This window comes from Rhincodon typus, chromosome 8, assembly GCF_021869965.1.
Source record: "Rhincodon typus isolate 14 chromosome 8, sRhiTyp1.1, whole genome shotgun sequence".
NCBI lineage: Eukaryota > Metazoa > Chordata > Chondrichthyes > Orectolobiformes > Rhincodontidae > Rhincodon > Rhincodon typus.
The window spans coordinates 90,739,522-90,811,610 of NC_063339.1; the positions used below are offsets into that span (position 1 = coordinate 90,739,522).

General features: G+C 43.1%; 2 protein-coding genes across 2 annotated transcripts in view; one reads left to right on the forward strand and one right to left on the reverse strand.

Annotated features, from left to right (window-relative positions):
* Positions 1–14,909: 14,909 nt before the first annotated feature.
* On the reverse strand, positions 14,910–45,338 carry LOC125483815 (probable G-protein coupled receptor 139). The gene is made up of 2 exons (XM_048600509.1): positions 45,158–45,338; positions 14,910–15,802 (listed from the first exon to the last, which is right to left on the reverse strand). Exons 1-2 carry the CDS (start codon positions 45,336–45,338, stop codon positions 14,910–14,912), a joined length of 1,074 nt encoding a protein of 357 aa, XP_048456466.1.
* Positions 45,339–71,531: 26,193 nt separating this feature from the next.
* The window catches only part of LOC125483816 (gastrula zinc finger protein XlCGF71.1-like), a 579-nt gene continuing 21 nt past the window's right edge, over positions 71,532–72,089 (forward strand). The window contains exons 1-2 of the mRNA XM_048600510.1: positions 71,532–71,769; positions 71,857–72,089. The exon at positions 71,857–72,089 is cut by the window's right edge and continues 21 nt beyond it. Of these exons, the coding sequence (XP_048456467.1) occupies positions 71,532–71,769; positions 71,857–72,089 (471 nt within the window). The remainder of the gene's footprint in view (positions 71,770–71,856) is intronic.

Consider the following 72,089-nt stretch of genomic DNA (forward strand, 5'->3'; position numbering starts at 1 on the left):
CCACCACTTCCAAAGATATCTTCTGATTTTCCTCTATACTGTGTTGCTTTTCTCAGAACATTCAACAATTTGAGAACTGGATAGAAAACGAGAGACAGAGCAGCCACGCCAGAAGCTTCAAAAATCACTGCATCTCCTTGACCTTCTTGAACTGCTGCAGTCTGTGTGGTGAAGCTGTTCCCTGACTGCTGTTCGGTAAGGAATCACAGGATTTTCTTGTGGTGGTGATAAGGTAGTGCTAACATCTGTGTCAGTTAGAATCATTTTGTTGTATATTCCACTTTTTACAGAATAGAAACATAAGCCATAGGAACAGGAGTAGGCCTTTTATTGCGTTCGATCATGGCTGATCATCCCACTCAGCAGCCTGTTCCCAACTTTGATCTGTTTACCCCTCAGATCTATATCTATCTTCTTCCAGAAACATTCAATGTTTTGGACTCATATGCTTTCTGTGGCAGTGAATTCCACAGGCTCACCAGTCTCTGAAGAAAGGAAAATTTTCCTCACCTCAGTCGTAAACGGCCTACCCCATATCCTTAGAGTGTGACTCGTGGTTCTCGACTCCCTGCTCATTGACAGCATCCTTCCTGCATTTACCTTGTTAGTCGTGTTAGAATTTATTGGTTTCAGTGAGATCCTCCCTCATTCTTCTAAACTCCAGTGAATTTTGTCCTAACCAATCCATTCTGCCCTTGTATGTCAGTCCTGCCATTCCAGGAATCAGTCTGGTAAACCTTTGTTGTACAGCCTCCAAAGCCAGAAAATCCTTCGTCACATATGTATTCCAAACCTGCACACAATACTCCAGCTATGGTCTCACCAAGACTCCATATAATTTCAGCAAGACATCCCTGCTCCTGTACTCAAACCTTCTTGCTATGAAGGCCGATGTACTATTTGCCTTCTTCACCACCTGCTGCACCTGATGCTTACTTTCAATGACTTGTGTGTACGGACACGAGGTCTCATTTCTCATTTCTTTTCCTAAATCCATGCTGACTGACTCCGTCCAGTCCTGTCACTGTTTGCCAGTGTTAGGCTAACTGGTCTTTAACTCGATGTTTTCTCTCTACCTGCTTTATTAAATAGCGGGGTTACACAAGAGGAACTGTTCCAAAGTCTATGGAATCTTGAAAGATGACTATCAATTTCCTCTCTTTAGAATCAAGACCCTAGTTTCTAAATGCATCCACTTTATCTTAGGCCACTTTGTGAAGTACTGTGGGGTGCTGATTGCCACGTGCTGGGGATTTGTTGGTGTTTAATTCCGTCAATTTTCCCAACGCCACTTCCCCACTAACAGTGATTTTCTTCAGTTCCTCCCCGGTATTTTGGGGATATTATTTGTGCCACTCTTTGACAGAACCAACATATGTAGTTAATTGGTCCATCCATCTCTTTATTACACCTCAGGATGGCGCCTGTTTCTGATTGTAAAGGATGTTTTCGTCGATCTTTTTTTCTCTTCATTATATCTTTAGGAGATTTTACAGTTAGTCTGTATGTTCCCCGCAAGCTTCATCTTAGACTTTATCTTTCCCATCTTAATCAATCCCTTAGTCCTCTTCTGCTGAAATCTGAACAGCTCCGAGTCTTCAGGTCTGCTACTCTTTTTAGCCAATTTGTACGCCTATTCCATGGATCCAGTACTATGCCTAATATCGCTTTTAGTAATGGCAGTGTTACCTTTCCCACTTTATTTTGTGCCAGACAGGAATGAACAACGGTTGCAGTTCTGCCAAATGCTATTTAAATGTTTGTCATCCCTTTGAGCTTTGTTCCCCAATTTATTGCAGCCTGCCTATGTCTCATACCATCACAATTTCCTCTGTTTAGATTTTGGCCCTTAGTCTCAGAATCAATTCTGTTACTTTCCATCTCAATGAAGAGTTCTATCACTGAGTTCTTCACTCACCCACAAGGGGCCTCATATAGTTAGATTACTAATTATTCCCTTCTCATTACTTAATTAAATTCTTTAGATTAAAGTTGCCATAGTCCCAGAAGACCACAGGACTGCTCTGTCACTTGGGAGGAAGAGAGACAGAAAGAGAGAGAACGAGAGACAGGTAATGGTGTTTTAACCTGAGGGTTGCCAAACCTCAGGCAACATTAAGATGGTGGGACCTTCATGGCGACCTCAGGCAGTAGAGAAACTGAGTATGTGCTGTTTGGGTTACTCTGCATCACAAACCAGCCGGCTAGCCAACTGACCTGACCCACCCCCTTCCCTCCGGTCATTACACAGCACGCAGTCAAGATGGCCTGCCCTTCTTTTGGGTTATAGAGTCTTAGAGCGCGGAGACAGGCCCTTCCACCCAAATAGGTGCATGCCGATGAAAATGCCCATCCAGGCTAACCCCATTTCCCTGCACTTGGCCCATATCCTTCTAAACATTTCCTATCCATGTATTCGTCCAAATGCCTTTTGAATGTTTAATAACAGACCACAAGATATAGGAGCTGAGTGAGACTATTCAGCCATTGAGTCTGCTCCACCATTTGAGCGTGACTGATATGTTTCTCAACCCCATTCTCCTACTTTCTCCCATAACCATCGATCCCCTTACCAATCAAGAACCTATCTATCTTTGTCATAAATACACTCAATGTCTTGGTTTCCACAGCCCTCTGCGAAAATGGATTCCACAGAATAACCTCCCTCTAGCTGAAGAATTTCCTCCTCATCTCAATTCTAAAGGGTCATCCCTTCACTGTGAGACTATGCCCTCGGGTTCTAGTCTCTCCTACTAGTTGAAACATATTCTCGGAGTCCATTTATCCAGGCCTCTCAGTATTCTGTAAGTTTCAATCACATAGAGTCAGACAGCACAGGAACAGACCCCTCGGTCCAACCAGTCTATGCTGATCATGTTCCTAAACTAAAGTAGTCCCACTTGCCTGCACTTGGCCCATATCTCTGCAAACATCTTATTCATGTACTTTTCCAAATGTCTTTTAAACTTTGTAACAGTAACTGTAGCTGCATCCATCACTACCTCTGGAAGTTTATTCCACACACGAACCACTCTGTGCAAAATAAAATGTTGCTGCTCATGTTATTTTTAATTCTTTCTCCTTTCAGCTTAAAGATATGCCCCCTCGTCTCGAAATATCCCACCCTAGGGAAAAGAAACCTTCTGTTCACTTTATCTGTATCCCTCAGGATGCGATAAACCTCTTAAAAGGTCAACCTCAACATCCTACGCTCCTGTGAAGGAAGTCCCAGGCTTATCCAGCCTCTCCTTATAACTTAATCCCTCCATTCCCAGCAATATCCTGGTAAATCTTTTCTAAACCCTCTCCAGCTTAACAATATCCTTCCTATAACAGGGCAACCAGCACTGGACACAGTACTCCAGAGTAGGCCTCACCAACATCCTGTACAACCTCACACGACGTACCAGTTCCTGTACACACAACATCTGAGCATTGAAGGTAAGTATACTAAATGTGTTCTTAACCACCCTGTCTACATGTGATGCAAACTTCAAATATTAGGTAACTCAACCCTGAAGTGTCTCTGTTCTACAGCATTACCCAAGGCCCTACTTTTAATTGTCTAAGTCATGTCCCCCTCGTTTGTTTTACCAAAATACAATACCTTATATTTATTCAAATTAAACTCCATCTGCCACTGCTCAGCCCCTAAACCCAATTGATTAAGATCTCTTTGTAATCTTAGATAACCTTCTTCACTGTCTACTATACCACCAATTTTGGTGTCATCCACAAACTTACTAACCATGCCTAACCACTATCTTCTCATCAAAATCATGTATATAAATGACAAACAAAAGTGGATCCAATGCCAGTCTCTGTGGAACACTGCTCGTCACAGGCCTCCAGTCTGAAAAACAACCCTCCACCACCACACTGTCTCTTGTCATTTCGCAAATTTTGAATCCAATTGGCCAGTGCACCCTGAATCCCATGTGCTTTAATTTTACTAATTAGTCTACCATACGAATGTCAAAGGCTTTACTAAAGTCCAAGTAAACAATGTCTACTGTTGTGGCCTCATCAATCTTCTTGGTTAGTTCTTCAAGAAACTCAATCAAATTTGTGAGACACAATTTCCCTCACACAAAACCATGCTGACTATCCCTGATCACACCTCTCCAAATGCTATCTTTCAGAATTACCTCCAGCAACTTAGCCACTACCAAAGTCAGACTCACGGGTCAATAGTTCCTAGGCTTCTCCCTACATCGCTTCTTAAACATAGGCATAACATTAACCAAAATCCAGTCACCTGGCACCTCACACATATTTACAAATGATACAAATACTTAGGCAAGGAGCCCAGCAATTTCCTCCCTTAATTCCACAATGTCCTGGAATACATTGGATCAGGAACCAGAGATTTATCCACCTATATATTTTCTCAGACTTCCAGCACTTAGCGTCCTGCAATATGAATTGATTTCAAAATATCCATATTTATTTCCCCGAGTTCTCCAGCCTCCTTTGGTCCAACGCATTAATGCCGACCAGGTTTCTGAAACTGATCTGGTCCCACTTTCTTGCATTTGGTCCATATCCCTCTAAACCTTTCCTAATCATGTAGCTGTCCAAATGTCTTTTTAAATGTTGTTAAGTGTACCTGCATCTACCACTCCTCTGGTAGTTCATTCCACATAAAAACTACCCTCGGTCTGAAAAGCTTTTCCCTTGGTTCCCTTTTAAATCTTTGTCCTTTGACCTTAAAAATATACCCTCTAGTTTCGGACTCCCCTATCTAAGAGTAATGACCTTTGTTATTCACCTTATCTATACCTATCATGATTTTATAAACCTCTATAAAGTCAATCCTCAACCTCCTGCTCTCCAGTGAAAAGAGTCCCAGCCTGTTCAGTCTCTCCTCATAACTCAAACCTTCCAGGCCTGGCGACACCTAGACTGTATGTGTAGCGTGAAGCCACACAGTGTAAAGTCAATCCAGCTGCGAGAAACATCACCTTGTCTCCTTTTCTTTGGCCCTTGGTCAAATAGTTTGGCAACAGAACCTGTCCAGGTTCATAAATGGAGAGTGAGCATTTGGGTTAGCTTTCTCCACAGTCAAAACTGATGTGAAATATACATTTAATATCATTCCCATCTCCTGAATTTCAGCAAAAAGACGACCCCTCCCCCCTCCTTGATCTTTAAGGTGCCCAGCTCTCTCTCTTGTTGCTCTCTTGCTCTGTGTGTACTTGTGGAATCTCTTTGGATTGTCCTTAACCTTGGCAAATGAGGTTATCTCTTATCCCCTTTCTGCCTTCCTGATCTCCTCTTGCGAAAGCCATGACACTCTTTGCACTGTTCTAGAAATTTATTTGAACCCAGTTGTCATATGTAATATGATTTCTATTCATTCTTGACTAGTGCCTCAATATCTTTATTCATCCATTGTTCTGTAATCACACCGGTCTTACCTTTCACTCTAATATGAACATAATTGAACATAATGGCTCTGAGCTCTTGTTATCACACTTTTGAGTGCCTCTCACTTATCAGACGTCCGTTTACCTGTGAACAGACTACTCCAATCAACTTTGTAAAGTTCTTGTCTCATACCATTAAAATTTGCCTTACTCCAATTAAAAGCTTTAACTTTTACAGAAGGCTTATCCTTTTCCATAACTGTTTTAAAACTAATAGAATTTTGATCGCTAGACCAAAAGCGTTCCCGGACTATAACTTCAATCACTTGCCCTGCTTATTACCAAAAAGAACGTCAAGTTTGATCCTTCTCTCATCAGAACATTTACATGTTGATTAAGAAATTTTCTTGAACGTATTTAACAAATTCTTCACTGTTCAAACCTTTAACCCAATGGTAGTCTCAGTCAAAGTTAGGTGATTGAAATTTTCCAAATTATTCTCACCTTATTGTTCTTACATCTATCTGAGATCTCTCTACATATTTGTTCCTCAGTTTCCCTTTCACTATTTGGGGGCCTATAGTACAATCCCATCAAGGTGATCATTCCTCTCATTTCTAATTTCAACCCATATATTTTCACTTGATTATCTTTTAGAAATATTTTCTCGACTTACAGCAGCAATGTTTTCGCTCATCAAAAACACCTCTCCTCCTCTTTTGCCCCCCTTTCAAGCCTTCCAATATTGCAACCATACTTCTAAACTCCATTGAATACACACCCAGTGTCCTCAACTGCTGTTTTTGTGACAAGCCCTTCATCCTGGGATCATTCTTGTAAAACTACTCTGGACTTGCTCCAAGGCCAGCACATCCTTCGTTCGATACAGGGCCCATAACTGCTCACAGTATTCAAATGCTGTCTGACCAGAGCTGATACAGCGCAGCAGTTCATCTCTGCTCTTGGATTCTAGGCCCCTTGAAATAAATGTTGAAATGGCATTTGCCTTCCGAACAGCCAACTGAACCTGCATGTTAGCCTTAAGAGAATTCCTGAACTAGGACTCCAAAGTCACTTTGCGCTTCAGATTTCTGAAGCCTTTACCCATTTCAAAAATGGTCTCTGCCTTTATTGTTCCTACCAAAGTGCATAGCCTCACACTTACCCACATTGTATTCCTCTGCCACTTCTTTGTCCATTCTCCTAGCCTGTCCAAAGCCTTCTGCTGTCTCCTTATTGCCTCAGCATTACCTGTCCCTCCACCTACCTTTGTTACTACATGTGCAGATTACACAATGCCCTCAGTTGCTTTGTCCAGGTCATTAAGGCACAATGTGTATAGTTGTGGTCCCAGCACTGACCCCTGAGGAACTCCTCAAATTAGTGGCTGCTGTCCTGTAAAAGACCCCTTTATCCTGACTTTCTGCTGGTCAGCCAACCCTCTACCTTGCCACTAATACCATGCTGTTACCTTATTTAGCAGCCTGCTGTGTGATACATTGTCAAGACCTTCTGGAAAACCAAATAATCACGTCCACTGGCTCTCCTTTGTCTAACTTGGTTGTTACTTCCTCAAAGAATTCTAACAGATTTGTCAGGCATGTCCTCCCCTTAATGAAGCCGTGCTGACTTTGCTCTGTTTTACCATGCACTTCCACATACTCTGCAGTCTCATTCTTAATGATGGACTCTAAAACCTTATCAACAATTGAGGTCAGGATATATAGCCTATAATTTCTGCCTTTGCGCCTCTCCTTTCTTAAACAGGAGTGTTGCATTAGCCATGTTCCAATCATCTGGGACCCTCGCTGATTCCAGTGATTGTTGAACGATCACCACCAATGCATTTACACTCTCCTCAGCTATCTTCTTCAGAACTCTGCGGTGTAGTCCATCTGATCTTGGTAATTTCTTCACCTTCAGATGTTTCAGTTTCCCCAACACCTTCTCATTTCTGTCCCATGTCTCTCTGGAAATTCTAGTATGCTGCTGTTGTCTTCAGCTGTGAAAACTGATGCAAAGTACCTGTTCTGTTCCTCTGCCATTTCTTTGTTCCCTAATGCTGCTTCTCCAGCCTCATTTTCCAGCAGTCCAATGTCTACTCTTGCCTCTATGCAACCTTTTAAATATCTTGAAAAAACTTTTGCAGCCTTCTTTTATAGCAGTAGCTAGCCTACTGTCATATCTCGTCTTATCCCCTCATTTCCTTTTTATTATCCTGTACTAGTTTTTAAAGGCTTCCCAAACTCTGACTTCCACTAATCTTTGACATTTTGTATGCTTTTTCTCTTACTTCTATGCTGTCCCCTGACTTTCCTTGTCAGCCAAGATTGCTTCATCTTCTCTTTTGTTTGTTTCTTCTTCTTTGGGGTGAATTTCTGCAGTCTCCTGAATCATCCCAGTTACTCCTGCCATTGCTGCTTCACTGTCTTCCTTGCGAGGCCCCCCCTTCCAGTTAACTCTGGCCAGCTCCTCCCTCACATCTTTGATGTTTCCTTTACTCAATTATAATGCAGTTACGTCTGATTCCAGCTGTTCCCTCACAAACTGCAGGGTCTGTTATATTCTGGTCACTGCCCTCGAAGGGTTTCTTCACCTTGAGCTCCCTAATCGAATCTCCCTTATTATACCTCACTAAATCCAGAACTGCCTGTTCCTTAGTGAGCTCTACTTCAAGTTGCTCCAAACAAACATCTCATAGACATTCTACAAATTCCTTTTCTTGAAATCCACTGCAAACCTGATATTCCCAGTCCCCCATGATTATTGCAATGGTGCCTGTCTTATGTGCCTTTTCTATCTCCTGATTCATTTTCTTCCCCTGACAACTGCTGGGAGCCTTGTTCACAAATTCCATCAGGGTCTCTTTTCCTTTGTGGTTTTTTGACTCTGCCCTCACAGTGCAGATTCTACACCTTCTGACTCGATGCCAATACAGTTTAATTTCTTACTGACAAAGCAACCACACCCCCTCTGCTCATCTCCCTGTCTTTTCATAGGACTTGTGTCCTTGGATATTTAGTTCTCAGCCCTGATTCCCATGCAGCCATGTCTCCATGAAACCCACAACATTGTACAAGCTCATTTACCTTCTTTCATATACCGCATGCGTTTAAGTACAACACCCTCAGTCCTGCTATGACTGCCCCTCTTCTCATCAGAGTCCCCTTATCGGTTGTGCCTGAAGTTAGATTCCTGATCCTTTCCATAGTTTCTGTCCTATGACTTGTGTGGAAACTTGAACCTGAGCTATGTCCACCACTCCTCCTTTATCTTTTTTTCATAATTGTGCATGTAATTGAATGTCCCTGCCCCCCTCCCTCCTACAATTATTTTAAAGCCCTATCCACAGACCCTGGTTTTGTGATTTTCCAGGACTCTTGTCCCAACACGATTCCGGAAAAGCCTGTCCCATCGGAACAGCTGTGTACTTCCCCAGTACTGCCACCAATGTCCAGTGAATTCGAACCCGTTTCTCCCACACCAAAGTTTGAGCGATGCATTTACCTCTTTACTCTTGCTGATTTTATGTTAATTTGCTTATGGCTCAGGTAGTAATCAAGAGATTATTACCTTTCTCGGTCTGCTTTTCTAATTTACTCCCGGGCTGCTCGTATTCTTTCTGGACCACACAAACTGGTTTTTCCCCTCCCACTCCAAGTTGCTCTGCAGTTGGTGAGGTCTCCTGAACATGCGTACCAAGTAGTCAGCATCGTTTTTGGAACTCTGGATCCTGGTCACAAAGAGTAATCTCTATTCCCCTGACTACACTACCCCGGTTACAAGTACATTTCTCTTTTTTTTCTGCATCCCTCCCCACCCTCTTGAATGGCCCCATGTACCATGGTACTGTGGCCAGTTTGCTCATCCTCCCTATAGCCCACACTCTTATCAACACAGGGAGCACAAAGTCCAGGGCTAAGACTCCTTCAGCAACATCTCCTGCATCCCTCTTTTCTCAGTCGTAGTCATATCCTCTTATCCCTGATCATTGACTGAATTTGAGGTCGTTAATCTTCGGGGTGTGATTGCCTCCTGAAAGACAGGGTCCAGGGAAATGATGTCCCCGCTCCCTGATATGTGGCAGTGTTTGGAGCTCAGACTCCAGCTTATCAACTCTAAGCCAGAATTTCTCAAGAAACCAACGTTTGCACTGGATGTGGTCACTATGAGCCACGGTGGGGCCCTGGCATTAAGTTAATTATTTCTTAGTTTGATTTTCAACATTTTGCACTAAACGAACATCCGCCTTTGGAGGGGAGATTAATTGAGCACGCTCAAGAGGCCGGAATTTGGCAAGTGCAGATATCTAGAAGAATTGTGCGGCTGGCAGAGATGACAGAGATGGGAATGGCCACTATCATGGAGGGATTTCAAGCCAAGAATAACAAATTAATATTTTTTTTCTCAACTGGCAGACTTTTTTGGTCAGTGACCTCAGGGTAGGAGAACAAGACTCATTGTGAATGAGCACGAGCAGCCAGGGTGTTGGATGAGCTCAACATTACAGGGAGGTTGAAAGTGCGAGGTGGATCAAGAGTGTATTCGGGTTATTCAGTCTCAAGGTTACAAAGGACTGGATGAGATTTTCAGCACATGGAGCTGAGACTGTGCTGGAGTCGGGCCATGTCACTGAAATGGAAATAGAATGTCACAGTGAAGATGTGACACTGTGGTTGAAAGCTTATGTCCAAGTCCGATATTTCACCAACGTTGCAAAGAACCTGGTTCAGACAGTTATCAGAGCGAGCGATGCAGTTGGAGTTAGAAGTTTGTAACACGGACTGAAACCAGTAGCTATCAGTGAATAAAGCATTAGGAGTAGGCCATTCAACTTCCCGAGCCTGTTCTGCCATTGAGTGAAATCATGGGTGATCTGTGGCCTAACTCCATAAACTTGTCTGTGGACCATATCCCTGGACACCCTTGCTGGTCATAAGTTTATCTATGTCAGATTTAAAACTAACAACTGAGTAATTGAACATCAACTGCCATTTTTGGAAGCAAGTTGCAAATCTCTACCACCCTTTGATTCCTAATATCTCTTCTGCATAGTCTTGCTCTAATTCTCAGACTATGCCCCCTACTTCTGGATTGAATTGGAGGAAATTTATATGTGAATTAGACGGAGCTTCAAGGTGGTGATAGGCCAATACGCCTACTTCCCTGGTCCTTCATTGTGGTGGAAGTGGCTGGTTTGGGAAGTTTTGCTAATGGCACACGATACATGTAAACAAATAGTGAAGATGACATAACGAGACGACAGAGGGATAGAAACAGGTTATACAAGTAGACAAAACCTCAGCGGATGGAATATAATGTGAGAAAAATTGAAGTTTATGTATTTTTGCAGGAAGACAGCAGTGAATATTATTTTAATGGGGAAAAACACGGCAGAAAGCTGCAGCAGAGATAGAATTATGGACCCTCGTACTTGAAAGAAGAAAAGCTAGCATTCAAGTTCGGCAGGTAATCAGGAAGCCAAAAAGTCTGTTGGCCTTTATTTTAGAGGGAATGAGGTATAAAAATAGAAAATATGCTAAAACTGCACAGGACATCAGTCAGATCCCACCTGGAATACTGTGAACAGTTTTAGTCACCCGGAAAGGCAGTCCATAGAATGACAAGACAGGTGGAACACCTAGTCAAGAGGAAGAAGGAAGCTTACTTAATGTTGAGTAAGATCGGACAGGGCTCTAGAAGGCAGCAAGGTAGCCAGGAAGGAACTGAAGAATGGACTTAGGAGATGAGAGGAGGGTATGAAATAGTCTTGGCAGGTAGGATTAAGGAAAATCCCAAGGCATTCTATACTTATGTGAGGAACAAGAGGATGGCCGGTGTGAGGGTAGGGCCAATCAGGGACAACCTATCCAGTACTCGTAGCAAGTGTTCCCTAAACAGCTTCCACATTTCTGTCGTGCATTTCCCTGAGAACATTTGTCCCCAATTTATGCTCCGCAGTTCTTGCCTAATGACATTGTAATTCCCCCTCCGCCAATTAAATACTTTCAGATACCATCTGCTCCTATCCCTCTCCATGACTATAGCAAAGGAAGTTGTGATCACTATCACCGAAATGCTGTCCCACCGAAAGATCTGACGCCATGCCTGGTTCGTTGCCAAGCACCAAATCCAATACGGCCTCCCCTCTAGTCGGCCTATCTACATATTGAGTCAGAAATCCCTCTTGGACATACCTGACAAAATCCGTCTCCATCCAAACTATTTGCACTTATGAGGTTCCAGTCTACATGAGGGAAGTTGAACTCACCCATGTCAACAATCCTATTACTTCTGTACCTTTCCAAATTCTGCTCCCCATCAGTTCCTCAGAGTCTCTGTTGCTATTGGGGGGTCCATAGAAAACTCCCATTAAAGTGACTGCTGCTTTCCTGTTTCTGATTTCCACCCATATTGATTCATTAGACAAGCCCTCCTCGACGACCTCCCTTTCTGCAGCTGTGATACCGTCCCTGATTCGCAATGCCACTCCCCGACCTCTTTTACCTTGCCTTTTTTTGAAACATCTAAACCCCAGAACATCCAACAACCATTCCTGCCCTTGTGTTATCCAAGTCTCCGTAATGGCCACAACATTGTAGCTCCAAGTACTGATCCATGCTTTATGTTTGTTACCCTTATTCCTGACACTAATTGGGTTAAAATAGACACACTTCAACCCGTCACACTGACTGCAACTTTGCCCTATCAACTGTCTATCCTTCCTCACAGGTTCTCTGCATGCTGTGTCTGCCAAACTAGTTTAAACCCTCCAGAAGAGCTCTAGCAAACCTCCCACCCACGATATTGGTGCCCCTCCAGTTCAGGTGCAACCAGTTCTTCTTGTGCAGGTCCCACCTTCCCCAGAATGTATCCCAATGATCCATATATCTGAAGGCCTCCCTCCTACACCAGCTCTCTAGCCACGTGTTCAGCTGCACTCGCTCTCTATTCCTAGCCTCACTAGCTTGTGGCACCGGTAGTAATCCTTAGATTACTCCTCTGCTCGTCCTGGCTTTTAGCTTCCAATCTGCCTACCTTCACTTTTCAGGTCCTCATCCCTTTTCCTCACTATGCCTTTGGTACTGATGTGTACCACTACTTCTAGCAGCTCAACCTTCCCCTTAAGAATTCTGTTGACTCGATCCGAGACATCCCTGACCCTGGCACCCGGGAGGCAACAGCTATCTGGGTGTTTCGCTCGCTACCACAGAATCTCCTGTCTGTTCCTCTAACCATTGAAACTCCTTTCACTATCGCTCTCCTTTCTCCCCGCTCTTCCCTTCTGAGCCACAGAGCCAGACTCAGTTCCAGAGACCTGGCCGCTATGGCTTTCCCCTGGTAGGTCGTCCCCCACCCACCTAACAGTATCCAAAGCAGTATACCTATTATTGAGGGGAACGGCCACAGCGGATCCCTGCACTGTCTGCCTATTCCCTTTCCCTCTCCTGACGGTCACCCAGCTGCCTTTATCCTGTAACTTGAGTGTGACAACCTCCCTATAACTTATATCTATCATCCCCTCAGCCTTCCGAATGATCAGGAGTTCATCCAGCTCCAGCTCACTAACGCGGTCTGTGAGGAGCTGGAGTTGGGTGCACTTCTCGCAGGTGAAGTCAGAAGGGACGCTAGTAGCCTCCCTTACCTCCCACATCCTACAAGAGGTGCAAGCAAATGTGCTAGCTTCCATCCTGTCTACTCTAGATTGCCAAAAGAATAAAGGGGAAATAAAACTTACCTTACTGACCCTCAACACAGTCTTGTTTTTTGTTTAAAGAAGGAAGATGGGTGGGAGACACTACACGTGCAATGTTTTGGGCTTAGCCAATGCCCGAGTATATTTGTTCACGTCCCGGCTACCCCCTGGCTTGCACTCTCCCCACTCCTGCCACTGAAATTAAGAAGGCCGCTGACTCACGAGGCAAGTTTTTTTTTTACACGGGAACCTTACCTTCCCAGCTGCCCTCTGGCTCATGCTCTCACCTCTCCCGCCACTGAAATTAAGCTTCCACACTATTCCCAATAAGTAGCCCCAGCCTCACTGTGTTTCTGAGCCAACAGCCTGCTGTCCAAATCTGACTCTCTTTCTCTAGCAACGCCCAATGATTGATCATCCACATTTTTCTCCGGGGAACGGTCTGTAGATCCAATGGTGGACTTCTACTTGAGAAATGGCTTATTGGTATCTGCATGAACTGCAGTGGTTCAAGGAGACGTCTCATCACCACTTTCTCTAGAAGAACTCGGGATGGGCAATAAAGCTGGCCCACGTTGAAGCATGGCTTCCATAGACATCTTTCCACTTGTCTAAGGCCCTTATCTGATCTGACAAAGCATACCATTTAGCCCACGATGTTTACCATCGCGCCCACTAAATGGCCCTCCAATGGTCACCAAATCCAGCTGGCCAGTATCTCCTATCTGCTCAGACAAAGGATCGTCTTCCATCTGTCAAAGTGTAATACCATGCGGGCCAAAGGCCTTTATCTGGCCGAACTAAGTAATGGGACATCCCATTGTCCATGATGTGTAAACAGGCTCTGATTTACTGGAGGTTGTGGGGTACCAGGCTCGGAGCCAGTTAGTGGGTCAAGTGGAATACAAAGCTCCATCCTTCCCACAGAGGAGCCTGGTCCTCTGAAGAAACACCATCGAGATGACAGGGTAGGATTCTCATCCCACAGGGCTGCGAGGAGTGTGTCAGTATGACTGAGGGGCAGAGAGAGGGATGGAGTAGAAAATGAAATCGAGAGGAAGCGAGAATGGATACAGTGTGTTGGAAGACGAGAGAAAGATACAAAAAGCAGAAAAAAGGGGAGGGATGAAAAGAGATGGAGACAGATTGAGGGAGGGAGAATGACAGAAAAATTACAGAGAGGAAAGGTAGTAAGGAAAGTCAGAGGAACAGAGGTTTGGAGAGAGTCAGAAATTTGTGAGAAAGGTAGGGTGCTAGATAGATAGAGATCGCGGGAGGGAAGCAGTTTGAATGAGAATTGGAGTGAGAGAGACACTGAAAGAGAGTGACAAAATCAGAGGGAGATCGCTCGAGGAAAAAGAGGGAAGTTCCAGTGTGGGGCAGAATGGGTGGAAGGCAGATATGAAGCGAGAGGTTACAATCAGTGTCACCAGAGGTGAAAACAAGGACGGAGTGACTTAAACCCAACTCCTAAGCTCGACGCCTGTCCCTTTCCCTTCCCGAAGAAACCAGACTTGGGACTTGGTCTGTCTCTCACCAGCTAAGCTTCTTCGACAAATAAACAAACAAAGTATTGTTAGCTCAGCTGCTTGGCACTTTTTTTTTAAATGAACATTTTTATTATATACAAATTGCAGTTTTCATGTCCAGTTAGTGGAATGGTGCTTTTTTTTTTCACAAGCCCCTGAGTTGAGAGAAACTTTGGAATGTGTTTTTGTAACCTATGTGATAAGGTTGGACAAGCTAGAACTACCCTCAATCTGTTACCATAGCAACAGGCCGCTTCAATGCTGAAACATTGAACTGAAATGAGAAAATCCTGGATGGATTGTTTAATGAGTGAACTAGATTGACTGAATTTGTATAAAGGGGTATTTCAGCACATTCTTCAGTTGCTCTCTGAACTTAGTCTGGGTTACCGCATAAATTGCGGTATTTGTGCAGCAACTGAGGAGCTGCAGCATGAAGCCTAATTCCAACACAGAATAATCTAGATACACAGACATATACCCAATATTATTCATCCGGTGTGATATAGAATACACAATTAATGTTGACCATAACAGGATGAAATTGGCCAAGATCACAAACAGTAAAACAATGGATTTTTTTCGCTTTTGCATTTCTGTGTCATCCTGATTGTCCCCATTGGTGTGAGCCCGGAGTCTCCTGCGGGCTCTGCTGGTCACTAAAATGTGTCTGACGGTGAAAACATTGAGCAGCACAATCACGAGAAATGGGAGAGTCGGTGTTAGAATGTGGTGGAGGAACTCGATTGGGACCCAGACATGTGACATTTGAACATCGATTGTTACCACACAAAACCAGGGGTCATTCATCAGCCGATACCGATCTGAGAACATAAAATACCAGAAAATGTTCTTTAAACAGCTTAACACAGTCACTGTTTCCAGAACCACAGCTACAGTTTTCTTCCTGCAATATTTACTTCTCAGCTTCTGGCAACTAATGGCCACAAATCTATCAAAGGTGAAAGTGACGGTAAACCATACACAGCAGTCAGTGACTGCATAAAGCAGGACGGCATGGATATTACACACGCGGATGGACTCCAGGAAATAAAACTGTTCCAGATAAACAATCGGAATGTGTCTCAATATCAGGTCGAGGATAACGACCAGCAGATCTGCCGCTGCCATCGCCATCAGGTAACGACTGACACATGGAGACAATCCACAAGCTTTATAAAGCAGGACGTAGATCGTCACTACATTTACTGTGAGGAAGAAAAACAAGCAAATTATGCGTCAGTTTGGAGGCAAATTTACCAGTTTGATGGAGGTCTAGTGATATTTTCAAATTAGTGACTGTGTTCAGAGATTCATTGATGGTATTAGAGCTGAATTACATTCAAAAATGTAATGTAAACCACAAGAAACCCTCCCTCCCCAAACACACATCCATAAGAAGAGATGGTTTCTGGAACATTCCCACATACTCGATCACTCGAGAACAGACACAGGACACTTCTTTATGGTTCCTAATACGGTGGATGAAAACATTGCCTTCCTGAAGGATTTTCTCCCAGTTCCTGGAAGACAAACAGAGGTTGTAAATTTCTGTCTTTTAGTTTAAATTGTCCTAATTGTTCTGTTGTGAAGGAATATAAAACACAGGGAAAATTTATCTCCCCTTTAACTGCCTGAGGGGACTTAGCAACAGTGTCTCCTTCCTGGATGGGATATTTTCCCTCAGGATTTAGTCTTTTATTCAACAAACTTTTGCTCAGCTGTTCAGAAATAATGTTGGTTATAGAATGTTCTGAGGAATGTCGTTTACGGAAGGTGACAGAGACATAAAGACCTACATACAGAGGCCATTCCATCCATTAAGTCTTCCCCAGTCGAAAACAACCACCTAACCATGTTTCAAACAAAATCAGGATCAGGAAAATGCCAATTAGGAGGAGCAGACTCACTTTGCTACAATCACAGGAACATTGGATTAAGGTGCCTCAGTTGGTTATTCAGCTCTCCAAACCTATGCGACCTTTCAATATGATTATGACTGATATGACTGTGTTCTGACCTCAACATCCCACCCAATCCCTGATGACCATTGACTCCGTTGTAATTCTTGAATCTGTCTGTCTTTCCCGGAAAAAATGTTCAATGCCTCTGCCTTCCCCACACGCTGGGCAAGAGAGTTTCAAAGACTCATAACACTTGAGAAAATAAAATAAGCCTCTTAATCTCTGTAATAAAGCACAAATGGCTTCTCCAAACCAAATATGTTTCCCCTAGCAGTAGTCCTGCCACCTTGTAAGCTTCAGTTTATAATTGGATACACTATTTGATCGTCTTTGGGAACCATGGGATGTTTGTCTTCTCAATGACACCTTGGTTTTTGATTGGAATAAAGTTTTACTGAGTGTAGACAAATATTTGCTTACACATCTGCCACCTTTCCGATGACCATAAGACCTAGGAGCAGAATTCTGCCATTTGATCGTTGCTGATTTGTTTTTAAACCCCATTCTCAAGAGAATGGCGAGATTCTCACTGGATCTCGCCTTAATCTGCTGATGTGAAGATGGACAATGATCTCCCTACAATGCTGTACATTGCTCCAGATGGCTGAGACTGCTCGAACCTGGGTGTCATGGCCTCAACCACTCGTCATGGGTGAAGAAGAAATTCTGCCTTTGCACCTCCCCAGCGAGGAGAAAGTGCATGCCCATGCCCGCAACCAGGGTTTGGGGGTGCAGAAATTTCCCCCAGAGTGCCACGTGCAGGGCCAATATCAGAGGACATGCAGGGTAGCTCTGTATTGACCGTGCTTGTTCCAGTGCACTATGCGTTTTCAATGTTGGTACAGCTGCCCGGGATGCTGGTTGTTTGCAGGAGTTCCGTTGAGTGGTGAGTTGCTCTGCGAATGATGTACAGTAAGAAATGGGGGCAATGAACATGATGCTCACTGCGAGGGCTCAAACACCAATTAATGCAATGAGTTTGATGAGATCCACTCAGCCATGCGATGGAAATCTCTCTCCAAACTTGCATCAACTGGCACTTTGCATAAAAACAATAGGATTAAGCCAATACTTTAATTATTTGCTTTCGTACCTGATGGGTAATGTTTCATGGGGCACCATCACCATCCTGTCCCACTGGCAGGACAGGTCCACCAGTGGTGGTGATACAGTGGTATACGGCCAGGAGAGGAGTTATCCTGGAATTCCTCAACTTTGATTCGAGAGCCAAGAAATCGAAGGGCCAAATGTTCTCCTCCTGATCATGTCTTCTATGTTTCTATAAATACCAACAAATAGGAAGAGGTTGGGAAATAGATAGAGAGGGGAAGATTGAGACACACTGGCATGGAGGAATGTGTTCACAGGTCTAACAATGACAACTGAAGATGTTTTGACAGCATCTTGCAACAAAAGCCAGTGTTTCCAGGAATGATCGATGAATGGGATTTTGGTTTGAGTTCAGACGATGGAAAGTTTTGGATGAGCATTTGTTCTGCAGCTTTGTAACTGAGAGTAGGGACAGCAGAGTCTTTGGCTTCGTGGGCTGAAGCTAACAATAATTTGTCAAAGTGTCATTTTCATTTAGTTTGACAGAGGGATCGTCTGCACGAGGCCGAGCTAGTTTTCTGGTGCTATATTGTCAAACTCACCTTATTATCTAACTATCATACACCACGGGGTACCTGTCATTCATTGGCAGCCTGATTCTCCCATTCCTCATAGCTGGATGTACTCGCCAGTGTCCGATGCCCCTGAAATTTCCGTGACCCGTTACTTCAAAAAGCCAATGGGCACATGTTTGAACTTTCTAAGTTTCCACCTGCCCTGCACGGTTTATCCCAACCATGACAGATAAGGGGCAATTACACCACAATTTGTTGACAGAGGCCTGGAGGCCCGAGTGGATGGGCTAGCAAGGAGGAGGACCTTTCTCTTCCCAGAGAAGACGACATCATCAGATCCACCGAGCATGGTCTGAGCTCTCTATCCATCTCAATGCCGTATCTGCGCTCTGAAGAAATGTCTAGGAATACAGGAAAAGCCTCAATAACCTTCCCAGCTCTTCCAGGACAAGTATCATCGTATTCTCTCTGCTCCCTCATACTCACTGAATATCTGTTATAGCATCTACCTCCGAACAAGGCTCATATTGCACAACTCACACGCCTGCATAAAGCACTTTTCCCCTCTCTCTCTGATCTATGCAGTGCCCCCATGTGGTTATATAATGCTCTGGAGAATGTCATCTCCACAATTTTCTGGATGATGTTGTTTGTAGAATGTTCCAGATAATGTTCAAACAATTCCCAGGTTCAGGAAAATGCCAGTTCCCACCTTATGTACTGCGGAAGGTGAGAACAAAGTTGTATTTTTTTTTTCCAAATGACACATCATTAACGTCTATTATGAGGCCATTTAGTTCTTTAAATCTGCTCCACCTTTCAATAAGATTCTAGCTGATCTGATTGTGTCCTGAGCTCTATGTTACAGGAACATTCAATCATTCAGTCCCCTTGGTTCCTGTCACTGACCAAACGATACTCAAACACATTTCATATCGGTTTTCTTCAAACATGTGTCCAGGAGTCATTTCGTATGTGGATGGACTCTCCAAACCATATATAATATCAAATTTATACTTTTATGCAATTGTACGCTAACTTCACACAGACCAATCAAAAATATACACTTATTTTATGGTTATAAATATCCATTCACAATTAGTAATTCTGGTTATTTCGCTTATCTCACCTTATTCTATTCAGCCAAAGACAGCATCTAAACATTTGTCTCATTGTAAAATTCAGTTCCTAATAGAGAACACTTTTTGTCCTCAGCTGTTATCATGAACGTTAACTGACTTATAGTTTCTTCATTGTTATCAGTGTTTCTATTGTCCTTTGTCTTTGACTATTTCTGTCTGTAGCAGTTTCATGGTCTCCCATTCAGTTGGCTGGCAGCTGGTTTGTGATGCAAAAGGAGGCCAACAGCGCAGGCTCTATTTCCACACTGACAGAGGTTACCGTGAATAGCCCACTTTCTCAACCTTGAACCTTGCCCAAGCTCTGGTGACCTTCAGGTTAAAACACCACAAGCGGTCTCTGTCTAATAAGAGAACAGTATCATTGTCGTCTGGGACTCTAGCGACTTCATTCTATCACTGCTAACATTTTAAAATTTTCTCTAAATCATCATTTATTTTCCATTGTATTCCTGGATGGCCTGGTCATCCACTGTTTCATTTTGTATCACTGTCAGCATTTCCCACTACAGTACACGTTCCTTTCCAGACCCCAATGATCCTCGACTCCATTGTTATTCATGAATCTATTTGTCTGGGCGTCAAAAATATTCAGTATCTCTCTCTCCAATGCTCTCTGGAAAAGAGAGTTCCAAAGACTCACAACACTCGGAGAAAATAGAAACAAAATAAATCTCCTCATCTGTGTAATAAATTGAAGTTGAATTCTAAAGAAAAATAAGGACACAAAATGTGCTCGCTTGCTTCACTTTCAGTCAACTTTGTCAGAAGGACATGGTGTTGCAAATGTGCCCAGTCTTACTGAGAACACATTCAGAGGACTGTGCATGATGGTTTTGTTTCACCTCCCGACATGAGAAAGGATAAAATTATGTTAGAAGCAGTTCAGAGATGTTTAATTTCACTTATTCTGGGGTTGAAGGGCTTGTATTATGAAGGTTTAACACGTTACCCTTTGAATCAGAGGTGATCTAATTGGATCATACAAGATCTTGAGGACAGTGGATGAGGTGGATTGCCAATAAGTGTCCGTGTCCAAATTTGTTGTCATTAGACTTTGCACCTTTCTTGGAGAAATTTGTTTTGGTCATAAACCAATTATTTGTGGTTGACAAAAGAAATCTGCCTGCCTTCTTCCTATCACTGAACCTGAAACAGCCTGAGACCCATATCATTGGCCATAACACCACCCTGGTTACATTTAAAATTTATTGTGACAAGTAGAAGGGTGGGACTAGAAAAGGAAACAGTGACCACTCCAACCACGATCAGAACAGGGATGTGGAGAAATTCATTGAAGTGAGAATTCTCTTTCCCAGTTGTTTGTGGTGGTTGAATCTTTGCATTATTTCGAGGCTGACTTAGTTTGATTTTTGATGGACGGGTGAATCAGGAATGTTAGGTATTGACAGAAAAGTGCAGCTGCGACCACAATGAGATGAGCCATGATCTTACTTACTGGTACAGGAGTGTAAAAGGGTCGAATGGACCACATGTGCTCCACATTTCTATGTTCTGATGTTCTATTCAGCCCCTCGGATCTGCTACACAGAGTTAGATCGAGGCCACTTCGATGGTTAGGTATAGGTTGGAAAATATTCATGGAAAATCCAAGCTGGGTCAGGAAAAGCGCACCCACACCCAACCCATCCCTTTTTACAGGCTTCCTCTCTCTGCAATGTCTGCTTCAGATGAGGGTCATGCTGCAGACCCAGATTCACTGTGATACAGCCCCCATAACTCAACCAGGGTTAGCCCAGCCAGGATTAGCTCTGGTCTCCGTGAATGCAAAATTGCACAAATGACTTCTAGGACAATAACCAGTTACTTTCTAATAACAGACCATAAGAAATAGGAACAGGAGTGAGCTATTCGGCCCCTCAGGCCTGCCCCATTATTCAATAAGGGCATGGTTGATCTGTTTCAGTGCTCAACTCCACTTTAGTGCCAACTCCTTGCAGTCCTCAACTCACCAATATGTTAAAAATCCATTTAACTCATCCGTAAAGACGTTCACTGATCTAGACTCCAAACTGTCTGTGTTAGGAATTTCCAGGCATTCACTACCTTCAGAGAGTAGAAATTTCTTTGCAACTCAATTTTATATCAACGTTGCTTGTTCTGTATCTATATCCTTGAGTGAAAATGGCTGCTCAATACCTACCTTGTCAAGCCCCCTCTGTATCTTGTATCCTTCAGTAATATTCATTCATTTCAAATACAATGAATAATCGCCTAATCATTTTAGGCGTTCTTGGTAAGTCAACAATTTCATCCCAAGAATCAACCTAATGAACCAATCTAGTTACCTGCTGCACCAACATGCTAACTTTATGTTTCTTGCACAGGAACACCTCAATCCCTTTGCACAGTGCTTTATTTGGCATCCTCTCCAGTTAATAATAGGCTAGCTTTGGCTTCCAATGCCAAATTACACGAGTCATACTATTTTTTACAGTAAACTTCGCTTGCCAATTATTTGCCTGGTCATCTTTCAGATTCCTTACATCCTTACTGCTATTTGCGCTCCCACCTATGTTTGCATCATCCACAAACTTGGCTACATAATGCACTCAATCCCCACCTTCAAGCCATTAGTATAGATTATAAATGACTGTTACATAGGACTTATATTTATGGTACTCCAGTAGATACATTTTTTAACCTGATAAAGACCCATTAATCCCTACTCTCAGTCTTCTGGGTGTTAACCAATCCTTATTCCATGCTAATACGTTATCTGTCAGACTGTGAGCTCCTGTCTTGTACAAGAACCTTTATTTTGTTTCAGAACCATATAGAAAACCTTTGGAAAGCCAAATACAATGTATACCAGTTCCTCTTTATCAACTCTGCTTGTTATGTTCTCAGGGAACTCCAGCAAAACTTTACATGATTTTACAGGGCAAAACGTAATTTCCCTTTCACAAAACCATGTTGACTCTGATTGCATTCAGCTTTTCTAAATGTCCCGCAATTCATTCTTTAAAAACGGACTGAATGGTCTATAGGTCCCTGCTTTCTGTCTCAGTCCCTTCTTGAAGACAACTGCCACAATGGAGGTTCTCCACTTCGCTGGAACACTCCTGCATTCTAGAGTTATGGGATATTTCAAAATATTGCCACCATAACTCTGCAACCACTTCTTTTAAAACTGCGTATCGGTTACTGTTAATTTGTCTCCCTTCGTCCCATCTGTTTGTCAAAAACCTTGTTCTTTTTGTTTGAGATAATTTATATTTACTCCTATTACAATCTTGTGCATCTCATTGAAACACTTACAGTGTCGTCACTTGGGAGGAACGAAGAAAAATACTGGTTTAAACCTCTGCTTGTTGCCTGCAACCGATTCCCCAGTCACACCCTCCAAGTGTTCCACATATACCTTCGTGACCTTCTTTCTTCAAAGAATCACCAACTCATCTTGAACTCTTTCTTAAATATGTACGGTAAATCTCTTGCCACTTGTTTTTTTTTTAACCTTTCTTGCCAATTTACTTTCATAATATGTTTTCTTCCCTTTTTTTATCCCTTTTATATCATCTGCTTCCGGTTTCTAAAATAAGCATTCCAAATCTGGCCTCTACTTGTCCTCAACAATTTAAGAACATAAGAATATAAGAACTAGGAGCAGGAGTAGGCCATCTGGCCCCTCGAGCCTGCCCCACCATTTAATAAAATCATGGCTGATCTTTGAGACTCAGCTCCACTTACCCGCCATAACCCTTAATTCCTTTCCTGGTGAAAAATTTATCTGATCTCGCCTTAAAAACATTCAGTGAGGTACCTTCAACCACTTCACTGGGCAGGGAATTCCATAGATTCACAACCCTTTGGGTGAAGAAGTTCCTTCTGACCTCAGTCCTACACCTGCTTCCCTTTATTTTGAGGCGATGCCCTCTGGTCCTAATTTCACCTGCTAGCGGAAACAACCTCCCTGCCTCCACTTTATCTATTCTCTTCATAATCTTATATGTTTCTGTAAGATCTCCCCTCATTCTTCTGAATTCCAATGAGTATAAGCCCAGTCTACTCAGTCTCTCCTCATAATCCAACCCTCCCAAATCTGGAATCAACCGAGTGAATCTCCTCTGCACCCCCTCCAGTGCTAGTATATCTCTTCTCAAGTGAGGAGACCAAAACTGCACACAGTACTCCAGGTGTGGCCTCACCAGGACCCTATACAGCTGCAGCATAGCCTCCCTGTCTTTAAACTCCATCCCTGGAGCAATGGCAGACAAAATTCCATTTGCCTTTTTAATCACCTGCTGCACCTGCAATCCCACCTTCAGCAATTCATGCACAAGGACACCCAAGTCCCTCTGCACAGCAGCGTGCTGCAATTTTTTACCATTTAAAACATAGTCCATTTTGCTGTTATTCCTACCAAAATGGAGGATCTCACAGTTATCAACATTGTACTCCATCTGCCAGACCTTTGCCCACTCACTTAGACTATCTATATCCCTCTGCAGACTTTCAGTGTCTTCTGCACACTTTGCTCTACCACTCACCTTAGTGTCATCTGCAAATTTTGACACACCACACTTAGTCCCCAACTCCAAATCATCTATGTAAATTGTAAACAATTGAAGTCCCAACACTGATCCCTGAGGCACACTACTAGCCACTGACCACCAACCAGAAAAACACCCATTTACCCCTACTCTTTGCTTTCTACTGGTCAACCAATCCTCTATCCATGCCAATACATTACCTGTAATACCGTGCAACTTTATCTTATGTAGCAGCCTTTGGTGTGGCACCTTGTCAAATGCTTTCTGGAAATCCAGATACACCACATCCAGAGGTTCCCCATTGTCCACCATGCAAGTAATGTCCTCAAAGAATTCCACCAAATTAGTTAAACATGACCTACCCTTCATGAACCCATGCTGGGTGTTCCCAATGGGACAATTAACATCCAGATGTCTTGCTATTTCTTCCTTAATGATAGATTCAAGCATTTTCCCCACTGCCGAAGTTAAGCTAACTGACCTATAGTTACTTGCTTTTTGTCTGCTTCCTTTTTTAAACAGTGACGTCACATTGGCTGTTTTCTAATCTGCGGGAACCACCCCAGAGTCCAGTGAATTTTGGTAAATAATTACTAGTGCATTTGCTATTTCCCCCATCACCTCTTTTAGTACCTTGGGATGCATTTCATCAGGGCCAGGAGACTTGTCTACTTTTAGCCCCCATTAGCTTGCCCAGCACTGCCTCCTTGGTGCTAATGATAGTTTCTAGGTCCTCACCTGCTATAACCTTCTTGCTATTAATTTTCAGCATGTTATTTGTGTCTTCCACTGTGAAGACCGACACGAAAAAACTGTTTAATGTCTCGGCTATTTCCTCATTCCCAGTTATTAAATTGGCCTTCTCATCCTCTAAAGGACCAATGTTTATGTTCGCCACTCTTTTACGATTTACATATTGATAGAAACTTTTGCTGCCTGTTTTTATATTCTGAGTTAGTTTACTTTCATAATCTATCTTACTTTTCTTTATAACTTTTTTTGTGGCTTTCTGTTGGCCTTTAAAAATTTCCCAGTCTACTAGTTTCCCACTACTCTTTGCTTTTTTGTATGTGTGTTTTTTCAATCTGATACTTTCCTTTATTTCCTTAGACATCCATGGCTGGCTCTCTCTTTTCCTACAGTTCTTCCTTATCACTGGAATATACTTCTGCTGAGCACTGTGAAAAATTGTTTTGAAAGTCCTCCACTGTTCCTCAATTGACCCACCATAAAGTTTTTTTCTCCCATTCAACCTTAGCTAACTCCTTCCTCATTCCTTCGTAGTCTCCTTTGTTTAAGCACAGGACATAGGTACAGGATTTAACCTTCTCACGCTCCATCTGTATTTTAAATTCGACCATACTGTGATCGCTCCTTCCGAGAGGATCCCAAATTGTGAGATCATTAATTATTCCTGGCTCATTACACAGGACTAGATCTAGAATAGCTTGCTCCCTCGTAGGTTCCATTACATATTGTTCAAGGAAATTATCGCCGATACATTCTATGAACCCCTCCTCAAGGCTGCCATGACCGGCCTGGTTTGACCAATCGATATGTAGATTAAAATCCCCCATGATAATTGCTGTACCATTTTTACATGCATTAGCTATTTCTACGTTTATTGCCTGCCCCACCACAATGTCGTTATTTGATGGGCTATTGACCACACCTATCAGTGACTTCTTCTCCCTGCTATTCCTAATTTCCACCCAAATGGATTCAACATTTTGTTCAGTAGAACCTATATCATCTCTCACTACTGCCCTGATATCATGCTTAAAAATCAGAGCAACACCACCTCCCTTACCTTCCCGTCTGTCCTTCCGAACAGTTTTATACCCCTGGATATTTAACTCCCAGTCATGACCATCCTGTAACCATGTCTCTGTAATGGCCACTAAAACATACCCATTTGCCATGATTTGCACCGTCAACTCATCCACCTTGTTTTGAATGCTCCGAGCATTCAGATAAAGTGCCCTTATGCCAGTTTTTGCACCTTCTTTTTGGGTCCTATTACCTCCATTACTAACAGCTCTTGAGTTCTCCTTCCCTTTAACTTTTTTCCAAATTTTCAATGGAGTTGAAGCTTCCTCGTCACCTGCTAACCTGCTGCTTTGCCTTACATTAATTGTTATTCTCCCTCTACGCTCACTTCTCCCTTCCCCCCTACTTACTAGTTTAAAGTCCTATTAACCACTCTATTTACCCTTTTCGCCAGAACACTGGACCCGGCCCTGTTCAGGTGGGGTCCATCCCAACGGTATAGATCCCTCCTGTCCCAGAACTGATGCCAGTGCCCCATGAAAAGGAAACCCTCTTTCCCACACCACTCTTTTAGCCACGTGTTTACTTCCCTGATCCTTGCCTCCCTATCCCAATTTGCACGTGGCTCGGGCAGCAATCCAGAGATTATGAGGGCACCCTGGGAAGGTAAGCTTTTCGATTATAGAAGTCTTACCTCGCGTGAGTGCGGCCTTTCCGTTGTTTCAGCGGCAGGTGTCCGGGAGGAAGCGCGAGGGCACCCTGGGAAGGTAAGATTTTTGATTATAAAAGTCTTACCTCGTGTGACTCCATTTTTGGAGTCAGTAAGTGAGGTAATATATTTGGGTGGTTGCTTTACCCGAAACACTACCTCGGTAGTGTCTTCCACCCATCCTCTTCCTCGAACCAAAAAAAAAGGTTCTGAGCGCTGATTTGGTCAGGTTACTATTTTTTTTTTCAATAGTCTGTTTGGGAATTCACAGCAGTGGGAATGGATGTTAGGGCAGTTGCATGCTCCTCCTGTAGAATGTGGGAGGTAAGGGTCACCGCCAGTGTCCCCACTGACTTCATCTGCGGGAATTGCACCCAACTCCAGCTCCTCGGACACCGCGTTAGGGAACCGGAGCTGGAGATGGACGAACTTCGGATCATTCAGAAGGCTGAGGGGGTAATTGCGAGGAGTTACAGGGAGGTAGTCACACCTCAGGTACAGGAAAAAGGTAGATAGGTTACAGTCAGGGACGGAAAGGGAACAGGCAGACAGTGCAGGGATCCGCTGTGGTCGTTCCCCTCAAAAACAAGTATACTGTTTTGGATACTGTTGGTGGGGACGACTTACCATGGGTAAGCCATGTTGTACAGGTCTCTGGCACAGAGTCTGTCCCTGTTGCTCAGAAGGGAAGGGGGGAGAGGAGGACAGCATTATTCATTGGGGACTCCATAGTTAGGGGGACAGAAAAGAGATTCTGTGGGAACGAGAGAGACTCGCGGTTGGTGTGTTGCCTCCCAGGTGCCAGGGTCCGTGATGTCTCGGATCGTGTTTTCGGGATCCTTAAGGGGGAGGGGGAGCAGCCCCAAATCGTGGTCCACATAGGCACCAACGACATAGGTAGGAAAAGGGATGGGGATGTAAGACAGAAATTCAAGGAGCTAGGGTGGAAGCTCAGAGCGAGAACAAACAGAGTTGTTATCTCTGGTTTGTTACCCGTGCCACGTGCTAGCGAGGCGAGGAATAGGGAGAGAGAGCAGTTGAACACGTGGCTACAGGGATGGTGCAGGAGGGAGGGATTCAGATACCTGGATAATTGGGGCTCATTCTGGGGTAGGTGGGACCTCTACAAACGGGATGGTCTACACCTGAACCAGAGGGGTACCAATATCCTGGGGGGGGGTTTTTGCTAATGCTCTTCGAGAGGGTTTAAACTAATTCAGCAGGGGGATGGGAACCTGAATTGCCGCTCCAGTGTACAGGAGGTTGAGAGTAGTGAGGTCATGAATAAGGTTTCAAGATCGCAGGAGTGTACCGGCAGGCAGGAAGGTGGTTTGAAGTGTGTCTACTTCAATGCCAGGAGCATCCGGAATAAGGTGGGTGAACTTGCAGCATGGGTTGGTATCTGGGACTTCGATGTTGTGGCCATTTCAGAGACATGGATAGAGCAGGGACAGGAATGGTTGTTGCAGGTTCCGGGGTTCAGATGTTTCAGTAAGATCAGGGAAGGTGGTAAAAGAGGGGGAGGTGTGGCATTGTTAGTCAAGGACAGTATTACGGTGGCAGAAAGGACGTTTGATGACAACTCGTCTACTGAGGTAGTATGGGCTGAGGTTAGAAACAGGAAAGGAGAGGTCACCCTGTTGGGAGTTTTCTATAGGCCTCCGAAAAGTTCCAGAGATGTAGAGGAAAAGATTGCAAAGATGATTCTGGATGGGAGCGAAAGTAACAGGGTAGTTGTTATGGGGGACTTTAACTTTCCAAATATTGACTGGAAACGCTATAGTTCGAGTACTTCAGATGGGTCAGTTTTTGTCCAATGTGTGCAGGAGGGTTTCCTGACACAGTATGTAGATAAGCCAACAAGAGGCAAGGCCACATTGGATTTGGTACTGGGTAATGAACCAGGCCAGGTGTTAGATTTGGTTGGTCGGTGAGCACTTTGGTGATAGTGACCACAATTCGGTTACGTTTACTTTAGCGATGGAAAGGGATAGGCATATACCGCAGGGCAAGAGATATAGCTGGGGGAAAGGCAATTATGAGGCGATTAGGCAAGATTTAGGATGCTTAGGATGGAGAAGGAAACTGCAGGGACTGGGCACAATTGAAATGTGGAGCTTGTTCAAGGAACAGCTACTGCTTGTCCTTGAGAAGTATGTACCTGCCAGGCAGGTAGGAAGTGGTCGAGCGAGGGAGCCGTGGTTTACTAAAGAAGTTGAATCTCTTGTCAAGAGGAAAAAGGAGGCTTATGTAGATATGAGGCGTGAAGGCTCAGTTAGGGCGCTCATTTAGTTACAAGTTAGCCAGGAAGGACCTAAAGAGAGAGCTAAGAAGAGCCAGGAGGGGTCATGAGAAGACTTTAGCAGGTAGGATCAAGGAAAACCCTAAAGCTTTCTATAGGTATGTCAGGAATCAAAGAATGACTCGAGTAAGATTAGGGCCGGTCAAGGACAGTAGTGGGAAGTTGTGCGTGGAGTCTGAAGAGATAGGAGGGGCGCTAAATGCATATTTTTCGTCAGTATTCACACAGGAAAAAGAAAATTTGGCGAGGAGAATACTGAGGTACAGGCTATTAGACTAGACGGGATTGAGGTTCATAAGGAGGAGGTGTTAGCAATTCTGGAAGGTGTGAAAATAGATAAGTCCCCTGGGCCGGATGGGATTTATCCTAGGATTCTCTGGGAAGCGAGAGAGGAGATTGCAGAGCCTTTGGCTTTGACCTTTATGTCGTCATTGTCCACAGGAATAGTGCCAGAAGACTGGAGACTAGCAAATGTTGTCCGCTTGTTCAAGAAGGGGAGTAGAGACAACCCTGGTAATTATTGACCAGTAAGCCTTACTTCGGTTGTAGGTAAAGTGTTGGAAAGGATTATAAGAGATAGGATTTATAATCATATGGAAAGGAATAATTTGATTAGGGATAGTCAACACGGTTTTGTGAAGGGTCGGTCGTGCCTCACAAACCTTATTGAGTTCTTTGAGAAGGTGACCAAACAGGTGGATTAGGGTAAAGCGATTGATGTGGTATATATGGATTTCAGTAAAGCATTTGATAAGGTTCCCCATGGTAGGCTATTGCAGAAAATACGGAGGCATGGGATTGAGGGTGATTTAGCCGTTTGGATCAGAAATTGGCTAGCTGTAAGACAGAGGGTGGCGGTTGATGGGAAATGTTCATCCTGGAGTTCAGTTACTAGTGGTGTACCTCAAGGATCTGTTTTGGGGCCACTGCTGTTTGTCATTTTTATAAATGACCTGAATGAGGGCGTAGAAGGATGGGTTAGTAAATTTGCGGATGACACCAAAGTCGGTGGAGTTGTGGATAGTGCGGAAGGATGATGCAGGATACAGAGGGACATAGATAAGCTGCAGAGCTGGACTGAGAGGTGGCAAATGGAGTTTAATGGAAAAGTGTGAGGTGATTTACTTTGGAAGGAGTAACAGGAATACAGAGTACTGGGCTAACGGTAAGATTCTTGGTAGTGTGGATGAGCAGAGAGATCTCGGTGTCCATGTGCATAGATCACTGAAAGTTGCCACCCAGGTTGATAGCGTTGTTAAGAAGGCATACGGTATGTTAGGTTTTATTGGCAGAGGGATTGAGTTTCGGAGCCATGAGGTCATGTTGCAGCTGTACAAAATTCTGGTGCGGCCGCACTTGGAGTATTGCGTACAGTTCTGGTCACCGCATTATAGGAAGGATGTGGAAGCATTGGAAAGGGTGCAGAGGAGATTTACCAGGATGTTGCCTGGTATGGAGGGAAGGTCTTATGAGGAAAGGCTGAGGGACTTGAGGCTGTTTCGTTAGAGAGAAGAAGGTTAAGAGGTGACTTAATAGAGACATACAAGATGATCAGAGGATTAGATAGGGTGGACAGTGGGAGCCTTTTTCCTCGGATGGTGATGGCTAGCACGAGGGGACATAACTTTAAATTGAGGGGTGATAGATATAGGACAGATGTCAGAGGTAGGTTCTTTACTCAGAGAGTAGTAAGGGCGTGGAATGCCCTTCCTGCAAAAGTAGTAGACTCGCCAAATTTAAGGGCATTTAAATGGTCATTGGATAAACATATGGATGATAATGGAATAGTGTCGGTTAGATGGGTCTCAGATTGGTTTCACAGGTCGGCGCAACATCGAGGGCCGAAGGGCCTGTGCTGCGCTGTAATGTTCTATGTTCTATGACCCTTGAAGACCTGTTTTTTAATTTTGTTCCTAGCTTTTCATCATCCCGAAACAGGTCTTTTTTTCCTAGTCCTGCCTATGTTGTTGGTACCTACGTGGACCACAACAACTGGATCCTCCCCCTCCCTCTCTAGTATTCTCTCAAGCCGGTCAGAGATGTCTCGCACCCTTGTACTGGGCAGGCAACACACCATGCAGGATTCTCTATCCTGCTCACAAAAGATACTGTCTATCCCCCTGATGATGGAGTCCCCTACAACTACAAACTGTCTTTTTTCTTCCCCCTCTTGAATGGCCTCCTGGACCATGCTGCCATGGTCATTTGACTCATCCTTCCTGCAGCCCTGTTTCTCATCCACGCAGGGAGCAAGTGCCTCATACCTATGGGAAAATGTCGAAGGTTGCAGCTCCTGTGTTCCTGTCTGCAGGGTCCCTCTACCTGCCTCAATCGCTTTCACACACTGCTGTCCCTGCCCGCCGATCGAATTAACATTAGTTAATCTACCAGGTGTGACTGCCTCCTGGAACACAGTATACAGGTATTGTTCCCCCTCCCAGATGTGCCGCAGTGCTTGGAGGTCGGATTCCAGTTCATCAATTTTGAGCCGGAAATCCTCAAGCATCCAACACTTGCTGCAGATGTGGTCACTGCCTTTCTCAATGGGATCAGCTCGCTCCCACATCATACAGCTGCAACACATCACCTGGCCGGCCATCTCTACTTTGTTAATTATTTAAAATGAATTTGTTTCTTTTTAATTTCGCAGTGTTCGCTGCACCAGAAAGTTTACTCCGTTATATACTCAAACAGACTCCAGCTTTGCCTTCCAACCCGCTCCCAGAGGATTTGGCGTCCAGGTGACCACCCCGAAAGACAACAAAGAGACAATGAAAAAAGAATGCAAATAGCTTACCTGCTCACCAAACTTAGTCGTTATTATTAGGTTAGAGGAGTTGGAAGGGTGGGAGACACTATGCGTGTAGTGTCTCGGGTATTAGTTAACTCTCAAATTTATTGGGTGGAAGCTTACCTTCCCAGGCTGCCCTCGCGCTTCCTCCCGGACTCCCGCCGCTGAAACAACTGAAAGGCCGCAGTCCCGCGAGGTAAGACTTTTATAATCGAAAAGCTTACCTTCCCTGGCTGCCCTCGCGCTTCCTCCCGGACTCACGCCGCTGAAACAACTGAATTTGAATTCTTTAGTTTGTGATTTAATGTTATCCTTGACAACCTTTGTTAACCGTGGACAGTTCATCTTCTTATTGAGGCCATCCTTTCGAACAGAAACAATCATTGCTGAGCATTATGAAATGTCTACTTAAACGTCTGCCCCTGTACATCCACTGACCTTCCCATGGGTTGATTTTCACATCCTGCTTTAGACCAAATATAAGACAAAAGTCTGCAATTTAAATGCCTGGTTCTTTTGAATTGTTTACGGGGATCTTCCACATGTGGATGAACACATGATCAACTGAGACTGACTCCATTCTCCCAGTTCCTGTGTCTCTGTCATATCTGCTCGATGATGCCATATTCCAGAGGGAAGCCTTCGCTATGAGCTCTTTTCCCTTCCACGAGAAATTTCCCGATCTCTGATGCACAGGGCCTTCAGCTGTGGTCGACCCATCCCCTGTGTTTCTGTTCTCACCTCTTCCCCTCCTCTCCAGCAGAATGATAGAGATACCCTTCCCTCACTTTCCACGGCACTAGAATACACATTCAAAGAATCATCCTCCGTCATTTCCACCATCTCCAGCAGGACAACACCATCAAACATTGATTTCCTCTCCCTTCCACTGTCAACATTCCACAGAAACCATTTCCTCTGTGACACCCTCCATCGTCCTGAACACTTCCCCACTCCCCAAGGCACCTTCCCGCGCAATTGCAGAAGCCTCTTCACCTCTTTCATCCTCACTGTCCAATACCCCAAACACACCTTCCAGGCGATGCAGATTTCACTTGTACTGTTTCAATACCATCTACTGTCATTGCTGCTCACCAAACAGAGACTCCCTTGAGGAATACGTTCACTCTGTATGAATAACCCTGACCTTCTAATTGTTTCCCATTTCAATAACTACTTTGCTCTCATGCTGATATTTCAGGTCTGGACTGCTGCAATGTTCCAAAGAAGCACAACCTAAGTCTGAGTAAAACCTCACTTTATGCTTTGGTACTTTAGAGCCCGTCGGACTTAATATTCAATTGTATAACTTCACAGCCTGACCCCATTATGACTCTTCTTCATTTTTCATAAATTCTCCCTCCTGGTACCCCTATGAAGTTGTCTTGTTTGTGTCTTGTTTATCTTGCACTCAATGGAGAGAACCCATTTGCCCCATTCACAACTTAAACCCATTTAAATCCGTTTGTCTTTTGCACTAGGCCTCGACACCCTTTGTTTCCCATCAGCCCTTCTCCACCTCTGACATGGTATTAAAAGTTCACTCTCCAATCCTTTTCAGTTCTGAATAAGTATCACACTGGACATGAAACGGTTTCTTTGTTTCTGTATTTCCACAGATGCTGTCAGATCTGCTGAGTTTCCCCAGAAGTGAACAGGCACATAAAAAATTTTCAATAAAACAAAGAACTGTGGATAGTGGACGTCTGAAAAAAAAACAAAAATTACTTGAAAAAGTGGGAGCTTTGAAGAAGGGTCACTGGACCCGAATGAATAACTCTGTTTTCACTCCACAGATGCTGACACACCTGCATAGTTTCTCCAGCAATTTCTGTTTATCAACAAGTTTCAAAGACGTGTATCAAAGCTGCTGAAACGCTCTGTCCAACATGGAGCACCATCTACCGGGAAGGGAACAATAGCACAAGGTGCTTAATTTAATTGGCTCTGAAATTACATAAGGCTGGCATCACTGATACTACAGAGTGCTTAATCATGGTTAGAGAAACAAACAGAGGGAAGCACATTCATTTTAAATACAGAAGATGGCACGACTGGAATGGAAAATATTCAGATGAATATGTTAACAGATGTGGCAAATTGGAAGTATGACACAAAAGAGAGACCCTCAGAAGAATGAAAATATTAAAATGGAAATGTTATCACATTAGCGACCACAGTAGGTCATTCAGTGCAAGGTTGCTGGGTGAATAGGTCTCAGTGTGAATTTGAGGACAGGCAGTACAATTGCATTGCAGATATCGCAGCTCAAAACTGGCCATTCACGTGTTTCTGCAGGCCACAGCAGCAGCTAGTGCAGAATTGTATTCAACATCAATTTGGAACGTTTGTTTTCCCGGGATAATCCCTCAGTCTACCATGACTATCAAGCTGATCTATGGTTCAGTGATGCATGCGGGTGAACATGTGAGTCAGAACCATGTGTACCTAAAAATGATGACAACCTATTGAAGCTACAGCACGTGGACTGCTAGCATTCCAAGCAACAGAACTGACATCGGATAGACAGGACAAAATTATCCCAAAGGCCAACAAATCATATCTAAGTTCTGCAGTCCTGCTGTATCCAGTTGTAAATGGTGATGGACTATTAAACAACTTACTAGAGGAGAGCGCTCCAAAAACATCACCCTCATAAACAATGGAACATCCCTGCATATCAGTGTTAAACACAAGGATGTAGTATCTGCACAATCCTCAGCCAGAAGTGGTGAATTGATGATCCGCCTCACCCTCGTCATGATATTCACAGAATCACAGCTGCCAGTTTTCAACCAATTCGATTCACTAGACGTGACATCAAGAAACAGCTGAACACAGTAGATATGAGGAACGTGGGCCCTGACACCGTTCCTGCCATAGAACTGAAGACTTGTGCTGCACAACAAGCTATGCCCATGGGGCAGATGTTTCTTTCCACCTCTAACTCTGATGTCTCCCTGGCAATGTAGAAAATTTCTTAACTGTGTCCAGTCTCCTAAGAGGAGAATAATTACAATCTGACCAACTTTATCGGTCTCAGCATAATAGTCAAATTGGTGGAAGTTCTTTTTGACAGAGCTGTCAAGCAGCACAGAAATAACCTGCTCAATCTGGTTTCCGATAGGTCCCCATGTGGAGATGGTGCTGTTGTGGAAATGTCACTGAATTACTAATCCAGATCAGGCTAATGCTCTGGCAGCTGGTGAAAGTTGAAAAACAATTAATAAAACATCAAGATCGAAAATCTGGTGTCGGTAATAGTGGCATTGAAGCCACTGTTAATTGTAAACATCAGTTTGCTTTACTAAGGTAGTAGGAACTGCAGATGCTGGAGAATCTGAGATAGAATTTCTGAAGAAGGGTCTCGGCCCGAATCGTCAGCTTTCCTGCTCCTCTGATGCTGCTTGGCCTGCTGTGTTCATCCAGCTCTACACCTTGTTATCTCAGTTTGTTTTACTAATGTACTTTCAGGAAGCAACTTTACCATACTCTCCTGATTTGGCCTATAAGTAACTGCAGACACATAGACATGCGATAAACTCTTTAATGGTCTCTGAATCGGCCAAGAAAGACACACAATTGTATCAAACTGTTCTAATATCTCAAAGGATATAATGGGACAGAACATCCAGCATCGGCCTAGTTATCAGAAAAGGGAAAGTGAAACTTAGTCCTGTTGACTCTGCCGAGAAATCTTTCCTAACATCTGAGAGCTTGTGACTACATTGATAGACCTTTCCCACAGATGACACAGAAACATTGGGAAAGTAGTAGGCTATTCCACCCATTGAGTATCAGCCTATTCTAGTTCATGGCTGAACATTTGCTCAATGCACTGTTCCCACACAATGTACATATCCCTTAATATGATTAACTATTGGAAAAATATAAAAGAGGAACTGCATTGGTCCTGTCGGTCCATTGATTTTGCACCCCCATTCAGTGTAATGACAGCTATCTCCACACTATATTCCTGCTGTTTCCCTTTACTGTCCAGAAATCATTATTTATATTCAGTGCCTTGGCCTCCACAGCCTTATATGACAGAGAATTCCCCAGGTTCAACAAATGAGGGCAGACGTTTATTCTCATCTCAATGCAGAGTGGCCTGCCTGTACCTAATACTGCGGCCCCTTGTTTTAGACATCCCAAGGGAATTATCATCCCTAATTGAAATCTGTGTTGCCCTGTCAGAGTTTTATATATTTTACAGAGATCTCCACTAATTTTTCTAAACCTCACCGAATACAGGACCATTTGACCCAATCTCTGCTCACACAACAAGCCTGTCATCCCAGCGATCAGCCTGGTCATCCTTCACTGCACTCCTTTAATGTCAGGTATCCCCTTTATTCGGTAAGGAGACCATAACTGCACACAATACTGCACCATGTTCGAGACGAGGCCACACAAAGGCCCCATGTAGTTGCAATAAGACAACCATACTCCTGTACTCAAATGCCCTTGAAATGAAGGTCAACACAGCATTTATCTTCCTAACTGCTTTCTCCTCCTGCAATATTGCTTTCATTGACTGATATACAAGGAGATCCAGATCGTTTTCACTATTACCGCTACCCACACAGCAAGGCCTATGTACACTGACCGCTGTGCCAATACCATTCTCAGTTCTGACTTCTGGCTTCAGAAGCCACTGCCCTCCGTGGACCTCAGAGGTCTGCATAGAAGAAAACTAAATAAGGGGAGAATGAGTCCCTTTAAAGATCAACAATTTTCAGCCAATCCATTTTCAAATGGTAGGCTACCATTCTATTTTTCCCACCAAAGTGCGCAACATCTCATCTATCCACGTTGCTCTTCACGTGCCATGTATTTGCATATTTACACCACTTGTTTCAATTCCCTTGAAATGAAGGTCAACACAGCATTTATCTTCTTAACTGGTTTCAACGCCTGCAATATTGCTTTTGATGCCTGGTGTACAAGGAGATCCAGATCTTTTTCAGTGTTACTGCGACCCACTTGGCGGCTCTATGTATTCTGGTCAGCGTGCTAATGTCTTTTCCAGAATTGATTTCTGGCTTCAGTGGTCGCTGCCCTGCATGGACCTCAGAGGTTCGCGCAGAAGAAAACAAAAGAAAAGAAAAGGAGCAGAAGTCTCTTTAGAGGTCAAAAATTTTCAACGAATTCCGTTTCAAGTGGTATACTGCCTTTCTATGTATCTCACCAAAGTGCACAATGTCACATCTATCCAGATTGCTCTTCATCTGCCACATATCTACCCTTTCACTCGACTTGCCTCAACCACCTTGGAGCTTGCCTCAACCACCTTGGAGCTTTGTTATGTCCTTCTCACCACTCACAATCCTACATAGTTTCATGTCATCAGCAGACTTGGAAATATGGCATTTGAATCCCTCAACTGAACTTTTGATATGTATTGTGAACAACTGGTGTCCGAGCACCGATCCCTGCAACATCACACGAATATTTCACATTCCATAAAAGATAATTTTATACCTACCCATTGTTTCCTGTCAAATTTCCTATTCTAAAACCATGCCCATTAATTAGCCAGAATCCCATAAAATTTGAATTTGCACACCAGACTTCGGACTTTATCAATAACCCTTCCAAAAATCCAAATGCATTGCATCCATTGTTTCCCCAGAATTTATCTACCAGTCGGTTTCTCAAATATGATGCCATTTTCATTAATCTATGTTGACTTTGTCTATGCCCGTTACTTTCAGTCCCACGAATTTCTCCAAAACCATTTATTTACTAATTTCATTCTATTCCTTTTTTATTTCTCACCAGACTTAGTTTTCCTAGTATTGCTGGGAAGTTTCTTTCTAATTCTGTGAAGACAGAACTGAAGTAGTTGCTTAATAGTTCTGACAGTTCCCTGTTCTCCATTCTCAGACTGTAAGGAAGCTGCACTTCTTTCCTCTAACCTTTCCCATTGGCATACATTCAGAAGCTATTGCAGTTCACTGTTGTAACACTTGTTAATATACTCTTCAGAAACCCATCAATTCCTGTCTTAAGCTGTTCAATGATTGACCTTCCATAATTATAAAATCACAGGAGATTAGACTTTTTGCCCTCAGAAATACAGCACGATCGACATCAGCCACACTTTTGTACATGAGGCTCATAGCCGCGAATGTTATGACATTTCAAGTATTGGTCCAAGTACTTTTTAAGGGTTGTGAGGTTACCCACCGCAACTACCCTCTCAGGAAGTGCATTCTAGGGCTCCAGCACCCTCTGCGTGGAAATCCTTGAAACCTCTCTAAACCTCAAACCGTTCACTTTAAAGGTGTGCTCCCTTACACTTGGCCCTTTTACCAAAAGGAACAGCAACTTTCTATCCACTCTGTCGATGCTCGCCATAATCTTATATTTCCGAATTACATCCCACTCAGCCTTCTCTGTTCTAAAGCAAACAACTTGAGCTTATCCATCCTCTCTACATAGTTGACATACTTCATCCCAGGGAACATCCTCGTGAATCCTCCAGCCCGGAGACGTGAAATGGACTAAGTGGAGTTTGTCTTAAATTCTCTTTCTCTAATTTTTTTTTTTCCTGCATTGTATTATCGTGGAAGGACGGTTATTCTGGGCTTGTTATTTTTTTTTTTCCTGATTGATTACTATGATTTTGACCTTTCGAAGGTCTGTAATGCTAGATTTTTTATTTCTTTGTTTGTATTGAATTTGTACTGAAGAATCTGTACCTAGGCAGCTTTGTACTGAAATGGCCACTGTAAGTGGTGATTTGAAACTTTTCACTATACTCATATGAGTACACTTGACAACAATGCTAATTAAAATCAATGAAATCAACATGTCTATTGCTGTTTCCTCTGAAATTCTGCTGCGAAGTACATGCGATATGTCAGGCTTATCAATGGTCAATCCAACTATGTTTTCAAATACTATCTCGTCACTGATTTGAATGTTTTTAATCTTTAGTTACACAAGTCCCATAGCCACTGGTATATCTGAGAGATTTTCTGGATGTTATTCCATGAAGACAGATATGAAAAAAAACTGTTTAGTTTCCCTGTAATTTCTGTGTTAACTACAATAAATTATGCTGTCCACAAATTCACTGTTCAACATTTAACCTTGCTTTTATTTTCCTTTCAAATATTGATAGAAGCTTTCTGTCAGTCTTTATGCTTCTTATTAATTTGTATTCAAGCTCTTTCTTATTTTCTTATCAGTTTCTTTGTCCTCCTTTCCTGTGTCCTAAATGTATTGAAATCCACTGATTTACAACAACATCTGGCATTGTTTTGAGACTGGGCGTGGTGGGCGTGTGGAATCCGCTTCCGGCAGTGGTCGTGGAATCAGATACTTTAGAGACTTTTAAGTGACTCTTGGAAAGGCACATGGATGATAGCATAATGTAGGGTATGCAGGGTAGTTTGATCTTAGTAGGATAATGCGTCAGCACAACATTGTGGGCCGAAGGGCCTGTACTGTGCTGTACTGTTCAATGTTCTATGTATTCTAAGCTGCCTCCTTTAATCTAATGCAACCTTTGACTTATTTTGTTAAATATCATTGCGTCACATTATCCTTTTGCTGTTTGCATCTTGGATGGATTATATGTATATGGTACACCTTACAGTATTTCTATAAATAACAGATATTTCCTATCTGCCATTAAATTTTTTCATGTACTTTTGCAATTCACTGAAGCCAACATTCCCCTCATACCTTCATGGATTGTATGACTCAGGTTTGTAACCATGATTTCAAAAAAAGACAAAACAGTTTCGTATTCAGACATCATGTAAAATTCAATATATTATGATCACTATTTCCAAAAGCTCCTTTACACCAAGGTTCTGATCTTCTGATTATCCAATACCATTTGTTTTAGAAAAAAAGCCTGATCTCTTGCTTGGTACTGAACATATTGTTAAAGCAAACCGTCTTATCCACGCTTAAGAAATTCACTTGGCAATAGCATTGACTTGTGTTTACACAGTTTAGATGCAACTTGGATTCGTCCATTATTACTGCACTACCCACAAACTTGTAAATCTAATTTTCTGTTTTATAACATGTCCAGCAGTTGTATTGCAGTTTTGACTTTGATGTATGACTCCCATAAATGTTTGCTTCGCCTTGCTGTTTCTAAGCTCTGCCTTACCAGATTTTATCGAATCTGAGTGACGTGGGGTCTGGAGAGATGAATGTTCAGTGAGGCATATATCAATGTTGAGATCATCTCACCACATCTTATTTGTTCTTCTCAAGCGTCATTGTGACATTTTCACCAGATCTCCCATTATGCTGGTGGAATAGAGAAGCACAATGATCTTTCAACAATGTAGGAGCAAATGCCATGCATTCCTCCAAACAGCTGAGACTGCTCTAATATGAGTAGAAACCTTACAGCAGGTTGGGAAATTGTTGCTGCTGCTGTACAGGATCTTGGTGAGATCACATCTGGAGGATTGTATGCAGATTTAGTCTCCTTGCTGAAGAAAGGACACTACAGTATTGCATTAGAAGCAGCTTAGAGATGGTTTCCTCAACTGATTCCCGTAACAAAGGCATTACCTTATAAGGAAAGGATGGTCAGGTTGGTCCTATACCCACTGGAGTTTACAAGAATGAAAAATGATCTTATTTTTACATAGAACATCAGGAGGAGTCTGCAAAAGAAGCTAATTTCACAGCAAATGGAGGAATCTTTTCCACTTCTTAAACCTGTTACACAGGAACAGCAGTAGTATATTCAGGCCTTCAACCATATTGCACCAGAACAGCAGACCTTTGGAGCCTGATACCCAGTTACAAGAGGAGGCCAATCAGCCCATTGAGCCTATAGCAATGGACCCAGAGTAGGCCATGCAGCAGCAGTATCCTGCTACACAGCAACATGATCAATCCATTCAGCTTCTTCAAGTTTGTAACACAGGAATTGGAAAAGGCCACAAAGTGACCAGAGACTATTAAACTGGAATTAGAGGAGGCCACTCAGCCCATCGAGAAAATTTTAAAGGAATTGGAGAAAATACAAAACTATTTCAGAATTTTTAACTGCAAAGAAGGAGATAATTCATCCACATGCCTGTTGTATGGGAACAGGAGAAGACCAATCACTCCCTCAAACCCATTTCAGGGATATAGGAGGAGACTGTTCAGTATCTCGAGCCTGTTGTTGAGGAATTTGAGGAGACCGTTCAGGCCATAAAACTGTTACATAGCAGCAGGAAGATTCCATAAGCCCTCAAGTCCGTTAAACATCGACAGGAGGAGGACAAACAGACCTTGAACATCTTAATCAGGAACAGGAGCTAGATATTTCAGCCATCGAGACTATAATGTAGGAACACCAGGAGGGCATTCAACACATCGAGTTTGTAAACCAGGAACAGAGTGAGCCCATTAAGCCACTCACGCCTCTTGCACAGCAATTGGAGCCGATCTTTTAAAGTCTTGTGCTCGTCACACTCGAACCGGAAGGGAATGTAGAGGTTACAGAAAGGGAAAAACTTAGATTAATCATCTTCACTAGGGCATAACGAATAGTGAGCAAACTATTGGGATTTAAGGTAAATTATTAGAATCAAATTATCAAAGAATTAATATCATGACAATAGCAAAGTCAAACCACAATCCATCAAAATCAGCATGGTTTTATGAAAGGTAAATCGTGTTTGAATTATTTGCTCGAGTTCTTTAAAGATGTGACAAGCATGTGGACTTCCAGAGGGCATTGAATAAGGTGCTGCACAAAAGATTAATCCGTAAAATAAGAGCATATTGGGTTCAGAGTAATTTATTATCTTGGATTGAGGATTTGCAAACAAAGAAAATGAAGAGAGACCGAATAGGTATGTTGTTTTCTGGTTGGCAACTTTTGGAGTTCGAGACCGTTCAGACCTTAGGCCCCAACTATTTGCAATCTATCTTATTACTTGGACAGGGGATAGAAAATACTAGATCAAATTTTCAGATGACACTAAAATAGGTGAAAAAGTATGTTGCAATGAAGATGTATGAAATTTAAAATTGGTGACTGGGCCAACATTTGGCAGTCAAATTTAACATGGATACGTATGATGTTGTCCATTTTAGACGGACGAATAGAAAGGCAACTTATTATCTAAATGGAGAGAAAATTCAGAGAGCTTAGGTACAGAGGGATCTGGGCTTCCTCGTGCAAATCACAACAAACACACATGCAGGTACAGCAGGTAATGAGAAAGGGAAATGCAACTTCACATTTATTTCTAAAAGAATAGAGTTTAAAAGTAGGGAAGAGCTGATGCAACTATGCAAGGCATTAGTGAGCCCGCAACTGTAATACTGTGTACAGCTTTGGTGCCCTGACTGGAGGATGGATGCAGTTGCATTGGAGGCAGTTCAGAAGAAGTTCACCAGAGGTGAGGAGTTTGTCTTATGAACAGAGTTGGAGCAGTTCATACTGCCTGGAGTTTAGAAATAATAAGAGGAGATCTGATTGACATCTGTACGATGCGAAATTTGATTGACAATATAGAAGTGGAGTTGATATTTCCTCATGTGGGACAATCTACAGCAGGAGATCATACTTTTAGGATAAAATAGAGCAGAATTAAAATGGGGTTCAGAGAACTTACTTCTCTTAAAGATTTGTAAATCGGTGGGATTCATGCTCCCAGAGTTCGGTAGATGCTAGGAAATGGAGTAAGTTAAGGGTTATGGATAACTAGCAGGAAAGTTGAACTGAGGCTGATATGACATTGTCATGATCGTATTAAATGGCGGAGCAGGCTCAAGGGCCTTAAATAATGACTGATGACTGATGCTCTCTGTTCTTATTGAGTCCTTCGAATGTGCTACTCAGGAATAGGGTAGGATAGGTTATTAATCAGGAAGCATACATTCGGGATAAATTAGTCTTAATCTGTTTGACAGAACGCAAGCAGTGGAGTCATGCAGTGACCAGTGCTGAGCCCTCAACTATTTACAATCTATGTAATGATTTGGAGGCGTGGAACGTAAGTACTGTAACACAATTTGGCGATAACACTAAGAAAAGCAGGAAATTTAATTACCAAGAGATGGTGGAGACTCTGCAAATGGATTTTGAGAAGTAAAGTCAATAGACAATTGTTTTGCAGGTGAAATATAACTTTATTTCCACGAAGAATGGAAAGCAGTATGTTGCTGAAATGGAGAGAGATTACAAGACTTAGTGATACAACGTGTATTGGAGGGTTCATTCTGACCCGTTCAGACATCAGAAGTGTTGCTCTCTCTCCATGATGGTCTGCTCCTTAATGTTCCCAGTGGCTCTGTTGCTCTCAGTACACGTGGGATGTTTTGATGTGGTTTGTTGGTGGTGTATTATGAGGAGTAGGGTGCGTCGAACCGTGTATCAAGGGAGTAACCTTTATCCGAGATGCCATGCTTTCTTTCTATTTGGAGATCTGAACGCGATGGGAACGGCTGCCTGCTTCTGAATGAAGAGACTTTGGCTGCTGCCAGGACATGGGTATTCACCACCATGATGTACTGTGTATGATCACACTGCAGGATTAATGGAGTTGGAGTTCCTTTGGTTCCTCTACCTCTCCCGATTGATATGGGGTTCCCACAGAGACATGGACATTTTTGGTAATTCCGCTATACTGGGAAAACAATGATACATCTGATATCTCCCTGCTAAATGGGAAGCAATTGTGTTCATTTCATCTAATGTATATGTGCTCCATCACTAAATGGTGATTTTGATGTCTGCATGTTGGGAGATGATGGCTATGTCGCCCACTCCTGCCTGGAAGCTTCCAGATCAAATAAGCTCAATTCAACTGCAATCCTAACAGCCGCTGGCAGCACCATCCTCACCTTAGTGTAAAGCTGCAGGTCATGTTTAAGGAGGTGCCACCGCTCAGTGACCAACTCCTTGTTCAATCGGGGTCCCCTCACACTGTGCTCCTGGGTTAAGCGTAGCTTGGGAAGTTGCTGTTGGGAAAACCTGGGGTGGATACTGCAGATCCCTTTCCGCACACACATTCATTTCGTGGTTCCAGAACTTCCCCTCTCTGCAGCCTCTGCTCCATTTGTTGGTCTTGTTGCAGACCCAGATGCTGAGTCTGCAGTCCCCATGTTCCCAGAGTTGGGTCACCAAATCCTCAGGTCTCCCTGAATGTGTGAGGCAGCTCACAGCACAACCACCAGCAAAAATTCCCCATCACCCCCACTAACTTTTCAACGACGGGAGTCAGTCAGAAGCCCCTCAGCTACCATTTAGGTGCCTGGTCCTTTACAATAATACTCAAGGGGCTTCTTCGTGTCACTGACCACAGATCAGCTGTGAGGGACAAACACAGGCGTTCAGTGGACAGGCGCAGACCAAGTTTCAAATACGTGTCTCAAAGCTGCTGAAACCCCCGTCAAACATGGCGTACCGTATGGGACACACTAGGAAGTGAACAACTGCCATTTTGTTGTTTATGAGCTTCACACTGCCAGCACTCTACACACTAGGGAGACAAGAACCCAACACAGGGAAAGATACAGAGACACAGAAACATTCACATTAAAGAAAGAAACACACAGTTAATTAATGGAGAACACGTTGTGGAAATATGGGGAAGAGGAATGGGAGTGGGACTAACTGGACGGGTGAAACCTTAAAAGGTCCCAGTCACAATAACGACAGCATTAAATAAAGGCATTGCCAGATCAGGTAAAATAATTCATTACATCAAATTATGAATCTGCCACACAGAACCAGCCCAGATTCCATAAACTGGGACAATATGTCAGCCGAGCATGGAGAGCTGTGCAGACTATGCCATTGTATTGTTCAGTAAACTGGGCTATCATGCTGTGAGTGACAGTAAATGGTGCTCCCACAAATTTATATTTGTGCTTATGTAAATATATATATAATATATATTATGTCTATAGCTCCATTGAACCAGTGCAAAGCAAGAGGCTTGTGTGTGTGTGTGTGTGTCTGTAGGGGGAGAGGGTGGTTATACATATGAAATCCTTTGTTATGGAGGAAATCAGTTTAAATATAAAGAACTGACAGGGTTTTAGGTAATCAACAGAGAGAGAGACTGAGAGACGTTTCATGGATAGATGTGATAATGTGATAATAAAAGCATTGCCAGATCCAAGAACAATATAGATCAGTGCACACAGGAATTATGGATGGATGGGATTTTTGTGTGAGTTCAGATACAAGCTGTGGAGGATCAACTAATATACAGGTTTGAAGCTGGGAGTGTCAGCAGCAGATTATTGGCACCATTAAAACGGTATTTCATACCTCAAGGTTCAAATAGCCAGTAAAGTAAATTCTGACAATGTCAGTAGTTAAAATTAGGAATGATCAGGGATCAGCTCATGGCCAAAGAGATCACCACCATTGTAATTCAACTGTTTCAGCCTCAGATATTGGATCGCGATGGGATGGAGTCAGTGGAAGTAAATGGAACTTGTAACCAGAACAGAAGATAGTGACCTCCATACTCCCAATATTTAAATAACAAGTGTAGGAATGCAATGAATCATGTTTCACAGTAGAAATGGTACAGCTCAGTATAGAGACCCGCGAGGACGCTGCCAGAAGCAAAAGGGAGATAGTTGATGAACAAGTTCACTGATGCAGTTAATAGTGTTTTGTAGAGGAATATCTGGATTCAGAATCTTAGCAGGAATAATAACTGCTAAGAGTGTAGAGTAAATGAAAAGAACAGAAATACAGTTGAACATGGTTTATAGAAATAAAAACTGAACAGTGAGACTTACCAGGGACACCAACGACAGCCAGGATAGGATAATAAAAATATTGAATAATGTAAAGTGCGTATTGTATCCGCCCTGGTAATGACATCCCATCATAATACGTAGAAAGAAACCAGACATATGTAGATAAACTCCTGTCCATTGTTGGAATATTCCAATCTTTTGTTCTCAGATTCTGATCCATTGCTGGAATATTCGAGTCTAATTTTCTCAGATTCTGACTTCTGCTCCCCTTCTCTCTAGAGCTGCCGATTCCTGTTAGTGTTGTAGGTGATGCTCCCACTCATACTATGGGATAACACATTGCACGGAGCCCATTTATCATTAAAAGATGGAACCCATCCACTTGGATAATTTTAATCCATGGAGACTGAAATTAATCGCAGTCACCGAACAAACAGGTTCAGTTAACCTCTTCCTTACATCACTTTTCATATCACAATAAAAGGGAATATTTACTCAGTCTGGATGGTAGGAATGAGATTGCTGAGGAATGGACCATAAATCTTCCCATCTTTTTAATCTTTCCTCCATGTATATGACAGTAGTACAGAGCACTGCAAGACTGTATATGCCCCACTCTGTTTATAAAAGGAGATACGGATAAAATAACAGACAATGCATAAAACGACTGGTGGGGACATTTCTAGAATTCATTAAGCAGGATAACAATATTTATGGCTCATTGACTTTGCATGATGTTTCTCCTATTGGTGAACACGCTGTTATCAAATCCTTTCATGGCCTTGACAAAGACTATTAACTCTGCTGCTCAGGAACAGTGGGAAGCAATTCCGTCCCCATGTGCCTGTTACAGAGGGATAGGAAGAGATCATTCAGTCCACACTAGCCTATTACCACTTGAAGAGGTGGAAAGCTGCAATGTTGGCAAATTTTGCAACGGGGATCATTCAAAACATAGGGAAGTGTTATTGCAGTTTTATGAGGTCTTACTGAGAGGATACCTGGAGTACATTGTGTTGTTTGTTTTTCTGTAACCGAGGCAGGAGGAACCTCCGTCAGATACAGTTTAGTGGCTTCTCATAATCCAGCCATTCATTCTCTCAATTATGTTACACAGGAACAGGAGGAAGCCATTCAGCCGCTCAAGTCTACTGCAAAGGAACAGGAAGAGGCCATTCAGCTTCTCAAATCTGTCAAATCAGTCAGCTAGCTTGCTCAACTACAGAGAGAAAAAATACTTCATTCAGATTTTGAAAATGTTTTACAGAAACATGAGAAAGGTTTTCGGGCAATAGAAGCTGTAATTAACGTGAATAGACCATTCAGTCCCTGAATTCCATTCAACAAGAGCAGCAGGAGACCACACAGTTCGAAACTGTTACTCAGGAGCAGGAGGAGGGCATCTATTTTCACAAACCGTGAATAGGAGGCAGTCATTGAACTGCTTGAGACTGGTACACAGGAAATGTCAGAGGCCAGTGAGCCCCCAGCATTCTGTTACCCAGGAAAAGGAGGAATCAACTCACTCCCTACCAGTATGATACAATAGGAGAGAAGGAGAATTGGTTTGTCACAAACAGAAATATATGAATAATTTGTAGGAGTGGACCATTAAATCCTGGTCCACTATTCAATAAGGCCATGGCTGATCTGATTGTGACTCCTCATTCCATTTTAAAGAGACTCCCCTCTCTGTAGCCTCTGCTCCATTTGTTGGCCATGTCTCAGGGAACTATCTTCCAACTGGCTGCCTGTGTCTGCAGCATGAAGCAAGTGCTCTTTCAATCGTTACTTTTAACCTTACCTATATATCGTCCGTTACAGATCTGTGAAAAAACTATACTTCTAAAAGAAATCTACAATCTTTTCCCTTCAGCATTCCCCCCGCCCCCACCGCATGGCCCATGGCCAAGCTTCTGGCCCATGGGAACAACAGTATTACAATAGCTGCATAGCTGCACACACGTCCCTGTGACGAAGTTGTTGGAAGATCCTATCTCTAAACTGGTCAGCAATCCTACAGTACGTTTTAGCTCATTTCTAGTGGCAGTTTTCGTAAGCAGTTTCTTAAGCAGGCAAGTATACAAGACGAGTATAAGCCACCAGAACCGAGTTTTCTTTTTCCTAGGGTGGAAGTGTCAGTTACCAGGGGTCATAGGTTTAGAGTGCGAGGGACAAGCTTTAAAGTTGATGTACGAGGGAAGTTTTTTTTTACAGAGAGGGTGGTGGGTGCCTGGAACTCGCTGCTGGGGGAGGTAGTGGAAGCAGATACCATAGTGACTTTTAGGGGGAGTCCTGACAAATACATGAATAGGATGGGAATAGAGGGATACGGTCCCCGGAAAGCTATGGAGTTTCAGTTGTGACGGGCAGCATGTCGGTGCAGGCTTGGAGGGCGGAAGGGCCTGCTCCTCTGCTGTAATTTTCTTTTTTCCTTGTACTTTGCTCTTTATTCTAAGCAAGATAACTAGCTGAATAATAATGAGATAATGCAAACCCACGGAGGGACCTTCACATTTAACCCCCCAGTTCCACAGTCATATCCACCATGGCTGAACATTCAGTATTTAAGTTACATCTTCTTTCTCCTTTGAAATGATCACCGTCAGTTTATGCTACTTATGCATCAATTCGATGGGTGTCCTCGAGAGGTCTTGCCATGGTATTTGAACATGTCTCAGTTGGGGCGTGCATTGTTTGTAGGGCTTGCAACAACTGAGCCCAGTTCCGAATAGCTGCTGGAGATGTTTTAATAGATGCGTTGATAGTAATGTCCTGGGCCGTCAGAGCTTCTGTGGTTGTTGCAACCTCGAGTGTAATTGCATCATTTAAAGAATGGTCCTGGAAGTCGTGGCCGGGTAAAGGACACTTCTTGCAATTTCGGGTGTAGAATCAGGTTGACATGGACATGTGAGTTAACCCATAACTGGAAACAAAATCTGTACCATGTCCATATGCCCACTGGATATCGCAATCAGAGTAATTGTGTAGCCCGCACACAGACTGCAGTACTGAATTCCTCTCGCATAAGTACACCCACTGATGGGCATGAGGGCATTTGATGATGTCAAGCCCCACCACACTATTGTCCTTCCAATGAACAGCGTATTGAAGGGCATGCTTCAAGGTGGCCTGGAGAGAACTGTTTCCTATGCCCATGTTGTGCAGCCTTAGCAGAGAATAGGTATCCTGGGGTTGTGTGATATTCGGAGGAGGATTGATAATAGTCCTTTGCTCCTGAACAAGTGGTCGTCATGCCAAGCAGCGTACGACAAATCTTGTAGATTCAGGGAATATTCTTAGGTGATGGGATGTTGATCCATATCGATAACAGTTCGGGAGTGACTCAACAGGGGTCAAACCCATTCCATTAGGCCAACAGTTGCACCCGCAGATCACTATATAAAGCGGTTGCCATGAACGAACAAAGGGTTCCCGCCTTGTCATTGTCCCATTATTAACAAAATCAGTTAGAACATTCAGAGCAGTTTCAGTTAAATTGTTAAAAGTGAGGGTTTTAGTCTGTATTTCAATTCTTCTTCTTCTAACCTAGCGGCTATTTCTTGTAAATCTAAGTTATTTTCTAACAATACCTTCAACTTCTCTTTCAATACTCTGAGTTCTTCTTGTAATAGTGAATTATCTATGGCATTAACAGCAGAGGTCCCCATCACTATTCCTAGTCCTGCATCCTGCCAGAACCCTCGCCTCTGCCTGGCGTCCCCTGCTTTCTCACCATCTTTATAAGGGGCATGTCTGCAAGGGCAGACTTAATCATTTCCCTAAATAAAGTTTGACCTGATGCAACAGTGCAATTGGGTGGTAGTTCCAGATTAAATTTAATTGGTAAATAGATTGTAGTCAGTGAAGCGTTGAGGATAACATATTCATCTGCATCAATGACGATCATACCATTCGCCCCGACAGGGATAATGTGGTCTTCAGAGCAGTTGGGGGGAGGACCATATCGTGTGATATACTGAGTCACCAGTATGGCAGGTACAATTTTTCCCTGCTACAGTTCGTTGGGCAGTTGGTATGCCATTAGTAAAGTGAGTACATATCCGGCATTCAATAGTACGGTTAAAAAGCTGGAGGGAGTCGATGCTTCACCAGATCCATGTAGGTGTGACCCCGGCAAGATGAAACTGACATGAGTTTTGCCCACATACAAGATTATAATAGGATTTGCATAAGTGTTGTTACCTTTGTACACTGAAGATGAACACGGTGCTGCAGTTAAGATCAAGGAGGGCTGCAGTCGCCTATTTTCAAAGGAGAGGGGCACTACATACGGCTGTTAGTCCGACTACATGTTAACAGAGGAAAGCCATCTCCACAGGTTACTTTAAGAGGATTTCTATCAGCTACATATAAGTTCCTGTCATCACAACTCGCGCCCTTATTTCCCAATCCAATTTTACTAAGTCCTTTGTATATATCCATAGTCCTTGAGTCATCCACATTGCGTCAGTGGTTTCAGAGCACCGCATGCCCCAAGGTCGATTCCTCGAATGTATGTTCCTTGGACGGTCATTGTGGCTATAAGGAAAAGGTTCCTGTGGAAACACAAGGTAAACACACAGGCGCGAGGCCCTGCCAATGCTGTTAACTGTTAAATATTTTCAGTTGTGACGGGTGTCTCCACTTGCCTATCCCACTTTTGTCTACCAAAACTCCACAATCACCATTGATAATCACCTCATACGGGCCACTCCATTTAGAACTGAGCTGCCCTTTTGGACGCAGTACATGAATTAAGACCCCGTCCCCGGCCCTTATCATCGGGCGTGCTGAGCACATTCCCTCTTGTTCCCTACAATGAACCTTCTGTACCTGGTTTATCTAGTATTTCAACTGTTGGAGATGCATGCAAAGTTGACACATACATTCCTAAATCTGTCCTTTTGTGTTGATCATTTCTGGTCCCCCCCTTGCAGCAGGCCCATGGTGCGACCAGTAATGAATGGGAAAGGAGTCAGTCCTGTTAGTCTGTGAGTTGTTCCTGGGGAGGCCATCAGAATGGCTGGTAGGGAAAAGGTCCATTTAAACCCTTCTCCGATTATTGCCTTGGTCAGAGCATTTTTCAGTCTTCTATTCATCCTCTCCACCATCCCCGAGCTCTGTGGGTGGTAGGGGATATGATACCTTTGCATTATTCCCAGTAGTTTACATGCTTCCTTCAGGCTCTTGCCAGTGAAATGGGCCCATTGAATTGAATCTATTTGTAGGGGGACCCGCCACCTAGGTATTATTTCTACTGTCAGTATTTTTACCACTGAGGTTGCAGTAGTCTTTTGTGGGGAAAGCTTCTACCCATCTGATAAATTGGTCAACCATGACCAGACAGAATTTTTTTTTATTCTGACTTTGTGGAAGTGGCCCTATGAAATCCATTTGAATGTGTTTCCATGGCCTCTGTGGATGGGGCTGATTGCTCATTTTAATTTTAATTCCCTATCCTGGTTCTGTCTGTGCACATACAGTGCATCTTTGACAAAACTTGGCTTTGTCTCTTCCCATTCCTTTCAATTAGATATCAGCTCTATCATTTTATTTCTACCTATGTGTGCTAATCCAGGTAAACATTGCATAATGTCTGCTGGCAGAATGTGGGCACTACCACTTTGTCTCCTTTTCTCCAAATATTGCCTGCTCCTAACGTTGCCCTGTCTTTTATTCTGAACTGAACTTTTTCTTCTGAACTGACCATTGCTTGTAAATTTAAAATTTTCCATTCATTATCTCTGGCTTCATGCTGTCTCGCAACTGCTATCGTTATCACTTCTTGTTCTAACATTGCTTTTGATGTGCTATCTGCATAGCTATTCCCTCTCTGCTCTGGTGTTCGAATTTTCCTATGTGCTTTTATTTTAATTATTGCTGCTTCTTTTGGTTCAGTATATGATGCCACGAGGTCCTTGACACCAGCACAGAAAAAGACCCGTCAACCCATCAGGTCTGCACCAGTTGAACTCACGCTCCTGGCTGTTCCTGTTCCAGCACTTGGCTTATAGCCTCACCAAGGTTAGCAATGCAAGTGTAGATCTAAATGTATCTTAACACGTATGAGGGTTTCTGCTTGTTTCACGCTGACAGGCAAGAAGTTGCATATGCCCACCATTGGCGATCTGGGTGAAATGCTTATTCCCCACGTTCTGTGATTTCTGTCGAAAACAAGAAGACAGGGAATAAAATCCCTTCTTATTTGCTTTCGACTCTCAATCGTAGTCGGCAAGATTCCAAGCTGTGCAGGGACACCCCAATGCATTTCAACTCCATCACCTTAACCACTCGCCTACAATTACAGAAGTACAGCAGCTGCTCGCCTTTCTCCCTATGGAGCTGAGGAAGAATGAATCATTACAAGGTTTGTTTGAATCCAACCACTTCTCAGATTTCTAAAGAATTAACTTCGGTACCTGGCGGGTCTGGTTGTTTCATCCCAATAGATCGGATAAACATTCACTTAAAAACAAAGACATAAGTTTCAGGAAAAGCTCAGCAGATCTGGCAGAGAATCAGAATCAACGTTTCAGAACTCCGTTTTATCCCACAGGCACTTCCAATCCTGTTGAGTTTCTCCAGCAGTTTTTGTTTCTCTTTGAGATTCCCAACATCCGCAGCTCTTTACGTTAGCTATTAAAGCAACATGGAAACATTTTTGTGGTTACTCACTGGATAAGGTTTTCATTTGGGGAACACTTCCCGAACCGCATTAAAAACCCAGAACTGCGTAACATACAAAAGTGGTGAAATGAAAACAGCAATCACTCTTGCCTGGGTGCCCTCGAAATATCGACCTGTTGTTTAATAAGTGAGCACACTGACTGCGTCTCAGAGGTCAGCTCGCAGGAGCTTGCACGATCTCTTAAATCGGCTGTTAGTGAATGCAAGCTTCAAACTGCCTCTCTTCTAATGACAAACGTCCCCTATCAGTTTTACGTTTTCAAAAGACTGCCTGGGACATTCATTGTGGAGACATGGGAATTTTGCCAGACTTCTTTGGTAATATTGCAAGCACAGTTGATAAAGGCAAGTGGTAGATGAAGTGCATTTGAATTTTTAGTAGGTACTCAACAACGAGCCATATAAGACGTCATTGCACAAGGTAGGAGTTTGCGCTGTTAGGTATAAATGAGCATAGGCTGCCCGTTGTTTAATTAACAGAAAATACAGAATCGGGATTAATGTGTATTTTTCAAGTTGGAAAGATGTGATTTCTGGAGTTCCAGAATGGTCAGTCATGGGGCTGCAATTATTTATCTCTGTATTAATGACTTGTAGGAAATGTACAACAAGCACAGTGCCGGAGGGCATGCCAGGAGCAGCACCAGAAACACAACGGAAATAGTTGCCAAATAGCAGACTGAAATGAGTGGAGAAAATCGATTGAATTCAGGGCCATGGAGGATGTCAATGTTCAGCATTCAGACTGTACAAAACTGAGATTAATAGATTTCTATAGATTAAAAACATTTAGAACTCACGGGAAAGTGAAGAAAAATGGCGGTGAAGTAGGAGGTCGTACATGATTTCATTAAGCAGCGAAGCAGGTTCAATGGGCTAAGTGGCTGTATCATATTTTTATGTTTCAAAATGAAAATGTTTTTCCTTATATTCATTTGGCAAATGTAATTACTATTCCAGTGGAAATAATATAATTCTTCTGGGCTACGATCTTGGATGTATTTCTCAAACGGCAATAGAGTTTTACATCGGTTGCATCAGCAGTTCCCGCACACAGGGAATTAACCACTGCTGCAAACGGTCATATCATCCCAGTTTCCCAGCCCCGCTATCAGAGAAACTCAGTGCCCTAGAATTCTACATATTCTGGGTCAATCGGATTCGAACCCCCAATCCCTATCCCAGGTGATCCCTGACAAACTTGAAAACCTTTACTTAACACAATCTCTCTCTATCTACCTTAAAAATATTCAAGAACTCTACAGTTTGCAGCGGAGATTGACAAGGATGTTGCCAGGACTGGACAAGATGGAACTTTGCAGAATATTTGGTTAGGCTGGGACTGTTCTCCTTGGAACAACGGAGGCTGTCGAGAATTTATAATCATATAATAGCATTTATAAACATTCAATGTTCTTAGGGGCCTTGACAGCGTAGATATGGACAAGTGGTTTCCCATAGCACGAGAGAGGAGAACAATAGGACATAATGTCCGAATAAGGTTTAGCCCATTTAATTTGGAAACCAGAAGGAATGTCTTCGCTCAGGGGTCAATGAATTTGTGAAATTCTTTCCCACAGACGGCTGTTGAGGCTGAATTGTTGGGTATTGTCAAAGTGAGCTAGACAGATGTTTAGTTATTAAGATGGTCAAGAATTATCCAGCTGAGGCAGCAGAATGGAGTTGAAGATTATCATTGAACGGTTCAGCAGACTCGATGGGTCGAATACTTCTGCCCCAAATTCATTCCTATGGCTCTTACATTATTTTGTCCAGAATCTTATTTAATCGATAGGTCCAAGATTGTGTGTGTGTGTGTGTGTGTGTGTGTGTGTGTGTGTGTGTGTATTTTCACTCCGCTCCCTTTGCATTTGTTTTCCACCAATGACATTTGGGATTGTTCCAACTAAATTGAAAGTCATTCTAAGAAAGGCTGACTGCCAACATCACTTCACAAACACTCAACGACCTGATTTATCTTTGTTAAGAAGCCCTGTCCATTGTGACTGCTCTCACAACAGCAACATGGAGTCATTCTCTGTCTGAATTTTAAACCAAAGTCACAGTGGAGGAAACTCCTCCCTAACGATGAGAACATTAAAGAAGCTGCAACTTAACAATGAAAGTTGGTTCATCAGCATTTCTTCTGTCTTGTTCCTTATTCCTTGTTTCAGTGAATTAAATCTGCCTCTCAGTCTGTCACAGACTTTCACTTTTGCTCCTTTTACAGAGTCCTGCCTTTACACTGAGAAAATGCTGCGAATACTCACAATCCTGCCCCTCCCCTCCCAAGAATAAGCATTTCTTTGATCAAACTAAGACAGGTCACACAGGAAGAAAAAAAGTCTTCAGTGTCTTGGAAAACGTTCAGGAGGAGTCCTCTCATTTCGCTGCTATAATCTTAGCAAAAAGATCATTCTCACTTGGATTCTGTTGGTCACAGAGAGTGCAGGGAGAGCGCGGAGAGCCGATGCGATCTTCGGTGTGTCCTATTTCTCGAATTTCAATATTGGGCGATTTTCAGGTTACTGACTTTAGACGCACTGTTCTGTTGTCCTGGCAATAAACCCACATGGTATATATTTCCTGGAGACTTTGCCTGTAACTCAGACACCAATCAGGAAGCAGACATTATCAACCAACATTGGAACTGAAGTCATTGTCCGCCGTTGGATTTTACCGATACAGTTTCTAAAATTCAGCCTTACTGTTAATGTGAAGAGGGGCCGTGGGACTGCAGTTTCCTCTCCTGCTGTTGAATAAAGATCATTCCAACTGTAAATGAATTGCTGTTGATTGGAAACATTTCTTGCTGAACTCGCTGCCACCTGCTTCAACAGGTAGAGCTGAAATCTCCTGATAGATTGAAATGTAAAGTTGCGTGTTTACAAATTAAGTGAGAAAATATCTGTATAATGTTACCAACATCGCGCTGCCACTGACTGAATGACGCGGGTGCCCAGAGGGAGGCGGCCGTGTGTTTGAACCCCATGACGAACAGTTTGTGTTTGGACAAACTGCACACCTTCAGCAGTGTTCCCAATATAAAACTAACAGGAAAGTACCACATGTACTTAAAAATTGCTGAATAGGCGAAGCATGATCAAGCAGCACCCCCAAACAACAAGCTCTGCTTCCATACAAATGGGGACCACTTTACTACCCGCAGAGGCTATGAACCTGATGTGAATGCGCACCCTTCTAATCTGGAGTCGAACGAGCTACCGTTGCGCCACAAGCTCACAATTGACTGTAGAGCTGCTGTGAAGAATTAAGTGAACATACCCCAATGAGAAATTATCACTAATAAAGGAGGTGGAAAGGTCGCGCACTTTCTGCCTCTTTTCTCCCTGCTCTCTCTGCGTGTCTCCTAATCGTTTTTTTTTCACTCTCCAGCCGTTTGTCTGTCCCTTTTTCTCCCTCATCCTACACTTCTCCACTGCATTCTTTCAGCCTCTCTCTTCTTGCCCTTTAACTTTCTTACTCTGAACTGTGGAGATTGATTCAAATCTGTGTGTCACAGGCGGATCCAGGAATTATTCTCGATCCCCCAACAGACACAACAAGAAAAAAACGATTTGGTTGTGGGAGGGGAGAAGAGTCAGATTCTAATACAGATACGCTCAGGCATCTTACATCAATATTCTTATGAGGAAACGACAAAACAAGTAACTGACTGTATTCCTGCACTTGCATCATTCGAAACGTAATGTTCTTGATGTCAAACAAACCTGATTCGGCTTTTTTTCAGCTCTGCACCGGTTAGCACAATGGATACCGCGTCTGTTTAAGGATCAGAAGGTTGTAGTTTTCTCTCTGGCTCGAGTGCAGTTCATAACTTTGTTATACTTCCAAATTACTATTTTTTATCGGCCTGAAGTCGCGATGACATTTGACTTTCTGTTGCACACGAACTAGAATCCTTTCACTGTTTCATATCTGTAAATGTCACCAAGAACATCAGAGTCAATGTCCCAGCGGCATCAAAGGAAGGCAAGCTGAAATAGTGCCACATGCTGCTCATGGGCACCTTTCCATTTCCAAAACCCATCGACCCAATAATGCAGTTCCTGGGAATCGCAAGGAAACAAAACAGAAAACCCAGTTTCAGCTTTGTGAATGTTTAGAAACTCTTTGGGAAGTGGAATCCAAGGAGAATTAAGGGTGAACTGTCCGATGAGCAGAAGCTGTCAAGGCACCTTCCCCGTCTTTAACAGTCGAGGGTATTGACTCATGTTCTCGGGATCATTAACTGATCCGAGATAGTGAAAGGATTCCTGCTGGAGCTGTTCTGCTTCTGCTGTTGCCACTCTCAGAAACAATAAATCCTGATTCCCTGACCTGGAACGGAAGCCGATCGTGACAGTGAAACCACCGAATCCTAACCACTCACGGGAAGGAATCAATTGCATAAATATTTCCTCTGATTTAATTTCGTCAATCTCCCGTTTTAATCACGTCTCCGTTTGACATTAGAATTGTAAAGACGATCATCCATCCAATTGGAAAAGAAATGAAAACACAACTCTGGCGGAATTCGAACCCACCAGAGAAAAGGCAAGAGATAAAATAAGGAATTGCGTATATGAGAGACGGTTCACTTCCTAATTATTAGGGTATAACTTTCCTTTCCAATTAAAAAAAGACTCAGTTCCATTGATAATGCTTCACCAGGAAACATATGCGACACATTTCAAAACCATGAATTGTTTTTATAGTCGATGCTATTCTGCTGCACGCATTCATTGAATTTATTTACATCTAAATTTCCTTTATTTGTGTTTTAAAAATCCCGGTCAGTTGAGTCGCAATTTATAGCGGGCTTTACTTTGAATAATATGCCGCACTTTTCAAAGCCATGTCTCATGAATTTAATTATGCTTTTTGAAGGGGTAACCAAGAAAATAGATGACGACTGTGTGGTAGATATTGTGTACATGGACTTTATCAAGAGCTTTGACGTGGCCTGTTGTTGAGTAAGTTTAAATATCATGGGATCCAGGGAGAGATAGCCAATCAGATACAAACTTGGCTTGCCGGAAGAAGATAGTGGGTGGTGAAAGACGCTGTTTTTCAGGCTGAAGGCCTGTGACCAACGTTGTACCACCAGGATCAGTGCTAAGTCCACTGTTATTCATCATTTATACAAATGATTTGGATGCAAATTTAGAAGGTATGGTTAGGAAGTTTGAGGACAGTATCAGGGTTGATGAAGAAGTGAAGTGAAGCAGGTTATCTAAGCCTACAGTGAGATCTTGATCAACCAGGCCAGTCATGTGAGGAATGGTAGATGTAGTTTAATTAAGATAAATGCAAGTTGTTAGGTTTTGGTGGGTCAAACAAAGGCAGGATATATATACAGTCAAAAGTAGGACTCTTGGCATTATTATAGAATAAAGAGCTCGAGGAGTACAGGTTCATGGCTCATTGAAATTGGAATCACAGGCAAAGAGGGTAGTGAGGAGGGATTTAGGCATGCTTAATTTCATCGGTCAGAGCACTGAGTGTAGAAGGTGGGATGTCTTGTTGCAGCTGTACAAGACGTTGGTGAGGTTACCCTACTATAGAAAGGATATTACTCAACGAGAAAGAATTCAGAAAAAAAGGAAAATTAGGTTGCCACGTGGACTGGAAGGTCTGAGTTAAGAGGAGAGCCTCGATAGTCTGGGATTTTTTTCCCTAGATTGGAGGACACTGAGGGGGGATCTTATAGAATTCTTTAAAATCATGAGAGGCATAGATAAATTAAATATCTAACAGCCCTTCCCCGTGGTAGGGGAGTCTAATACTCGAGGGCATGGAGTTAATGTGAGAGGGGAGAAATACAAAAGTGTACAGTGGGGCATTTTCTTCACACAAAGGGGGGTGAGTGTCTGGAATGGGCTGCCAGATGTAGTGGTGCATGCCAGTACATTTTTAACATTTAAGAAACATTTGGACAGGTACGTGGATAGGATAGGTGTGGAAGGATATCGACCAAATGCAGGCAAATGGGACCAGATTAATTATAAAAAATGGGTGGCATGGACACGTTGGGCCGAAGAACCTGCTTCCTTGCTATAAATCTCTATGTCTCTAAGGACTTGAAGAAAACCCAAGCTGTGTTGCCAAGCGAAAGGGCAGGATAAGATCCACTTTATGATAAAGTCTGTTCCTATGTTGAGAGCACTCACAGGGCTCCTAGCTGATTGGATGACAGTTGACTTCAAGCTGTGTTGCAGGGTTAGCACAGGAACCATGGATACTGCCAACATGGCCAATTACTCAATTAATTTGTAATTTGGGAAAAGGAATCCCTCAGTGGTCGATGCATGTGGTCTTCAAGACCCTGAGAATGGACTCAAACCTCCATTGGAAGGGTCATCTGTACCCAACATTTCAGCCTCTAGGTTACCTTCATTTTAAGTGCTTGAAACGCTGAAATGACAATAGTTCATCACTGATTCAGGCCCCCGACTCGGTTTCCAAAGGCAGGGGATCTCCAGAAAGCTTTCTTGAGATGCAGGTAAGCTTGGAAATAATGAGACTCCGAGATCCGAGATGAGAGTGCCTGTTTCAGATTCAACTTCATGAATACAAGGCCGGATGGAGATAAACCTTTGTGGCATGTATCCTTCCACTCAGGGAAAACGTGCACTGAAGCTCACTTACCCTTCCTGGGTTTGACAGCCCTTGGAGCTGATATGCTTCTTAAGAATTGGGAGTGAATGGCCTTAGGTGGGACCTCAGTGGTGAGGAGGCAGTCACTGACCTAGAAAATGATAATGGAGATGGAAACTGCTCTCACCAAAGAGGAAATGCCCCTCAACAATGTTGAACCTGCGTGGGTTCGAGTGTACTGTGAGGATGGGGGTGTGACCTAATATATGCTGGGACCAGCTGAAGACAAATGTCCCAGGGTTGTGTTGGTGTCATCAGAGAGCACAGTGTATGTCTGTGCTGAAGGACCACGAATGCTATCTGAACTGCTTGGAGAAACCAGTCTGATTCCGGCACCAGTAAACTCAAACACCTCTGAGGCAGCTGCTTCAGTACAAGATGGTACCGGGATTTCACCCAATGGTGTAGAGTTGGATGGCACGGACTGGTTGACAATTGGCCTTTATAACCATGGGGACCCACTCAACCCCATTGAGACAACAAGCGGAGTGTCTCCCCCTCAAGACATTTTGTCTTCAGCCCCAACATGATACACTGGCTGATCTCAGTCAGAGCTGACTGTATGTATTGAGTCCTAGCTAGTGCCAAAGCACTGCATCCTGAACCATATCATGGAAAACAGTGCAAACAAATCAGAGAAGCTGTTGGAGTTGATGTATGTGTGTATCTCTGTGCGTGTTTACGTGAAGAGGGCAGGTGTGTTGTGGGTAGTTCTGACAGTCTCTATGGTGTTTTAAGAAATGCAATAACTCCCTCTGCTGACTTCCCCATGCCCCTCCAACTGCAGTGATGGAGCATGATGGCCATCAGGGATTCAGTCACTGAGGGAGAGTCACTGAGGGAGAGGGAGAAGGCAGCAGCTCATAGCACCAAACGGACAATATCCGACAAGAAAACAACGCAAACACACACAAACACGCACAACCACACACATGCAGTCACAAAAGGCTGATGTGCAGAGGATTGCAATTGCACTGAGGCCCCTCAGAATTGAATATGCTCGTGTGGAGAAAAGTCTGTGCTTCCTCTGCAATGTGGAAATGATTTGTTTATGGGCAGTATTCCTGACGCAGGGTGTACACATTAAAGAGTATTTCCACAGCCACCTCCGAGTATACTATGTTGTAAGGGGACCACATGAATGCTATTGCACTTTCTGCAACTTTCAATGATTTGTGACATACTCTTAAAAATTATGAGAAAGGATTCGAAAGTCCTGAAAGAGACACAGTGGCTGGGGGCTTGGTAGCATTGGGCATGTTCATCTCCTTCTGCAGATTTCTCATGGACAACTTTGCAAGGGATCGGACGAAACTGCTGTTTGTTTCCAAAAGCATTCAGCTGCGCGAAGCAAGACAGTCACACTTCCTACTATCTCAGTCACAGAATTCGTTGCCTTCTCGAAAAAAAACTGCTCCTTGTGCAGTATTGCGGGGAATCCAGAAGAGGGTGAGATTCTTGCAGGTTAGGAACAATGGAACATAGGGAGTTAGGAGAGGGACCTGGCAATTCAGCCCTTCCAGCTCGCTCCACCATTTAACATAATCGTAGTTGATCTTATCCTGGTATCAAATCCGCTCTCCTGCCTGCTTCCTGAAGACGTCATCCTGCGTTTTATCTGTTGGTTGATTGATTCTGCCTCCCCTTCACTCTAAAGCAGTGAGTTCTATGATTCACAGATCTCTGAGAGAAGTTATTTCTTTGTATCTTAGTTTTGAACCTACCTCCTCACTCTACATCCGTGAGCTCGTGCTCGATACTGTCCCACAAAGAGGCGCATCTGTTTAACGTCTATTCCTTTAGCATTTTCTACACTTCAATCAGGTCTCCACTCATTCTTCTGAACTCCAGTGTATTGAAGATCAAGCGATTCAACCTCTCCTTGTATGACAGTTCTTTTATGTCTAGAATCAACCTGGTGAACCTCCACTGAACTGCCTCCAGTGCCACCATATCCTTCGTCAAGTAAGGAGACCAAAACTGGACGCAATACTCCAGGTGTGCTCTCGCCAAATCCTCATATAATTGTAACAACACTCCTTTACTTTTGTAATCCAATCCTTTTGCAATAAATGCCAGGATTCCATTTGCAATTCATTACAAGAGGGAAAAACAGGGAGATAGAGAACGAGAGACTTTGATTCCCATTTGACTGGATTCACCACCAAAGCAATAGAGACTGCATTGCTCAGAGATGCAGGCACAGAGAAACACACAACCATGGATACACGCATTAACACACTAACATCAACAAACAAATAAACTAACACACACACACAAATAAAATCGCATACAGGCACATTGTCCACGAATGATAAATAAGCTCTGATTTACTGCAGGGTGTTGAGTCCAAGGCAGGAGTCAGAGACAAAAGGAAGTACAGAGTTACTTTAACCCAACTTCTGACCTCGGTCCCTGTCCCTACCCTTACCTGAGGAGGAGGGCCTCGTCTTGTCTCTCGCCAGCCCAGGATCATAAATAAAAAGAAAAACAAAACTACAAAAGTGCTGCTTGGCACCATTTAATAAACGTTTTTATCGTTCACAAATTGCAGTTACAGATACAGTAATTGGGATGGTGCCTTTTCACACTGGACCCTGGGTTTTGAAGAAAAATGAATGAAACATACCGTGTAATCTGTGTGGTAAGGTTGGACAAGTCAACACTATCCTCAGTCGAATGTGACAAAAGTAGACTAATTCATTGCTGCAAATTAGAATTGTAATGAGAAAGTACTGAATTGATTGATTAATTAGTGAGTTCTATTGATCAGTTAATTTGAGTGAAGGGAAATTTCAGCACATTCTTCAGTTGTTCTCTGAACTTAGTCTGGGTTATGACATAAATCACGGTGTTTGTGCAGCAACTGAGGAGCTGCAGCATGAAGCCCAATTCCATCACAAAGCGATCTAGAATGAAAGACGTATACCCAAAATTATACATCCGGAGCCATATAGAATAAACCATTAACATTGACCAGAACAGAATGAAATTCACTGAGATCACAAACAATAAAATGATGGATTTCTATGTCTTTGTGAATCTTCTCATCAGTGTGAGTCTGCAGTCTCCTGCGGGCTCTGCTGGTCACTAAAATGTGTCTGACAGTGAAAACCTTAAGCAACAGAATCAGGAGAAATGGGAGAGCTAGATTTAGAATGTTGTGGAGGAACTCGATTATAATCCAGAACTGAGATTCATAAACACTGAGTGACGCATCACAAAACCAGGGGGCGTTCCACCATGTATACCGACTTGAGAACATAAAATACAGAAAATGTTTTTTAAACAGCTCAGCACAGTCACTGCTCCTAGAACCACAGCTGCCGTTTTCTTATTGCAATATTTACTTTTCAGTTTCTGGCAACAAATGGCCACAAATCGATCAAAGGTGAAAGCAATGGTGAACCAGACAGAACAGTCAGTGGCTGCATAAAGCAGGATGGCATGGATATTGCGCACGCGAATGTACCACAGGAAATAAAACTGTTCCTTAAAAACATTTGGAATGTCTCTCAATATCAGGACGAGGATAATGACCAGTAGGTCTGCTACTGCCATGGCCGCCAGGTAACGTCTGACACATGGAGACAATCCACAATCTTTATAAAGCAGGACGTAGATCGTCACTATATTAACTGCGAGGAAGGTAAAAAAGCAAATTATACATCAGGCTGGAGGCAAAGTTACCAGTTTGATTGAGGACCAAGTGAGATTTTCAAATGTTTCACTGTATTCAGAGATTTATTGATCTAATTGGAGCTGAAATGACAAAAGGTAAGTTTGGAATTACAAAAATGTGATGTAAAACACAAGACACACTCCCTCCCAAACACTCAGACACAAATCCATAAGAACAGATGACTTCTGGACTATTCCCACACACTCGATCACTTGAGAGCACACACAAGTGACTTCCTTACAGTTCCAATACAGAGGGTGAAAATATTGTCATCTTGAAGGATTCTCTCCCATTTCCTTGAAGACAAATAGAGTTTGGAAATTTCTGTCTTTTAGTCTAAATTGTGGTCGATTCTCTGTAGTGAAGAAATGTAAACACAGGGAAAATGTATTTACCCCTTGAACTGTCTGAGGGGATATCGAAGCAGTGTCTTCTTCTCCTTGGAACGGGATCTCTTCCCTCGGGATCTTATGTTTTGTTCAATTAACTGACGTCCGGCCATTCACAATTAATATCAGTTATAGAGTATTACGGGGAAAATCAGTTATAGAATGTGATAGAGTCATAAAGATCCACATCACAAAAGCCTGTCTGTCCATTAAGTTTGGTGAGGTCCATTCAGCCTCGTGGTGGAAATCTCTCCCCAAACTTGACTCAACTGGCACTTTGCACACAAAAGCAATAATATTAAGACCATACCTTGATCATGTGATGTCAGATCCTACACGTTGGTGTGTTTGCCGAGCTGGGAGGTGTGATCGCAGACTTTTTGTCTCTTTATTAGGTGACATCCTCGGTGCTGTGGAGCCTCCTGTGAAGTGCTATTGTCTTGTGCCGGTTCGAATTTATAAATGGAGTTAGCCTGAAATTTCCCAAAGCAATCTCATGGTAACAGGCTAAAGATGGTCAAGGAAATTGCCTGATAATGGACATTTACTGCACTCCACACCACCACTCAGTGATAAATCAGTTCTCCTCGATATTGAAAACAAATCAGAGGAAGCGCTTAGGGTGACAAGGGCACAAAATGTACTCTGGATGTGGTACTTAAATGTCCATCACCAAGAGTATCTTCACAGGCCCACCACCGACTGAGCAGGGTGAGGCCTAAAGTACATAGCAGTCAGACTGTGGGAAGTGATGACTGAACCAACAAGTGGGAAACATTCTCACCAAACTACTTGTCACAGATGTATCTGTCTCTAACAGTATCTGTAGGAGGGCCCAGCACGCAGTTCTGGTGAAGGTAATGTCACATCCTCATACTTAATATACTGCCCCTTGTGTTAGGTGACACTACCTCCTGCGAAGTACAGCAGACGCTGGAGTAGAAGGAGGACTGATTACTGAGCGAGAAACATAGATAAATTCGGGATAAATTAGTCTTTATCAGTTTAACAGAATTAGCAACTTCAGTGACCAGTGCTGGGTCCTCAACTAATGCAACTTATATCAATGATTTAGATACGTGGAACAAATGTATTTGAAGTAAATTTGTCAATGACGCTATTTGGGAGGAAACTAATTTCTAAACAGGAGCTAGAGAATCTGTAAATGGATAAGAAATGGACAATTTGGCAGATGGAATAAATATATCGTGGGTAACTGTGAACCTGTGAATTTTTCAGGAAGAATGAAAGGCTGTACATTAAATAACTGAAGAGAGTTTACGGGATTTTGTGGTACAGTGTGTACTGGAGGGTTCACTATGACCTATTCAGACATCAGAAATGTTGGTCCATCTCCCTGATGGTCTTCTTCCTGACGTTCCCAGTGGCTCCATTGGTCTCAGTACACACGGGATATTTTGATGTGGCTGTTTGATGGTGGGGAGTGATCACTGGGAGGGTGTTTTGAGACATGTATCAAGGGGGTGGCCTTTATCCGAGATGTCATTCTTTCTTTCTATGTGGAGACCTGAAGATGATGGGCACATTTGCCTGCTTCTGAATGAAGAGACTGTGGCTGCTGCCAGGAGAGTAGGTATTCACCAACATGATGGACTGTGCATGGTCACACTGCAACATTAATGGAGTGAGAGTTTTTTTCAGTTCCTCTATCTCTCCCCATTTACATGTGGACCCCACAGAGCCATGGACACCATTGGGAGTATTGCTATACTGGGAAAACAAGGATACACCCAGCAGCTCCCTGCTGAGGGAGAAAACATTATATTCACCTCCTCCACCATATGTGCTCCGTCACCAAATGGTAATGGATATGTCACTCACTCCTGCCTGGAAAGTTCCTGATCATAGAAGCTGAATGAAACGGTGACCTCAACAGCCACTGGCAGCACCGTCGTCCTCCTGGTGTGAAGTTGCAGGTCGTGTTGAAGGAGATGACACCGCTCTGTGACCAGCTCCTTGTTCATTCAGGATAGCCTTACACTCTGCTCCTGGGTTAAGGGTAGCTTGGGAAGCTGTTCTTGGTAAAACCTGGGTGGATATGGCAGATCCCTTTCCCCACACACACTGACTCCGTGGTTTCGGAGTTTCCCCTTTCTCCAGCTTCTGCTCCGTTTGGGGTTCATGTTGCAGACCCAGATGCTGTAACTACACTCTCCAAGCTCCATCCAGAGCTGTCATCAAATCCTCAGGTCTCCCTGAACGTTTGAGACAGCTCACAGCACAACTCCAGCAAACCAATCCTAGCACCTCCAATAACTTTTCAATAACAAGAGCCAGTCAGAAGCCCCTCACCTACATGTTATTGGTCCTTTACAAGAATGCTCGAGGGGTTTCCTTGTGTTACCGATTGCACAATCAGCTGAGAGGGACAAACACAGGCGTTTAGTGGACAGGCACAGACCAAATTTCAAAGACGTGATTCAAAGCTGCAGAAACCCCGTCAAACATGGAGGACCACATGAGACACACAGGAAACTGAATGGCAGCTTGACACGCAACATTTCATTGTTTCTGATCTTCACAATGACTGCGTTGAAGGAAAAACGAAGGCAAAGGAAAGATACAGACTCACAGAAAGATTCACATTCAAGATAGAAACAGATAATAATTTAACTGAGAACATGCCGTGGAAACATGAGGAAAAAGACAAGGGAATCTGCCTCACAGAACCAGCCCAGACACCATAAACTGGGACAGGTTGACAGCCTAGTATGGAGAACTGTGTAGACCATTCTCGTGTATCTATCTGCCCAACATGGCGATCATTGCAAGCCTTTGCCAGTATATTGATACTATACTTGCACTAGCTAACTGCCTAGCAAGGGGAAATGTGCAGCCAATGCGGACTGACAGTAACTGGGGCTCCAACACATTGATGTCTCCACACCTCCAGTGCACTGGAAGTGTGAGAGTTTTGTGTGTGTGTGTGTGTGTTGGGGGGATAGATGTGAAAGTCATTGTTTGATAGAAAACACATAGGAAGAAAATTAGTTTAAATATGAACAACTGGCAGAGGTTTGGCAAATTGGCAGAGAGAAATTGAGAGATGTTTCATGGACAGATGTGGTGATGTGCCTTAGAGTATTTAAATAAGGCATTACCAGGCCCAATAGCACAGATGAGTGCACACAGGGATGATGCATGGAGGGAATTTTGGCGTGAGTTCGAATACAAGCTGTGGAGTATCCATTCAGATTTGCTTATGGAGGTTTGAACCTGGGAGTGTCAGCAGCAGATTATTGACATGATTAACACAGTATTTCATAGCTCAAGGTTCGAACCAAAGGAATTACCACAATTGTGACTCGCCTGTTTCAGTCTCAGATACTGGCCAGGGATGGGTTGAGTCAGAGGAAGGAAATGGAGTTTGTAACCAGAACAGAAGGCTGTGACCTTAATGCTCCCAATATTTAAACAACAAGGGCAATGATACAATGAATTGTGGTTCATAGCTGAAACTGACGAGGTCAACACATAGACCTACGAGGGAAACTGTCAGAAGCAGAGAGGGAGACAGTGCATGAACAAGTTCAGTGGATGCTGTTAGTCACTCTACAAACCACGACTATCGGAAAAATAGTCTCAGCAGGAAGAATAACAGGCAAGGAATTAGAGTAAATGAAAAGAACAGTAATACAGTCATACACGGTTTATAGAAATAATAACTGGACAGTGATACTTACCAGGGACACCAACGATAGCCAAGATAGGATAATAAAAATATTGAATAATGGAACTGCATATTTGATGCGGCCTGATAATGACATCTGATTATAATATGTAGAAAGAAACCAAACGTCATCAGATAAACTCCTGTCCATTGTTGAGTCATTCCAGTGTGACGTCCTCAGATTCTGATCAAATGTTGGGACATTCCACTCTATTGTTCTGAGATTTTGATCTCTCCTACCCCTCTCTGTGGAGCTGCTGATCCTTGTTAGTGCTGCTGGTGATGCTCCCATTCATACTTTGGGATAACGCATTGAACAGGGCCAATTTATCATTGAAAGAGTAAACCCTCCACTGGGATAATTAGAAACCACGGAGACTAACATTAATCACAGTCACCGAACAAACAGGTTCAGTTAACCCTTTCCTTACATCCTTACATTCCTTACTTCTTTCAATCATTTTAATTTTTCTCCTTGTATACAGGAGCAGTGTCACAACACTGAAGCGTTGTATATGTTGCACCCTGTTTACAAAAGGAGACAGGGATAAAATAACACACCAGCTGCGTAAAATGACTAGTGGTGAAATTTCTAGACACCATAAACCAGGGTAACAATATTTATTGCCCATTGACTTTGTGTAATGCTGCTCCTGTGTTTAATTTATCCTGTTATCAAATCCTTTCATAACTTTGATACATCATTCAGGGTGTTGAGACTGCTGCTCAGGAACAAGAGGAAGCGTTTCTGTCCCCATGTGCCTGGTCGACAGAGAAAAGAGGAGGTCATTCAATCCACTCTAGCCTGTTACCACTTTTGGAGGTGGAAAGCTGAAATGATGGCACATTTTGCAAAGGAAATCATTCAAAACACAAAGAATTGTAACTGCAACAATGCGAGGTCTCACTGAGTACCTGGAGTACACTGTGATTTTTGTGTTTCCATAACTGAGAAGGGACAGATATCCATCAGATACCATTTAATGGCTGCACATAATCCATAGTCTGCTGCATCATTTAATGCTTCGAGGCTGTTACACATGGACAAGAGGAGAGCACGTGGTGCTCAGCCCATTATTTAACATCAGCATGTTCACATATGGTAAAATTTTCACAGTCATGAACTCTGTTGAGATATCAATGAGTTTGCACTGAGGGAACATCCAGCACCTGTGTGTATGGGCATGGAATCACTTGTATGAGTTGTTTCACTTGACGCCAACTTGTTCACATTGATCAAAGACCTTTTCAATGTTCTGGCTGTGAGAAGGGTGTTAAAAACATGGTAATTTGTTGAGCCACAAACACATTCACAATGAGGAATAAGCCAATTACTTGCTGTGTGCTGAGAAACCAGTGAGTTTACACAGTGGAGAGCCATTCAGCTGCTCTGTGTGTAAAAAGGGACTCCCTCAGACATCTCACCCGCTGATTGACCAATGAGTTCATAAGTGATGACGGGAATTGGATTCTGCTGTTGTTGCTGTTGTAATCACATTCGGGAATGAAACAAATTAATTTAGAGAGTTGGGTATTTTTCTTTCTGAGGTTAATGACACTGTGATGTGACTGGAAGTCATTATTTTAATACAACAAATAAATCAGCTTTGTTTCAAACACAGCATGTTGTGTCCTCGGTTTCTCGAAGATTTCAGGAGCATGTTCTCTGAAATCCACTCAGGAAATGCATTTGGCAGATATTCAACAATTGAGCACAGCACGTCAAATAATTTTCAGAAATGTAGGAGAGAGGTATTTTACTCAGGCAGTTATTGTGATCTGTAATGCCCTGCCTGAAGAGGAGTGGAAGCAAATTCAACAATAACTTACAGCAGTGAATCAGATCTCTATTTTAAAGGAAGAGTCAGGGGACAGGTGAGGAGAGTGGGACTAACTGACAGCTCTTTCAAAGATGGTCATGTCACTATCAGGCAGAAGAAGGGGTGAGGCGCAACTCCTGAAGAATAACAAGGAATCGAGGAAGTTATGACGAACCTATATCAAACACAGGTCACCCTCTAACGGAGCACTGTGTCCAATTTAGGAAGAAGGTGATCGCTTTGCAGACGTTTCAAAAAAGAAAAATTGTCCAAGGCTATAGGGAAAAGCAGGGGGTAAGACGAACATTGGCATGGTCACATTGGGCTGAATGGCCTCTGTTGCAACGTAGCCATTTCATTAGTGTAATCAAGACTCTGGAAAAAGGACACGGGAGAGGACAGATTGGCAGCTTCTTCACGGATGGTCTGGAGCCACCAAAGTTCTGAAGAAGAGTCATGCTGGACTCGAAATGTAAATTCCATTTCTCCCGCCACAAAGACTGCCTGACCTATTGAGTTTCTCCAACACTTACTCATTATATTAAGATCTCCAGCAGGCACAGTGTTTTGCTTCTATATTAACTGTTTTCTAATGGGGAGGCAATGGCCTAATGGTATTATCGCTGGACTTTTAATCCAGAGAACAAGATAACATTCTGGGTACGAATCCTGCCACAGCAGATTGTGGAATTTCAATGCCATAAAAAAAAAACTAGAATTAAGAATCCAGTGATGACCATGAAACCGTTGCCAATGGTTGGGGAAAACCGAATTGGTTCACTCATGTCCTTTAGGGAAGCAAACTTCCATCCTTACCTGGCCTGGCCGACATGTGACTCCAGACCACAGCAATGTGGTTAACTCTCAACTGCCCTCGAGGCAACTAGGATGGGCAATAAATGCTGCCTAACAGCTACACCCACATCCTGTGAATGAATAAAGGAAAAAAAGATATTGCGTGCACTTTGAATTCTTTGAGTACCTTTCCAATACCCTGAGGACTTTCTGAATGTGTCAGAGGAACATTTGGAACAGAAGGAGGCCATTAAGTTCCTTAAGCTTCCTCAAACATTCAATTCAATCAGGAGTGACCCTTATTTCATCCACCTTTACCTTTGTTAAGCTCTTAACAGAAATCTAACATCTCAATTTTAAAATGTTCAATTGGCTCTCAATATCCACAACCTGCTGTGGCCGGGGATTTTACATTTCTAATTCTCCATTTTGCACTCACAATGATATTTCCTTACTCGGCTCACTGCACCCTTCCAGTGATGCTAAATATAAGCTTCAAGAAAGCACCTCATCTTTCGGTTCAGCAGTTTAAAGTTTTCTGGACTCACCATTGACACCAACATTTTCAGACTGTGAATTCTGCCCCCTATTTTGTTTTCATTTCTCTTGTTTCAGTTTGTTTGTGAGCTGCACAATTGCTCCAGGCATATCTTTTGTTACTTTGTTTCGTTTCCAGCCCCAGCTCCATTGTCTGTGGCCTCGAAGGAAGAACATTTCTGTCATTTAATCTTTCCTGTCTTCTCCCTTGTCACGGACCATCTTTTTGCATCAGTCTAACCCAAACCCCTGACTCAAAACCTATCACATTTCTTATGTTTCCCAGTCCTGATGAAAATTCACAGACCTGAAACATTAACTCTATTTCTTTCTGCACGTATATTGCCATAACTGAGATTTTTTTTTCCAACATGTTCTGTTTTCATTCCCAATTTTTGCTATTGTTTGTATGAAGATTTCACGTCATTTCCAAATAATGTCCTTTTGTACTCAAATCCCCGACCAGAGGAAATAGTTTCTATATCTATCCAATTAACACATCCAACAGATTTTGTTTAATTCCTTTTAATATGGAGAAGTATCAATTTACATTTACATTCCAGGGCGAAGAAGTGCTGCTGGATTGGTTTATAACAAGGCTTTCATTTTTTCGTCAGCAAATTTTCTGGTTATAATTCAGTTTAACCAACTGGAATGTTTAATATGGGACTTGGATGAGTAATTGCCGCTGGATACTAGACATGGAAAGACTCGTGAGGTTGCTGGGAGAACACAGAACACAGAACAGTACAGCACAGCACAGGCCCTTCGGCCCAAGATGTTGTGCCGACTTATTATCCTACTAAAATCAATCTACCCTCATACCCTACATTTTACTATCCTCCATGTGCCTATCCAAGAGTCGTTTTCAAGTCTCTAAAGTATCTGAGTCCACTACCACTGCCGGCAGCGCATTCTACACATCCAACACTCTCTGTGAAGAACCTACCTCTGAGATCTCCCCTATACCATCCTCCAAACACCTTAAAATTATGTCCCCTCATCATAGTCATTTCTGCCCCGGGAAAAAAGTCTCTGACTATCCACTCTATCTATGCCTCTCATCATCTTGTAAATTTCTATAAAACACCCCTCATCTTTCTTTGCTCTAATGAAAAAATCCCTAGCTCCCTCAACCTTTCCTCATAAGACCGGTCCCCCAGTCCAGGCAACATCCGGGTAAATCTCCTGTGCACCCTGTCTAAAGCTTCCACATCTTTCCTGTAATGAGGTGACCAGAACTGAACATAATATTCCAAGTGTGGTCTAACCAGAGTTTTATAGAGCTGAAGCATAACCTCACGGTTCATAAAGTCAATTCCCCTGCCAATGAAAGCCAACACACCATACGCCTTCTTTGCAACCCTATCAACTTGGGTCGCAACTTTGAGGGAGCTATGGACGTGGACTCCAAGATGCCTTTGATCCTCCACACTGCCAAGAATCCTGCCACTAACCCTGTATTCTGCACGCAAATTCAACCTTCCAAAATTAATCACTTCACACTTTTCTGGGTTGAATTCCATCTGCCAGTTCTTTGCTATGCTCTGCATCCTGTCAATGTCCCGTTGCAACCTACAACAGCCCTCCTTGCTGTCCACAACTCCACCAACCTTCGTGTCATTGACAAACATACTAACCCACCCTTCCACTTCCTCATCCAACTCATTTATAAAGATCACAAAGAGCAGAAGTCTCAGAACAGATCCCTGCTGCAGACCACTGGTCACCGAGCTCCAGGCTGAAGACTTTCCATCTGCTACCACCCTCTTTTGTTTCCAAAGTATAACAAAACTATACATGGCTTGGCAGATTAGGTGCAGGAATGATTATTCCCCACAGATCACCAGTTTCATTCAGCTCGATTTCACATACTACCTTTATGTTTTTGTGGGTTCTCACTCACTCATTTTGTTCTGTTTAAATCAATTTCACAGTGTATTCAAGAGTGAGGATTCGCAGTCAGGAAAATCGAATCAAACATCTCATCAAGATTTGACAAATTACTCAATTCATTGTAACTAGAATATCATTGGATTTTAACCATGGAAAAAGAAAACACCTCTGAGTGGGGACAAACTCTACACCTGTTCTCTGTGTGGTCGAGGCTTCAGCCAATCATCTGGCCTGTCTAAACACAAGCGCAGTCATGTTAGGGAGAAGCTGTGTAAATGTGGGGACTGTGGAAAGGCATTTGATTTCCCCTGTGAGCTGGAAATTCATCAGCACCGTCACACTGTGCTCCGTGTGTGAGAAGGGCCTCCCATTGTCAGCATACTTGCTGCAACACCAGCGAGTTCACACCAGGGAGAAGCCGTTCACTTGCTCTGTTTGTGAGAAGGGCTTTACTAATGTGTCCAACCTGCTGAGACACAGGCAGGTTCATAGTATTGAGAGACCTTTTAAATGTGCAGACTGTGGGAAGTGTTATAAAAGTTCCAGGGAACTGATACGCCAGTGACGTGCACACACAGATGAGAGACCATTCAAGTGCTCTCACTGTGAGACTGTATTCAAGCATTCAGCTGAACTTACTCTACATGAACGCACTCACACTGGACAGAAGCCATTCATCTGCTTCATGTGTCAGAAGAAGTTCACTCAATCATCTCGTCTTCGGTCACACCAGCGAGTTCACACTGGGGAGAGACCATATGCCTGCTCCAAGTGTGAGAAGAAATTTGCTCATTCATCCCATCTGGCGAGA

Excerpts from the sequence above, each read along its gene's own strand:
- LOC125483815 (XM_048600509.1), bottom strand. The coding sequence starts at position 45,338 with ATGGATCAGAATCTGAGAACAAAAGATTGGAATATTCCAACAATGGAC. Across the intron at positions 15,803-45,157 it reads GGCTGTCGTTGGTGTCCCTG|TAAATGTAGTGACGATCTAC; the intron begins GTAAGTCTCACT and ends TCTTCCTCACAG.